This window comes from Camellia sinensis, chromosome 15 (genome assembly GCF_055761805.1).
Source record: "Camellia sinensis isolate YWXY chromosome 15, ASM5576180v1, whole genome shotgun sequence".
NCBI lineage: Eukaryota > Viridiplantae > Streptophyta > Magnoliopsida > Ericales > Theaceae > Camellia > Camellia sinensis.
Genome location: NC_138975.1, coordinates 75,498,833 through 75,570,921, shown reverse-complemented (window position 1 = coordinate 75,570,921; position 72,089 = coordinate 75,498,833). Strand labels below are relative to the sequence as shown.

The following is a 72,089-nucleotide window of genomic DNA, read 5'->3' as shown; positions in this document are numbered from 1 at the left end:
TCTTAGGCTTGGACATGGAAAGGTTGACCAAAGAGGACAAGCGTCATGGCTTAGGACTGACCACTTGGTTGGTTACCTACATAAACAGACATAACATAGGGTGAGCCAAGCTCAGTGAATAGTATGATACATAAATGCACAATTTAAACATAATACATAACAATGCATAAGTAAATGCGAAGATCATGTAGTTAATATGTTCCTGTTTTCATTTTAAATGGCCTGAGGCCCCAATCGTGAGTCATAATGGTTTTAAGCCCTTGAACACTTTAACATTAAGCTTTTAAACATAATGGCATATAGCCCTTGAACATATGGCATGGAGCCCTTAAACATGGTGGCATATAGCCCTTGTACGTATGGCATGAAGCCCTTGTCAGAATGGCATAAAGCCCTTGTCAGAATGGCATTACAGCCCTTGAAACACATAAATATATGAACTCAAGAGGTGTCTCACACTGATTCTAGAGGTGACTCACATTGTAGTACTTAGTTCCGTGTAGCACTTTGTTTCATATTAGAATGGCATAAGCCCTTATCAGATTGGCATTACAGCCCTTATCAAAATGGCATTAAGCCCGTAAAACATTTTGGCATTAAAGCCCTTGAACATATCGGCATTAAAGCCCTTGGACATGCATATATGAACCCAAGAGGTGTCTCACACGGACTCTAGAGGTGATTCACATCGTAGCACTTAGTTCCGTGTAGCACTTTGGTTCATATTATAATAACCTTTCCGGAATGGCCATAGGCCCCATAACTTGCACATATGTATGAACTCAAGAGGTGGCTCGTATACGGATTCTAGAGGTGACTCGCATTGCAGCACTTAGTTCCGTACAGCACTTTGTTCCATACCGAAATTACAGAATGGCATCTGGCCTCATAGAACATATAGAATGGCCATAGGCCCAGATTGGCTATAAGCTTCATTCATATATGTATGGACTCAAGAGATGGCTCACATGGATTCTAGAGGTGGCTCACAATGTAGCACTTAGTTCCAAGTAGCACTTTGTTCCATACCAGTAATTAATGGGTCTTACAGACCAAACCGTACATATCATGTCATACCATAAACGAAAACAAATTCCTATACATGCATTATACTTGAATCACAAACAGAAATCAGAATTCATACTTGATTATACTTGGGACTTCGCTAGCGCTAACAAATCAATATAAAGCATTCTTGTTAGTTCCATAAAAGAATCCCCCGGTACTGAGAACTTATAACATACGTAAACTTGTAACATTCTTGAACCACGGTATTATTGCCCCCGGGTAAGGGCCGTGTGCTACAGATGTCATGAATACTTTACATATATGGACATCGCTCATTAAGTCAAAACATAACATATCAGAACATAGAGCATTTCTTGTTATATCATGTCATTACGGTACACTTAACAAAGATAGAATAGTTTACATCATAGCGTGAGCCATATGACAAGGTCATTGTTATTTAATTATGTCTTCAGATTGAGTCATCCGTAAATCAATCCGTTGTTTATCATACTGTTTAGCAGGTATTAACGTATAAAACAATCCGTGGTCTTAACTAATTATTCATTAAGAAATGCCGTAGTTCACGTGATCTATTAATAGCATATAGAAGCATACACCTTTGTTTGATCGTTCACACATGTTACCATAGTTGACTTGTACTTAACAGAGTACTAATGGTAGCCGTTACATCACTTACATGAGCTAACATAGTTAACTTAAGTTCAACAGGACATTCCTGATAATTATTAATGAGAGATAAGTACATTTACAGATTGAATGATTTCAGAGATACGTGAATACCATGGTTCCATAGTGCTTATACGTTCCCTTTGTTCGTCTTGAATCACTATAGCTATCTTGCGAATAACAGAATGTTAGCCTTCTTTGTCAACAGTAGTACCGCTCAATAAGGCCTCTAGATTTTCCAATCGACACATTGTTAACTTGATTACTTGCAAGGAACAACATATTAACGATAAAAATCATCAACGATAATTGAACGTACGACTACCGTACTACTACTCACAGTGTTGCGATGACGTGCTCGTTTCTCCCGGAGTGTGCCCTGCACACATTCAAACCTTACAATTTAGTTCCCTTTTCATATCAAATTATTTCCTGTTTCGTTTTACTTCGAAGGAATTTATACATATTAAAAAGGCATCAAATACTTATTCCGACAACATTAGAGGATTCTACACGTAAAACGAAGCGATCCACGTTTTTCAGCATGGGCCGCACGTGCGACTGTGAGCCCCGCACGTGCGGCAAATATGCCCCCGCACGTGCCTTTTAGGCAGAACCAAACCCAAAATTTTCAGCATTTGCCGCACGTGTGGCAGTGACTCCCGCACGTGCGGCGATTCCCCTATTTTGGTCCGAAATTTGCATCAAAATCTCATCTTTTGGGGAATATTTCCAAGGCTCAAGGATGGATCTTTTCAATGCTAAATCATGGTTCAAAAACATGTAATTCAAAGCATTACATACACAATCTAACTTGTATTAATCATGAACACAACTCAATTTAATCAACCAAGAATTGAAACTCATAAACATAATTCCCTTTCTTGAAATTCTTAACTTCACTTGTATCTATCATAACCTAGAGACTCAAAATCATGATCATAAGAATGGATACCAATTGGATGAGGAAGGAGACACATAATTGATAGGATTATCATACCAAAACTTCACCATACACAACCAAGATTCTCATTACACTCTAGATCATACCCAATCAAGAACTTTTTATTTCAAATTGAGGAAGGAGATTGGATTAGGGAATTTAACCTTACCTTTGTTTCAATCTCTCTCAATTCCTTCTTGTTCCTATCCTCTCTTCACTTTTCTCTTCCTAGGGAATCTTATGAGAAGGTTTCTAAGTCTTGTGCTCATATAGACATATATATATATAGAGCAATTGAATAGGGACGAAAACCAATCGTTTAAACATCCCAAATTGAAATTTCGTAAACATGCTTAATATTACTTAAAAATTATGTTGATCACAAATATATAATCCATTTCAGCTAATTAAGCCGTTAAGGCTTCCAATTTCTGCTTCAAACATTCTACATGTAACAGATACTTTTCTTGTTCAACAGATAGACATCTTTAAACATGAAATTTACTTACTTAACTGTAATTCCACATGAAATTTCACAATAAGCATATAAATATACAGAATAAGGGGACTGAAAGTATACCAGAATCATAGACGAGGGTCGGGTTATTACAGTTTTTGAAATGTTTAGAGAGAGAGAGATATGAAAAAGTGATGTAAAATGATCCTTTTACGAACTAATATACGCATAGTTCGCTGAAGTGCAAGAAGTAACGCTCGAGCGTCAGACACAATAAGTTGATCCATTCGAGCGCAATAAGAGACGCTTAAGCTCCAAGACACAATGAAAAAGGGAGACACCGCTCAAGCATAAGAAGAGATGCTCGAGCACAGAATTCATACTCCTAGTAGTTTTGCAAACTGCAGGCCAATGCTTGAGCACAAGAAGGGCTGCTCGAGCGCAGAAAGACCGCTCGAGCGTAGAATCCGCCTTCCCAGTAGTTTTGCAGACCTATAAAGTACTGAGAGTTCACAAAACCCGCTCAAGTGTAAGAAGTGCCACTTGAGCGGAAGAGTAAAATTATGGACAACAAGAGTTTGAAAACCAAACTACCAACAGGTTCCAAATGAAACCAAAACAACCCAAAAGCCAAACTCAACAAGGGGAAAAGAATAAGACAAGAATAACAATACGAAACCATGAAACCCAAGTCCAGAATACAAAATGGGTCGGGTCTAAACCAGAATCGCTATACTTACAAAAGCTAAAGATTAGGGATCAAGTTCTCGCAAGTAACCTCAAGACAAACAAATATGAAGATATTCACTCTTAAATCAAACAAATCCAAGGGATCCAAGTTCAATTCCATGAATATAGTTCAATTAAGCTCTTACTTCAAAACCCTAACTCTTTTGGGTATGAAATCTTCATTTCAAGTCTTGATTTTAAATAAGTGAAGAGGTATTCTAAGAGTTTAAGTTGATTTATACATACCTTGAGCTAATTCCTTGACTTTCCCTTTCAAATTCCCAAACTTTCAAGCCTCTAGTTGATCTTCTTCCTTTCTCCTCTTGTTCTCCCTCTAGAACCTCCAAACAAGATATTTTTTAAGTCTAAGTCTAAGTCTAAATGCTCTAGGGCTCTCATAGATCTATCTTAGTTTAAGCTAAAAGGGCAGGTTAATTAGTTCTATCTTAACTTCCTAGCTTAATTTAATGCAATTAATTTGTTCCAAATCAAATTTTTACAAACCTTCATATTAGGCTCTAAAAATCATGCTAATCACAAATCTCCAATCAATTTTTGTTTTTCTCATCTCTAAGACCTTCAATTTTCAGCTCAAAGTTCTAATTACAACAGATTTTCCTATAATCAACAGATAGAAATTCAAAATCGTATCATTCATACAATTAAACATGCAATTTCACACCAAATATATAGTCACATAGATAATTAAAGAATGAAAGCATAATATGGAGTAGGGATATCACAACATATAATTAAGCTAAAAATCATATAAAAGAGTTAAAGAAGTACCTACCTCAAAGTAGAAGACAAGAATAAACGATGAGTAGAACTTAACGAAGCTGAAAACATTGACTTTTCTGATTAGAACCCACTTCCCAAACTTAGCATATAACCGATGTGCTCTAAGCAACTCAAGTACAACCCGTAAGTGTTCCTCGTGTTACTCTTCGGAGGGTGAGTAGACTAAGATGTCGTCGACGAAGAGAACTACGAATCGATCTAAGAACTCATGAAAGACTGAAACTAAGCTTTTGATGAGCTATACATTTTTCTCCAAGGAGCTATGGTGGAGAAATGATTGGGTGAGGGTGTATTTGAGGTTTTAAGCAAGAACTAGAGAGCGTAAGTGAATAAATTAGGGTTTGGAATGTGTTAGAGAGAGAGAGGAATAAAAAAGTGATTAAAAACCCATTTTCCCGAATTGATATACATGTAGACCGCTCGAGTGACCAAAATACTGCTCAAGTGTCAGAGACAATAAGTGACATCGCTCGAGTGACCAAAACACAGCTCGAGCGTACAATGACCCCCTCCCAGAAGTTCAGACATATAAAAGACCACTCAAGCGAAGAAAGGACCGCTCAAGCGAAGATCACCATATCCCTAGAAGTTTTGTAGACCTATAAAAATACTAGGAGATCTCAAAGACCGCTCGAGTGACCAAAACACCACTCGAGCGAACAAAAAGGAAACAAAACAACGACTCTTTTGAAAAACGAACTCTCAACCTTTTTCAAACACAACCAACAACTCAACTCAACTGCCAACAAGATGATAAAGGGCATGAATAACAATTAAAGGCATAGAATCCCAAATCTAAGAGCATGAAATAAGTCGGGTCTAAACCAGAACCATTATAATAACATTAGAACTTAAAATCAAAATAAAATAAATAATAATATTTTTTAAAAAAAAAATTGATGATACATAGGCCAAAAAATTAGACCCACTTTTCAAACCTAATGTTGTGGCAGCTTATTAGAATATCTAAGGCAATTCTCTCTATCATGTATCCTCTAATTATTAATCAATCATTTCACTTACACTTCATTAGGTCTAGAAAGTGGGCCTAGAAAATGGATTTGTATATTATTTTCATTAAAAAAAATTATCAATAACCCAATAACTTATTATTTAATCATAGCCAATCCTAGAAGGCACCATAAAACTAAAAATGAATAGTTCATCATTTATTATTTTTTAAATGTTGCATATAAGTAGAAAACACTAAGAAAAAGTGATAGAATTTGACAACATAAACTAATCATGAAAATAAAAGTAAAACGTTTCAAGAGCCATTCAGTAATAATTGATAGCAATTGCATTATATATGAGGAAAAAAACAAGATAAATTGATAAAAAAAAATGAAGAAAAAATGGGTAATGTTCAATATTTTTTAAATCTCATGTCAAATAGTAGGCAATGAAATTTCTAATCAGTCTACTAAATATAACATAAAAATAATTTACATAAAATTTATGTATATGAAACTTGTACAAAATATTTGGTAGGGACATTTTTATAACTTAAACTACGATAATCAATGTTTAATTTGACACATTATTGTATATAAAAATTATACAAATATTATGCATTTTAACTCTCTTTTTGTATTCAAATGCATAAAGAAAATGGTGGGGAGAGACGAAGAGAGAGAATATCAAACTAATCATTAATTGAATTTATCCCAACCCATAAATCCAATCATATCTTTATTTCAAGTAAGACAGTTCCAACCATTAGATTAGACAAATCTTGGCCTTCAAAGTAACATGTAGGACATTTTTAGATATATTTTCAAAAGCCTAGTTGCTGTATTATATAGATAGCCTCACAATCGCCGCCATCACCACTATAACCCCCATCATCATCACTGCCGCCGACCTTACTACTGCCACCACCACCATTTACCACTATCCACCACCTTTTCCAATTACCATGTTCATGACTATTGTCATCGTAATCAACACCATCATTTCATTACTACCACTAGGGGTGCTCACGGATCTGTTCTATGCAGTTTGGGTTGCGGGTTGGATTCGCCCGGTGGGGTGCAGATTGGGAAAAAATAGAACTGCATCTACCTGCGGCGCGAGTTGCATAGGTGGGTCGCGCTATTGCAGGCGGTTCACAAATTAGACTTTTTTTTTTTGGAAATTATTCTTGGGCTTTGCTTTTCGGCCTTTCCCCATTTCTAAGATATTCTTTTGGACCATAAAAAAAATAGAAATAGTTTTTTTTTGCAGTTTGAATATATATATATATATACATGGAAAACAAAGAACACAAGAAAAACATTTTTTTATTACTATTCAACCCAACTTTAATACAACAATGAAAACATTTTTGTTATCAACAAAAGAAAATAAATTTTATTAAACAAACAAAGCAAAAACTTACAAGGAGTGGGAACAAGTTTGCAAACCCACAATCAACAAACCATAAATAAATGAAGATGGGGGATTTCCAGATCTGGGATTCATACCTTTGTGTAATGAAAAACTATGGCTCCGTTTGGTTAGGGTTTCAAATTATAGTTTTACCCATTGATTTGAGTGTATTGTTTGTTTTCAACTTTCAAATCATAATTCTACACTCATTTCTCAAAACTCAATTTAAAACATAATCATTACTTTTCAAAACTCATAACCAAACCCATAATTCAAAACTCAATTCAAATCAATATTTTAATATTTTAAATAATTAAATATTTTAAAAATGTTTTTAATTTTGTTAAGATTTTAAATATTTTAATATTTAAATATGTTACGATTTTTTAATTTTTTAATTTTTTTGAATATTTTTAAATATTTTAATTTCAAAATATTACGATTTTAATTTTTTAAATTTTAAAATATTATATAGAAATAAATTCAAACTCTATTTTATAAAAATATTTTAAAATATTTTAATTTTTTTGTTATGTATTTGGTTACGATTTGAGTATAAAGTTGTGAAAGTAGTATGGAGTTTCAAGTTATGTGTTTGGTTATGAGTTTTAAAAATAATTTCTTAATTGAGTTTTGTTTTATGTGTTTGGTTACGATTTGAGTGTAGAGTTGTTTTTAAATTTAAAATATTAGCATTTTAAATTATTTAAATTTTTTGAATATTTAAATTATTTAAATTTTTACGATTTAAATTTTTTGAATATTTATTTTAATTTTTTACTTATTAAATTTTTTAGATTATTTAAATTATTTAAATATTTATGATTTGAATTTTTTGAATATCTATTTTGAAAAAAAATAAATTTCCTTTGTAGTATTTTCAATTAAAAAATTGATTAATGTTATTTTCTGTTAATAATAAATTTTTTTAATTAAATTTTAAAAAGAGTTTGGTTATGAGTGTTGATCAGAATTTTTAATAATGTAAAAATAGTGTGTTTTGTTATGAGTTATAACAATTTGAATTAAGTTTTGAAAACTCTTTCTAAAACTCATAACCAAACAAATTTTCTTACTTCACATGTCAAATCAAACTTTCAAAACTCAATTCCACACTCAATTCAAAACCCAATTCAACACTCTCTTCAAAAACCATAACCAAACAAATTTTCTACACTCAAATCATAATTTCACAACTCACAAACTCAAAATACAACTCATACTCTCAAATCATATTTACAAAACTCTACCAAACGCAACCTATTTTTTTTCTTTTTTTTTTCTGCACTTTCTATACCTTCCAAATCTGGAAATCTCCGAAGCTAGTTTGCGATTTGGTGACGGCGACTGGGGAGGAAAGAAGAGGGGCCAACGGTGAACAACCAATGGCATAGCTGGGTTGCTGCATAAGAGATGAGGAAGCTACGACGGAGCCAGGGTTGATGTGTGAGAGACGACAACAATGGTAGACGAGAAGATAGAGATAGCGATGGGGAGAAGAGGAAAGTGGTGGCAAGCAAGGGGGTGAGAGATGGTGGTGGTGACAGAAACGGGGAGGAGAGAAAAGAGGTAGGTGAGATAAGAGAGGGTGAGATGAGAGAAGAGAGAACAGAGAGGACCATAGAGAGTGAGACTGTAAGAGTGGGGATTTTTTTATTTAAATATAATCTGCGGGAGGATGCATATTTGCGTAGGGTCGGGTCTGACCTGAACCCGATTTTGTATGTAAAAATAGACCCTCACTCGCCCTATTTATGTGTGCGTGTAGGGTCGGATTTGTGTGGATAGAGTTGGATTGGGTGCATTGTGTAGGTCGAATATCCTGTTGCCTACTCCAAACTACCACCATTATAACAACTATTATAACCTTCCACCACTATAACAACCAACATTATCATTCTACTACCATAGTAACCACCATCATTACACCACCGTCACCACCTATTTTTTGTCTTCACTACTTTAGATTTCCACCGTCACTATAACCATTATCTCTCTATCTCCACCACTATTGTCATTAACGTTATAGGCACTATTATTGCCTCCACCACTACCACCACCAACTCACTATCACAATAAAAAATAATAAATATAATTTAAAAATAATAAATTTTAAATTTAATATTATAAATATCTAACTTGTTTTAGTTCGACACTTAAACTTTTATCAAATAAATTTTCAATTTAAAAAATTCAACATTTAATTTTTATTATCAAACAACTTTTTTAACTTAAAAAATTCAATATGCAATTTTTGTTAGTACTTAATTTTCAATTTTCAATTTTATCAAACAACACCATAATTTAGGTATTATAAATCCTTTTGTAAAGATTAATTTTAATTTCTCACAAAACCCCAACACTATTATTTTCTCACAAACACTCAATCCAACTGGAGTGTAAACCAATTTCCTATGAGAGGACACCTTTTTTTTTTTATAACACCAAAAAGGACGTTCCGTGAGGGAATCATAGTATCCGTTGGTCCTGGTCTTGAAGTAGTCTGTTGACAGTCAGATTTAACTCAACTCATAGGAAAGGACCAAGCAACAGATAATGAACCTCACCCACTCCACAATAAGTAGAGTCACGATTGGAGTACAACACATTTATGTTGCGAAATTTGTGGCCCCATAATTTGAGCTACGTTTCTATGTGGAAAGCTGGTGTTTTATCCACGCTACCCCCACTCCCGATGGTTATGAGAGGACACCCTATGATTTGTCAATTTTAAACCTGTTTAACTTCCCTTCACTTTCTAAAATCCCTCTCTCCGAAGAGTGCGGTGATAAAATGGCGCAAACCCCCTCACTTGATTTGCAGAGCAACAAATTTGAGCCCCTAACGAAGATGCTTCAGCCAGTAAATTTACCTGCCATTTCATTCTACATTATCTCCTCATCCATTCCCATTTTCATCTATATTTCATCCCTTGCCTAGTTATCTATCTATACTCTTTTTGCTTTTCTGTATGTATCTCAAGTTATTATGTATTACCATTTGTTAAAAATCCACTCATAATCACGTGTTTGGTTTCATTCTCTGAAAAAAAAAATTAAAAAATTCAGAGTTTTTTTTTTTTTTTTTTTTGAAAACATAGAAACAAATTTGACAAAAATAAATATTAAAAAAATATTTTTGTCCTCAAAAAAGATAAATCCATCTAAAAATATGAGGTGCCTTTTGATCTTTTTAGGGAAAATTTCCCTTTACTAGTGGATTGGGTAATGTTTGGAAATGAGCACATAACCCCCTTATGATTGTGGACTGAAGTGCACAGTTAGGATAGTTAACAATTTAATGAAAAGACTAAAATATCCCTATATTTTCGTCATTTGTTTGGAAGGCAAAGTGTACTTTAACCCTGTGCTTTATCTTTATTTCATGTGCGATTTTACTCTCTTGAAATTTGAAAATGAGCATATAAGCCTCTTATGTTTGTCATGTATTTCACACTTACTGCTAAGTTTGACGGAATATTAAACGTGGTTTACCGGTGTAGAGTTTTGGCTCAATGAAGTTAGGTTCTTAGGCCATGTGGTGACCAGGGAAGGGGTGACCATGGATTCATCTAGGATAGATGTAGTGCAAGATTGGGAATAACCTAAGAATGCCTTTGAAATTCGGAGTTTCTTGGGCTTAGTTGGATACTATCAACGTTTTGTAAAAGATTTCTCTAGACTGGCCTCACCATTGACTAGATTGACAAGGAAGGGAATGAAATTTGTGTGGAGTGAGACTTGTGAAAAATTGTTCCAAGAGCTTAAGGTTAGACTCACAACTGCTCCAATTTTGATTATTCCAGAGAGGGGTTTGGGTTATTCAGTTTATTGTGATGCGTCTCGGAAAGGTTTGGGTTGTGTATTGATGCAAGAGGGGAAGGTGGTAGCGTATGATTCACGGCAATTGAAAACACAAAAGAGAGAATATCCCACTCACGATCTAGAGTTAGCAACGGTGATTTTTGCCTTAAAAATCTGGAGGCATTACCTTTACAGGGAGAGATTTGAAGTGTTTTCTGATCACAAGAGTCTAAAATACCTATTCTCACAAAAAGATTTGAATTTAAGATAGAGAAGGTGGATGGAATTTATGGAGGATTATGATTTTGAGTTACACTATCATCCGGGGAAGGCCAACATAGTGGCCAATGCTTTGAGTAGGAAATCCGTAAGCAGTGTAGCTAGTATCGCCATCTAAGAATGGAAGATATTGGGCGTAGTGGGCAAGTTTGACTTGCATCTTGGCAAGTTCGTTAAGTCAGCCGTTATGTTCACTGTAGTTGCACAACTTACACTAGTGAGCCAAGTTTTAGAAGTACAACTAGATGATTGCGAAGTGGAATCTATCCAGGGAAAGATATCTAGTGGGAAGGTAGAGAAGGGTTTGAACGTTTATTCTGACTCAAGTGTGAGGTATTTAGACCACCTTTTTGTGCCAGAATCTTGTAAAGAAAAGGTACTATGAGAGTTCCATCATTCAAACTTTATGATACACTCGAGGAGGTACAAAGATGTATCACGACCTTAGTCACGAATTTCGGTGAAGGGAGATGAAGAAAGATGTATCCTTATTTATTTTGAGGTGCCTTACTTGTCAACAAGTGAAGGCTGAGCATCAGTGACCAGTAGGGTTGTTACAATCCTTACCTAGAGCCGAGTGGAAGTGGGAGCATGTCATAATGGATTTTGTTGTAGGTCTTCCGAGGACTCAACAGGGTAATGACGTGGTGTGGGTAGTAGTCGATCGGTTGACCAAATCTACACACATTGTACCCATGCGCACGAGTGACTCAGTAGACTACCTTGCCAACCTATATATTAGAGATATAGTGTGGCTTCATGGGGTTCCAGTGACTATCATTTTGGATAGGGATCCACGTTTTACGACTTGGTTGTGGCAGAGCCTATAGGGTGCCTTGGGCAAAAAGTTGACCTTTAGTACCGCCTATCATCCTCAAACTGATGGGCAGTTTGAGTGCACCATTCATATTTTAGAGGACATGCTTCTAGCTTGCGTTCTCAATTTTAAAGGGTCATAGCAGAGGCATTTACCTTACTGGAATTTGCCTATAATAATTGTTTTCAAGGGAGTATTGGTATGGCACCTTTTGAGACCTTGTATGGCCGACTGTGTAGATCTCCTGTGTATTGGGACGAGGTGGGTGATGCACCTATGTTAGGTCTAAAGTTAGTCTGGGAAACAACGGAGAAGATTGCGCTTATTTGTAAGAGGTTGGCTTTGCCTCAGAGTCGCCAGAAGAGCTATGCCGATGGAGGAGACCTCTATCTTTTGACGTGGGGGATCATGTGTTTTTGAAAATATCATCGAGATGGGATTTGATGAGATTCAAGAAAAGCGGGAAGTTATCTCCTAGATTTATAAGGCCTTTTGAGATTTTAAGCGCATTAGGGAGGTAGCTTATCGTTAGGCCTTTCCACCCCAACTTCTGTGGTTCATGATGTGTTTCACATTTGTATGCTCCGGAAATACGAGCCCGATCCTTCACACATGCTAGATTGGACTGAGTTAGAGACAAATGAGGATGCCTCGTATGAGAAAAGATCAGTTAGGGTGTTAGATACTCAGGATCAAGTCTTGAGGGGTAAGACTATTCCATTGGTTAAGGTATTGTGGCGACACCATGGAGTTGAGGAAGCAACTTGGGAACGTAAGGCAAAAGTCCATAAGAAGTATCCAGACTTATTTGTTGATATTTGAAACTTGCATTGTAAATTTTATTCATGTTGTAATATGGAAACATTGTATATGTTTTGGGAACTCAATTTCTAATATTAGGTGTTGGAGGACTCTGTTTTATCATTGTTACTAATGTGGATGGTTAATGGAATTAAAATCCGGTGGTTATTGCTTTGATTTAAATTTTGGGGATAAAATTTCTTAAGAGGAGATTATAACGGTTCCGATTTAGACCCGATCCATTTCATGCTCTTAGATCTGGGATTCTGTGTTTTTAATTGTTGGTCATGCCCTTTATCATCTTGTTGGTAGTTGAGTTGAGCTGTTGGTTGTGTTTGAAACAAGTTGGGAGTTAGTTTTTCAAAAAAGTTTCAGTGTTGTTTTCTTCTTGTTCGCTCGAGCGGTGTTTTGGTCTCTCGGTATTTGAGCTCTCCCAGTATTTTTGTAGGTCTACAAAACTTCCAAGGATATGGTGATCTTCACTCGAGTGATCTTTTGTAGGTCTAAACTTCTGGGAGGGATTCGTTGTGCACTTGAGCCGTGTTTTGGTCGCTTGAGTAGTGTCACTTATTGTACGACCCCATTTTGCCCCTAATAGAATAATGCTATGATGGCTAGTAATCCGAGATTACCGAAGGCCAACTTACAATGCTTCACACAACAAAGTATACATGTGGGGTATACATGTGTGGAAACAATAAAATTTAAATCTAATTAGTCCATTAGAGTTATGCATAGATTAAATGAAGTGACATATATATTGACATGGTTTTACAACTTGGATACAAACAACTAAAACTTACAATTACATCTTGATCAAAAGGCTTCTCAAGCCAAAACATGCAAAAGAAATGAACTATAAAGCCAAGAAGCATAATCTTCAAGATGATACAAATCATGAATCAAAACATCTTCCAAATAAAGCTTAGGTGGCATTGCCTTCTTGATCATCACCTACATATATATAAGGAAGAGTGGTGAGCTGAAAACTTATTGAATGATATAAGAAATAAAGGTTTGAATGAATGATATCCTAGATTTTGCCAAAACAATACATATCATAACTTGTAACAAAACAAGGGATGAACCAAGTCCATCAATTAAAGTCTCTCAAAGTTTCAAGGGATGTTTACTAACATATACATAATACAAGGGATGACATTCAATGACAAAACAAGGGAATAACCATCTCAGAATCGAGTAGACAAGCCCACCAGTTGGTGGCTAGAGAGATATCTCAAACAAGGGTACTAGTTGTATTAAAGTCCCCTAGCACACAAGGACCTTTCAAGAAAGTCATCAAAACAAACATAATACTTGATATAAAACTAAAGGATAATCATTCATGCTTGATCAAATACTTTCAAAACATTATAACATAACTTTATTAAAACATGTCACTCACAATAGCTCTTGAGATGTAGGGCTTAAGGCAAGAATCCAAGACCTAGAAGTACATAATAATTATATTGAATGCACTTCAAGAAGGTAAGAAGAGATGCTCAAAGATGGTTATGCAATGCACTCTCAAAACAAGCTTCAATTGAGTAAAATAGATCTCGGCTTTTCTTTCCAAAACTCAGTCAAAATAGAGTAAAACAAGTTTAGGAAGTCAAATCAATGTTTTTCTTTTTGGAAAAGCATGTTGGGTACAAACCAGGTCTTGGAATGGATGCACAAAGATGAGCTGAGTTGCAATGCCCTAGCTAGGTGAACTCAGGAGGTCTTGGCCGAGGTTCCACACCCCTTGGCCGAGGCGTGGTCTCCTTGGCCGAGATGTTACAAGGTGCCGACAAAGGTGCACTGTGGTCGACCTAGGTGTGCATGTAGGTAGACTAAGGTGCAAGTGATCATGCAAGGTAAGCCAAGGTGAGATGCAATGCTTGGCCTAGGTGTGAGGTCTGGACAAGAATAGGTCTCGGTGATCACACTTAGGGAAGTGACGTCTGGAAATCTGGGTTTCCTCTTGAAGAACATAAAGAACATAAGCATGAAGAACATGAATGCTTAAATCACGATTTCTTATTCAAAATCTGGGACTTCGTGAAATGAGTTTAAAAACATGGACCTGGGTACCCATATTTGAAGATTTCAAGAAAACAAACACAAAAACATGGAACTTAATACAAACTTTTGGATCAAAACATGATTTTTCTTCAAGAATACAAGAACATCACTTTCTCTTTCTAAAACAAACTTTAAATCAATGCATCGCTCATGAATCATGCTAGATCATGCAATGTGATCAGATTAACATAAAGCGCAATAAGAGTAGATCAAGAATCTAACCTCAAAACACGAATCCAAATGGTTCAAGGTATGAAAATTAAGCTTGGAAATCTAGTTCTCACTCTAAGAACTTCTTCTTCTTCTTCTTCTTCCTAGAGCTTCTCTCTCTTCTTAGACAAGGATATGGCAAATGATATGGGTTCTCAACTACTAATTGACTTCAACCCACTATTGGGACACATGGCATCATTTGGTCAAGTCTCCTAAGAAAGTGCCAGATTGAAAAGATAAGAGTAGGTCGAAGTGTAAATAATAAGTAAAGTGGCATGGGCACTTTGATAAGGCAAAGGTCTTGGATCAAAACATAGGCTTCGAACAAGTGAAGGATAAGTGAGGTCTTCCTGATCTCAGCTAAAAGGGTTAACACTTGGTCTAGGTGTGACACACCTTGGCCTAGGCTGTACAAGTCAAGGAACAAGATTGCTAGGTGTTAGCTAAAGTGTACAACAAGGCTGCAAGGTTCAAGGATCAAAGATCTCGAATGCCTAGATGGTACACATCTCAGCCTAGGTGGGGATATACACCTCAGTCTAGATGATGCACATCTCGGCCAAAATGCAAGGGCGGAGGTCAACCCAGATGGTTCTAGGATGATCCTAGGTATTGAAGCACAACAACCTAGGTGTGAGAAGTTCAAAGGTGTGACCTAGGCATGAGGTAGCAAAGGTAGATAGCCTAGGTTCAACACACAAAGCTAGAAACAGAGCATGAATCTTATACTTAGACAAAACATAACAGCACAAAACAAGACAAGAACCTTTACTTAGACAAAACAAATCAAAGTCTGTAGATGCAAGCTTAACAAGACAAAAGCATGCAAATTCTCATGAATATGACTAATGCAAAATGAGGGTTGTTATACTTATTGTCTCTAATGCTCAAGCGGTTTGTGCGTAAATTAGTTCGGGAAAAAAGATTTTTCAATCACTTTTTCATTCCTCTCTCTAAACCCTAATTTCTTCACTCTCTTTCTCTAGTTCTTGCTTAAAACCTCAAATACACCCTCACCCATTCATTTCTCTACCATAGCTCCTTGGAGAAAAAGGTAGAGCTCATCGAAAGTTTCGTTTTAATCGGAGAGAATCTCATTTTCAGCCTTGTCAGACTTCTAACCTTGCTCTCTTCCTCTTCTACTTTTAAGGTAGGAATTTCTTCAATATTTAATATAATTCTTAGCTTAGTTATTTGCTCTTTGAAAATGTTATGTGATTTGGGAATTTTGGATTAAACCTAGGGTTTGTTTTTGAAATGTAAAAAAGGGACTTTTCAAATAAATTCCTTAAAAAGGTTGTGAAAGTGTATAAAATGTTGGGTTGTGTTGAAATGTTAGAATTTCCTTAATTGAATATGATTTTGAAAGTAAAGGTGGTTTTGTTTGAAAATCATTGATGTTTGATTTATGAAGGAAAAAGGGAAAAGATGTTGGGTTTTGATAAGATAAGAGGAATGTATCTGTTGATGATGAGAGTAGAGTAGGATATATAGTATCACTCCCATTTTGAAAATGATGAGATTATATCCGTTGTTGGAAAATTATCTATTGAATAGAAATATCTGTTTTAGGCTACCAGTGGAGGATAACTTTGATTGTTGTAGAATTGCATATAGATTAGGTTAATTGAAACCAATTATCCAATCATTTTGTATTGAACATTGCAAATGTATTATTTTTTAGAAAAAGTGTAACGCCCCGAAATAAATAACACTAACCCATCTCATAACATTACTGACAATAGATCAACTACAACATATTTTCTATTACATTATATCTTTGATTATTATAAAAGATGACATATGCGATATACATTCATAAATTCTAGATTTTGAATCTATAGCATATGGAATGGTATATGAATTAAAGTAAAAGTATAACTAAATAATTCCAAGTTGATGCTTGGATACAACAAAATGAGTTTAACTCAATACAGATAAAGCACGAAACTTAAACAAAAATAATTACATTAATAAACAAAAATTAAGCCCTTAGGTCCAAGTCCTCCCAAGCTACATCCTTGGTGGAGGCATATCATCAACACCTGAAAGTTGTTTCCACATAGGGTGAGCCAAAGCCCAGTAGAGATATTTTAACACATTTATGAATCTTAACAAATCATAAGGTGAATGAATATGCATGCCATTTGTTAAACATTTCTCATTTTTCGTCTCAAAACAATGCAATGCCAGCTTATAAATCATTTCATGAGAATAATTCTTTTATAACAAAAAGTAGGGCAGTTGATACAAAACACTAGGAATCTCTAGGTACGTGTCTGCCAATAGGCTATACAAGCACTACCAAAGCCATTTTACCGGTACTAATCGGAAGGAATGGCACTTAACTACGTGGGTCTCTGGACTTTCACCAAGGACACACATGCCAACATCATAACCATAACTACACCCCCTAACCAGATTCACCAAGGTATTCATCCATTTTTCTCAAAATCAATACATTTACAATGTTTAATAAGAAATGATGCTCAATGCACAATGTATGAGAAATTAGTTTCAATTTAACCTAATCCTCATGCAATTTCTACAACAATCAAGACTATCCTCCACCGATAGCCCGAAACAAATATTTTTATTCATAGATAGTTTCCAACCAAAAGATATAATTTCATCATTTACAATGGGAGTGATATTATATATCCAGCTTCACCATCATCATCAACATAAACATTGTTCCAATCTTACAAAACCCAACATCATTTTCCGTTTCCTTTCACAAATCCAAATATCCAAAATTTAGAACAAAACCCCATTTTCTTACAAAATTAATTTTAAGAAAGGATATCCACCATTTTAACATATCTTAACCATAAACACATCTCCACAGCCATTTTCAAGAACCCATTTTGGAAAACCCCTCTTTTGATTTCAAGATCACCCCAGGTTTTTTTTTTTTCCAAAAATCCCTAAATCACTAGCCTATTTCAAAGAGCCAATAACTAAGCTAAAAATCATATAAAATGGTCAAAGAAATCCCTATCTCAAAGTAGAAGACAAGAGAAAACAAAAGGTAGAACTTGGTGGAACCAAAAACAATAACTTCCTCTATTAGAATGAAGCCCTCGACGTGCTCAACATTTTTCTCCAAATGACTAGGGTGAGGAAACCAATGGATTAAGAGTATATAGAGCTAGAAGTAAGAGCTAGAAAGTATGTGTGTGCAGGTTTTTAGGGTTTTGAAATGTTTAGAGAGAGAGAGAGAAAGAGATAAAAAAGTGACTCAAAATGGCCCTCTCTTGGACTGATATACGCATAGACCGCTTGAGTGCAAGAATGGTCGCTCGAGCGTAAGGCACAAAAAAGTGACACTGCTCAAGCGACCAAACCCACCACTCGAGCAAACAATGACCCCCTCCCAAAAGTTCAGACCTGCAAAAGACCACTCGAGCGCAATAAAGACTGCTCAAACGAAGATTTCCAACTTCCAGCAGTTTTACAAACTGTAAAAGACCACTCGAGCACAGACACTACGGAGATACTTGGAGCAAAATGCAAAAAGAAAGTTTCAAAAGAGAGTTTTGAAAGGGGACTTAAGCACTTAGCTAAAATAGGCGTAGGGTTGGGAATGAAACACAAATTCCATTTTTCTTACTGAGGCTGTTGTGAGAAACACAATCTTATTTTCATCATCGGTGTCACGACCCAAACCCGGCCCTATGGGTTTAGCACCGTAACCGGCCAGTAATCCGAGATTACCGAAGGCCTGCTTAACAGTAAATACAGTAAAACAGAGTACAGGGCCTGGCGGAAGCCAATACAGTAATTAAACAATGTCCAATGAGCTGTGACAGTCTGTATGCCAAAAAGATTTTTCATGCATTCATACATATACAAACAGTACAGTCTGTACAAAATTTACAGTTACACAGTACAGGGACCTAATCCCTTGATAACAGTACAGTTAGCAACTGTCAGTCTATACAGTAATCCAAACAGTATGGAGACAGACGGGGGAAACAAACAAAACACCCCCAAAGCCATAGCATGGCAACTCGGAACCTCGCGGTGAGGCACAAAGGCTGGCTTGACAAAACTGGAGTTACCCTGACGCTCCTAGCTCCGATCTGGTGCCTGTACACCTACATATATATATGAGCAGTGAGCTAAAGCCCAGTGAATAACATAAAGCGTAAAGGGGTTTAGAATGAATGTCCTTACAGTAATGAAAAACAGTTCAATTCAATCAGTATTTCAGTTGTTCAGTACAGTAAACAGTCATATGTGGTACATCCATTAGCATAACAGTGACAGTAGGTCTTAAAAGACCGAACAGTAATGATGGCCATCAGTCAGTAAACAGTAGTGGTTCCACGAGGGAACCGACAGAGAATTCTGTCGCAGTAACAGTAACAGTAAACAGTAGGTACTAAGGATGCCACAGTACAGTTCAGAAATAAAGGACATACATTCATTCAGTAAATAATACCAGTTCAGTAAACAGTTCAGTTCAGTATTCAAAAGATAATCAGTTGAACATATCTTTACACAATTGTTACTCACAGAGTTTGGGCTACAGTAAGCTAGAGCGTGTCTCCCCAGTCGCCAACCCTACACAGTGAACAGATTGAACACACACTAAGCTACACAGTTGGGAAATATCATAACTTAATCCCTAAATTGCCTTGGTGTGTTCTACAACGATATCCTCATCTAGATGTCTTAAACTAGGCCTAAGAATGCCTAGAATGGGATGAGGATGCAAAGATGCACATTTAAAAGCATTTTCAGGATTTTCAGAAAAACAGAGTCCCGCTCGAGCGCAGGTTTCCCCGCTCGAGCGTACAGGCAAACAAAGGTACACGCTCGAGCGTAAACTTTCCCGCTCGAGCGTATTGTAAAAGTACTGGATGGGTGAAATCCCCGCTCGACGCCCGCTCGAGCTTGAGACATGACTCCGCTCGAGCGCCCAATCTTCCGCTCGAGCGGACTGTAAAACAGTGCAAGATGCTGGATGCTCGGATTCCACGCTCGAGCGGCATTTCCCCCGCTCGAGCGGAAATGCGAAATCTGGAAAACCCAGATTGCACCTCCAAGCTCAAAACCAAGTTCAAAAGCATCAAAACTCGACCTCTTAGGCTAAATTTCCAGAAAACACATGTGAACTCATAGTTAAACATGGTTTAAAACTCAATTTGAGAGATCAAAGCCCAAGGGTGTTTTATTCAAACCCAATTTCAAATCCATTTCAAGAACAATATGAACATGCAACATGCATGAATTCAAACCACTTTGAAGCTTCGATTTGATGTTCTAAAGAGCCAATTCTTTTCAAAACATGATGAAATCATGGACCATTACAAAATTATGAACATGCATGTGAGGAAACATGAACTTACAACCTCAAAACTCAAGAATGGCAACATGCATGCAACAATCAAGCTTCAATTCAACATCTAACCCATGATTGGCTCTAAACTCCATCAATATGACATGAACCATGCAAGAATCCACTCAAAACATGAACAAGAAGACAATGGAGCTACCTTAAGTCTTGTATTTAGGATAGGGAAGCTCAATGTGGAATCTACACTTCAATCCAAGCAATTCTTCAAGATGAATTCCAAGTTCTCTCACTCTCTCCCTCTCTTGGTCGGCTAGAGCAAGAAAATGGCTGAGCAAAATGTTGCCTAAGTGTATATTGAGGCTCAAATATGTTATATTGAGTGGGCCACTAAGGGTGGCAAAATGGTAATTAAGTCCAACTCTTTAATTAGCTTAATTTAATCTAATTTAATCATACCTAATCAGTTTTCAGGTAAATACACCATAAAATCACATTAATTACGAAGATCATAAAACATTAATCAATTCCCAGTTCGGCCGCCGATAAGGCCTTCAATTAGCAGTTTAAACATATAAGCATGAACAGATAATCATACAATCAAACAGATAGAATGCAATTCAGCTAACATATACTCCATCAATTCGGTTTCCAATTTTAGTCAGTCAGTTCAGTACTTTTACCCGTCCCATTATCAGTCACGATCAGTTCAGTTTTAACGATAATCGATGGTTATCGGTAATCAATCAGTCATAAGTCGGTAAACAGTATGAGGGTTGTTACAGTCTCCCCTCCTTATAAAGAGTTTAGTCCTCTAAACTCGAGTTACCTTCATTCTGGAAGAAAACAGGATTCAGTGGAAACAGTTCAGGATATCGTTTGGCCATGTCATCTTCCCTTTCCCAAGTGGCATACACGCCACCATGGTTCTGCCAGTCAACTTTCACTAGTGGGATCTCTTTGTTCCTCAGTTTCTTGATCCGTCTGTTTACAATCTGCATAGGCCGTTCCTCGTAAGTGTAGTCGTCACTCAACACTACACGAGTAGGCTCAATTACATGAAAGGGATCCCGGAGATAGTCTCTTAACATAGAAATGTGGAAAACATTATGCATGTGTTCCATTTCGGGAGGGAGCGCAACTTGATACGCCACCGGATTGATTTTCTCAATAATCTCATACGGTCCGACATATCTCGGCGCTAACTTGCCTTTGACTCCAAAACGAGTCTGGCCTTTCATCGGTGTCACTTTCACAAATACGTGATCACCCACATCATACTCTCTGTCTCGTCTTCTGACGTCAGCATAACTCTTCTGTCTGCTCTGTGCAGTTTTCAGTCTCTGTTGTATCAGTTTCACTTTCTCAGTTGTTTCATAAACAATTTCGGGCCCAAGCAAAGGCCCATCTCCAACTTCTGCCCAGCAAATTGGAGATCTACATTTTCTGCCATACAATGCCTCGAAGGGCGCCATGCCAATACTCGAATGGTAGCTATTGTTGTAGGCGAATTCAGCTAATGGCAGATGACTTTCCCAGTCTCCCTGAAAATCAAGGACACACATTCTCAGTAAATCCTCTAGAGTTTGGATGGTCCTTTCTGATTGGCCATCTGTCTGAGGATGATAGGCACTACTCAGTCTCAGTTCAGTACCCAGTGCAGTTTGTAGGCTTTGCCAAAACCTCGATGTAAACTTCGAATCCCTGTCAGAAACAATAGACACAGGCACTCCATGCAGTCTTACAATTTCATCAATATAGATAACAGCCAATTTGTCCGCATTATAAATCGTCTTGACAGGTAAGAAGTGAGCAGATTTGGTTAGTCTATCAACAATAACCCAAATTGAATCCATACCTTTTCTGGAGCGAGGCAATCCGACGATAAAATCCATCGTGATATGCTCCCATTTCCACTCTGGTATGGGTAGGGGTTGCAATAGTCCGGCAGGTCGTTGATGTTCAGCTTTGACCTGTTGGCAATGAAGACATTTGGACACAAAGTCGGCAATTTCTTTCTTCATTCCCGGCCACCAGAAATTCTGTTTCAGATCTTGGTACATTTTCGTATTCCCCGGATGGATAGACAATTTCGAATTGTGGCCTTCTTGCAGAACTCTTCTTTTCAGTTCAGTATCATTTGGTACACACAGTCTTTCTTGAAATTTCAGTACATCATTCTCAAATTTGAATCCCGGTCTCGGTTTAGATTCTCTTTCTTCGATGATCTTTTTCAAGAAGTCATCCAGTTGCTGTTTCTCTTTAATCTCCTCAATCAGCGCCGGTTGAGCAGAAATAGCAGCTAAGATTCCACCTTGTTCTCGTAAAACAATTTCGGTTTCAGATTTTTCAAGGTCACAAAGCAACTCTTTCTGCCCTGTAAGCAAACAGGCTAAGTTTCCAATCGATTTCCGGCTCAATGCATCGGCAACGGTATTGGCTTTTCCCGGATGGTACAATATCTGTAGGTCATAGTCTTTAATCAGTTCCAGCCATCTCCGCTGTCTCATGTTTAGTTCTTTCTGTGTGAAGAAATACTTTAAACTCTTGTGGTCGGTGTACACTTCACATGTCACCCCGTACAGATAGTGACGCCAGATTTTCAGTGCAAATACTACTGCAGCAAGTTCCAGATCATGGGTCGGGTAGTTCTTTTCATGTGGTTTCAGTTGTCGGGAAGCATAAGCAATAACCTTCCCATTCTGCATTAAAACACATCCCAAACCCTTATGAGAAGCATCACTAAATACAGTATAACCATCCGTACCTGAAGGTAGGGTAAGAACTGGTGCAGTCACTAATCGAGTTTTCAACTCCTGGAAGGCAGATTCCCTTTGGTCAGTCCAGTCAAATGATGTCCCCTTCTGAGTTAACTGAGTCAATGGTAGAGAAATTTTGGAGAAATCTTTGACAAATCTTCTGTAATATCCAGCCAATCCCAAAAAGCTTCGGACTTCAGTCACATTTGTTGGTCTAGGCCAGTTCACTACAGCTTCAATTTTCTGCGGATCAACAGAAATTCCATTTTTGCTAACAACATGCCCCAAAAACATAACATGGTCAAGCCAAAATTCACATTTAGACAGTTTAGCATACAGTTTCTGTTCTCTTAAAGTTTGTAGGGCAAGTCTCAGATGATGTTCATGTTCTTCTATACTCTTGGAGTAAATCAATATGTCATCAATAAATACAACAATAAAGTTGTCAAGGTATGGTTTAAAGATTCTGTTCACGAGGTCCATAAATGCAGCTGGTGCATTCGTGACTCCAAAAGGCATAACTAGAAATTCATAATGTCCATACCTTGTTCTAAAAGCAGTTTTATCAATGTCATCTGGTTTAACCTTCAGTTGATGATACCCCGATCTAAGATCAATCTTGGAAAACACTTGTGCCCCCTGTAACTGATCAAATAAATCATCAATACGCGGTAGTGGGTATTTGTTCTTTACGGTTACCTTATTCAGTTCACGGTAGTCAATGCACAGTCTCAGTGAGCCGTCTTTCTTCTTTACAAACAAAACCGGTGCACCCCATGGGGAGGTACTGGGTCTAATAAACTTCTTGTCTAACAGTTCTTGCAATTGCGCCTTCAATTCTTTCAGTTCAGTTGGTGCCATTCGGTAGGGAGCTTTAGAAACTGGCTGTGTTCCGGAAATCACGTCCACGGTGAATTCAATCTCCCTGTCAATCAAATCCCCTGGCAAATTGTCTGGAAAAACATCTGGAAATTCTCTGACTATAGGAATGTAATTCACATCAGTTTTAACATTATCAGTAGACACAGTCAGTACAGAACACAGATATCCTTTACACCCCTTTCTAATTAATTTAACAGCTTTCACTGACGAAATCAAATACGGAGGAGGTACTACTCCACTCCCATTAAACACAAATTCAGGCAAACCCGGTGGACGAAAAACAACTTGCTTGGTCACACAGTCAATAGTGGCATGATATTTTTGTAACCAATCCATCCCCAATATTACATCAAAATGATCAATGCTCAATGGCAGTAAATCAATAAACAGATGCATATCCCCAACAATAATTTCACATGCGGGGTACATATAAGCACATGTCATGGATCCCCCTACGGGTGATGATACAGCTAACAGATAGTTCATGGGTTCCAAGGGTCTATTCAATTTTCGTGAAAAGGCATGCGACACATATGAATGCGTAGACCCCGAATCAATCAGTACATATGCATTCTGAGTACAGATAGAGAGAATACCTGACACAACGGTCTCGGTATTCTGCACGTCTCCCGGTACCAGGGCGAACACTCGGCCCTGCCTCATGGGCTCCTTCCCGGTAGTTCTGGTATTAGGCTTTGGTGGAGCGTTTGATGTTGCGCCGCTGGCTGCAATGTTCGACTCGGCCATCAATGCCCGGTCGAGAACACCCACAAAAGTCGGTAGTTTCAAAACATTTATTCGGTCAAGAATTGCAACATTAAAGCCGCCTTCAAATTTTCTGGCCTTCTTATATTCAGTATCCACCATGTGCGGTGCATAACGGGCAAGTTCAGTAAATTTGGTTTCATACTCGGCAACGGACATTGTGCCCTGCTTCAGCTGTTCAAATTCAGTCACCTTTCTATCCCTGACACACTGAGGGAAATACTTTTCAAAGAAGGACTCCTTGAACTGAGCCCAAGTCATAACAGTATTTGTATCACGGATCAACATCTACCACCTTCTAGCCTCTTCTTGTAGGGTGAAGGTAGCTAACAATACTTTGTTTGCTTCTGAGCACGGAAATACTTCAAATAATTTTTCTGTTTCCAGAACCCAAGCTTCAGCTTTTAACGGTTCAAGGCCTCCCTGAAAGGATGGCGGTTTCATTTTGCTGAACTTCTGGGTAAGAGCAATTATATCCCCATCATTCACATTCACATTAGGTTCCGGCTGTACCGGAGGAGGAGGTGGAGGAGGTGGGGGCTGTTGGTTCTGTTGTTGTTCTAGTCTAGCAGTTATCAGTTCTATCATTCTTTCCATTCTTTCCATTCTTGCCTCGGTAGACGAGGATTCAGGTTCATTTGCATTGTCCATTTCACTATAAGTAGTTATAACAGTTATAACAACTGTAACATAAACAGTTGCATATTTAAACAGTTATCACATTAACATGTATTCAGTCATAACATAGCCACACACTTTTCAAGTTCATGAAATGCCCTAATCACTTTCTAGGACATCCTATAGCTCATTTGGACACGTGTGTGCGGTATAACTCGTGGTTAAGTATCGCTCTGATACCACTCTGTCACGACCCAAACCCGGCCCTATGGGTTTAGCACCGTAACCGGCCAGTAATCCGAGATTACCGAAGGCCTGCTTAACAGTAAATACAGTAAAACAGAGTATAGGGCCTGGCGGAAGCCAATACAGTAATTAAACAATGTCCAATGAGCTGTGACAGTCTGTATGCCAAAAAGATTTTTCATGCATTCATACATATACAAACAGTACAGTCTGTACAAAATTTACAGTTACACAGTACAGGGACCTAATCCCTTGATAACAGTACAGTTAGCAACTGTCAGTCTATACAGTAATCCAAACAGTATGGAGACAGACGGGGGAAACAAACAAAACACCCCCAAAGCCATAGCATGGCAACTCGGAACCTCGCGGTGAGGCACAAAGGCTGGCTTGACAAAACTGGAGTTACCCTGACGCTCCTAGCTCCGATCTGGTGCCTGTACACCTACATATATATATGAGCAGTGAGCTAAAGCCCAGTGAATAACATAAAGCGTAAAGGGGTTTAGAATGAATGTCCTTACAGTAATGAAAAACAGTTCAATTCAATCAGTATTTCAGTTGTTCAGTACAGTAAACAGTCATATGTGGTACATCCATTAGCATAACAGTGACAGTAGGTCTTAAAAGACCGAACAGTAATGATGGCCATCAGTCAGTAAACAGTAGTGGTTCCACGAGGGAACCGACAGAGAATTCTGTCGCAGTAACAGTAACAGTAAACAGTAGGTACTAAGGATGCCACAGTACAGTTCAGAAATAAAGGACATACATTCATTCAGTAAATAATACCAGTTCAGTAAACAGTTCAGTTCAGTATTCAAAAGATAATCAGTTGAACATATCTTTACACAATTGTTACTCACAGAGTTTGGGCTACAGTAAGCTAGAGCGTGTCTCCCCAGTCGCCAACCCTACACAGTGAACAGATTGAACACACACTAAGCTACACAGTTGGGAAATATCATAACTTAATCCCTAAATTGCCTTGGTGTGTTCTACAACGATATCCTCATCTAGATGTCTTAAACTAGGCCTAAGAATGCCTAGAATGGGATGAGGATGCAAAGATGCACATTTAAAAGCATTTTCAGGATTTTCAGAAAAACAGAGTCCCGCTCGAGCGCAGGTTTCCCCGCTCGAGCGTACAGGCAAACAAAGGTACACGCTCGAGCGTAAACTTTCCCGCTCGAGCGTATTGTAAAAGTACTGGATGGGTGAAATCCCCGCTCGACGCCCGCTCGAGCTTGAGACATGACTCCGCTCGAGCGCCCAATCTTCCGCTCGAGCGGACTGTAAAACAGTGCAAGATGCTGGATGCTCGGATTCCACGCTCGAGCGGCATTTCCCCCGCTCGAGCGGAAATGCGAAATCTGGAAAACCCAGATTGCACCTCCAAGCTCAAAACCAAGTTCAAAAGCATCAAAACTCGACCTCTTGGGCTAAATTTCCAGAAAACACATGTGAACTCATAGTTAAACATGGTTTAAAACTCAATTTGAGAGATCAAAGCCCAAGGGTGTTTTATTCAAACCCAATTTCAAATCCATTTCAAGAACAATATGAACATGCAACATGCATGAATTCAAACCACTTTGAAGCTTCGATTTGATGTTCTAAAGAGCCAATTCTTTTCAAAACATGATGAAATCATGGACCATTACAAAATTATGAACATGCATGTGAGGAAACATGAACTTACAACCTCAAAACTCAAGAATGGCAACATGCATGCAACAATCAAGCTTCAATTCAACATCTAACCCATGATTGGCTCTAAACTCCATCAATATGACATGAACCATGCAAGAATCCACTCAAAACATGAACAAGAAGACAATGGAGCTACCTTAAGTCTTGTATTTAGGATAGGGAAGCTCAATGTGGAATCTACACTTCAATCCAAGCAATTCTTCAAGATGAATTCCAAGTTCTCTCACTCTCTCCCTCTCTTGGTCGGCTAGAGCAAGAAAATGGCTGAGCAAAATGTTGCCTAAGTGTATATTGAGGCTCAAATATGTTATATTGAGTGGGCCACTAAGGGTGGCAAAATGGTAATTAAGTCCAACTCTTTAATTAGCTTAATTTAATCTAATTTAATCATACCTAATCAGTTTTCAGGTAAATACACCATAAAATCACATTAATTACGAAGATCATAAAACATTAATCAATTCCCAGTTCGGCCGCCGATAAGGCCTTCAATTAGCAGTTTAAACATATAAGCATGAACAGATAATCATACAATCAAACAGATAGAATGCAATTCAGCTAACATATACTCCATCAATTCGGTTTCCAATTTTAGTCAGTCAGTTCAGTACTTTTACCCGTCCCATTATCAGTCACGATCAGTTCAGTTTTAACGATAATCGATGGTTATCGGTAATCAATCAGTCATAAGTCGGTAAACAGTATGAGGGTTGTTACAATCGGGTAGTCAAAAGAAAGCACCCAAGTCTTAGGACCGGTCAAAATGTAGTGTCTACAGGCAACAAGATCCAAATCATTTGTCGAGTAGTTCTTTTCATGCGATTTTAATTGACGAGATGCATAAGTAATCACCTTACTATTCGGCATTAAGACACAACCCAAGCCTTTGTAAAAAGCATCACTATATATCACAAAATCTTTCATAACTGACAGTAATGTCAAAATTGGTGTCGTGGTTAGCCTTGTCTTTAACTCTTGAAATACGAGTTTTGTTTGATCTGTCCATTCGAATGGTTCTCATTTTCGAGTAAGTTGAGTCAATGGTACAAAAATCTTTGAAAAATACTTCACAAACCTTCTATAGAAACCTGCCAAATCCATAAAACTCTGAACTTTTGTTACGTTAGTCGAGGTAGGCTAATTCACAATCACCTCAATTTTTGTGGGTCAACGGATATGCCATTTCTAATAATTACATGCCCCAATAAAGTGATTTGTTCTATCCATAATTCACACTTTTTTAATTTCCCATACAATTGTTTCTCCCTGAGTGTTTGAAGGATTGTTCTCAAATGTTGTTCATGTTCGTGTTTACTTTTAGAATAAATCAAAATATCATCTATAAAACACAACCACAAATTCATCCAAAAATAGTTTGAAAATCTGATTCATTAAGTCCATGAAAGCCACAAGTGCATTGGTAACTCCAAAAGACATGACTAGGAATTCATAATGTCCATACCTGGTTCGGAAAGTGGTCTTTTCAATGTCTTCGGCTTAAACCTTCAGCTGATGGTATCCAGATCTCAAATCAATCTTGGAGAACATCTGAACCCTCTGTAACTAGTCATCAATGCAACGCCCCAAAAATAATAATCATAATTCATCCCATGATATTAATTAAATAATAACATGTAATTTTCTTTCATTCATATGATCCCATTGTACAAAAGGTAACACATGCAATTATACATTCATAAGTCCTAACCTTGAATCTATAGCATGTGCCACAAGTTAATAGTATGAAATAAAAGTTAAACAAATACATAAATGCCGAAATGGCTACAACTTTTCAAGACGATACTTGGTTACAACAAAAGTAAATTTTAACTCAATACAGTTTAAACCCTATGCTTGTACAAAAATAATTCAAAACAATAACAAAAGGAAACTCTTGGCTCCAAGTTCTCCCAAGCTGCGGCCTTTGTGGAGGCATATCATCAGCACTTGAAAATGGCTGTCTACATAGGGTGAGCCAAAGATCCAGTAGAGATACTCTAACACAGTGTATGGATCTTAACAAAGCTATAAGGTGAATGCATATGCAATGCTCATGCCAAAACATTTTATATCCCTTTCCAAAACCATGCAATGCCAGGTTTATATCACAATTCATGAAATCATTTCCTTTACAATAGAAAATAGGGCAGTGGATACAACACTAGGAATCTCTAGGTACGTGTCTGCAAGTAAGCTATACAAGCACTACCAATTGCCATTTTAACCGGTACTAACTGGAAGAATCGGCACCTAACCGCGCAGGTTTCTGGACTTTCACCAAGGACACACATGCCAACAATAATCCCATAACCACACTACCTACCCAGATTCACCAAGGTATTCACCTATTTTTTTCAAAACCATATACATTTTGAATGTGTTAAGTATGCAACAATGCTCAATGCAAATGGATGAGAAATTAATTTTAATTCTCTTAATTCTCATGCAATTTCTACAACAATCATAGCTATCCTCCACTGATAGCCCAAAACAGATATCTCTAAATAGATAAATGATTTCCAATAAAGATAAACTTTCCAAAATTTCAAGATGAGAGTGATAATGCATATCCAACTCCACCATCATCATTATCATCATCATCATCATTCCAATTTCATAAAACCCAACATCATTTCCATTTCCTCTTTACAAAATCAAATATTCACATTTTAGGGCAAAATTTCCTTTTCTTTATAAATAAATTCCAAGGATAAAAATCTATCATTTTATCACAATTCAACCACATTTATAAATCCACAATCATATTCAAGAACCCATTTGAAAATCCCTCATTTAATTTTCTTTAAACCAAAACCCTAGATTTTGTTCATAAATCCCCAAATCACAATATTGTTTATAAAGCAAATAACCAAGTTAAAAACCATACGAAAGTGTAGAGAAATCTCCACCTCAAAGACAAGGACAAAGAAGAACAAGGGTTGAAACTTGACGAAGCCGAAAACGAATTTTGTTTCGATCAAATAGAAGTTGTTGATGTGCTCTACTCTTTTTTCCAAAGGACAATGGTGTAAAAACCAATAGATGATACTGTATTTGAAGGTAGAAGATGAGTTCTAGAAAGAGATAGAGTAAATCTAGGTTTTTGGAATATAGAGAGTGAGTGAGTGAGATGAGAAACTGACTCAAAAAGTGACTTTTTTGAATTGATATATGCGCAAACTGCTCGAGCGACCAGACACAATAAGTGAGACCACTCGAGCTAACAAAGTTGCCACTCGAGTGCACAATGACACCCTCCTAGAAGTTTTGCAGACAGAGGCTAACTGCTCGAGCACAAGAAAGACTGCTCGAGCCAAGACCACTTGAGCACAAGAAAGTTCGATCGGGCTAAAAACACTACCCTCCCAGTACTTTTGCAGGCCTGCAAAAGTACTGAGAGTTCTCAAATACCGCTCGAGCGCAAGAAGGTTCGTTCGAGCGAACAAGCAAAATATTGGGCAATAACTCCTTTGAAAAACAGACTCCCAACTTGTTCTAAACGCAACAATGACATCCAAATAACCAAATTCAAACAAGAATATGATGTATAAGGGTATGAAAAACCATTTAAGACAATGAATACCAGATCCAAAACAAGAAACGGGTCGGGTCTAAACCAAAATCGTTATAATCAATACGCGGTAAATGGTATTTGTTATTGATAGTTACCTTATTAAGTTCCTAGTAATCTATACACAAACGAAGTGTCCCATCCTTCTTTTTCACAAATAATATTGGTAGGGCTGTGCAACGGATCCACCGACCAGACCCGACCCGATACCTGATGAATGGATGTGTGATACCTGGTGGACGGGTGCGGGCCCAGTTTTCCAATTTTCTCGGGTTCGGGTCGGGTGGCGGGTGATCCGCCATTTTACCCAGTAAACCTGACCTGCCCATGACTCCTTTTTTTTTTTTCAATTTTTCCTTACGCCTCAGGCCCCTTTTCTTTAGATTTTGCCCTAATTTCTTGACAGACCCAACAAACAAACCCAACACACACAGAGACTCTCTCTCTCTCTCTCTCTCTCTACCCTACCCATCGTCCGACGATCTACACAGTGAACCTCTTAGCGACGATCTACACAATGAACCTCTGACCGACGATCTACACTTCTGAACGGCGATCAATTTGCATTGAACGACGATCGATCTATAGTGAGGTATCTTTCTCTCTCTCTCTCTAGATAGAAGATATACAGATACCTCTCTCTATATATATATTGTGTATTGTCATAAATAGAAGTGTTAAGAATTTGCTTGGCAAAAGTAACAAACAGAAGTTAATATATATATATATATTATATATATATATGCTCTAATAATTTATATATAAGTTCCAGCAGCATCAGCAACCTTTACTGTATATATTAGAATAGATTTCTCCTTTCCCTTCTCATTTTTGTTATGTTTTGGAACTTTGGATGCATTTGGATTTTGGCTTTGTGAAAAGAAAAGGAATTGAAAATTAGTAGAAGAAGCTAAATTTGTTTTGTTTGGTTGGGTTAGGAATATAAGCAGAAAATTAATGGATCTGTGACAACAACAAAAAAAAATCATTTTTTGTTTAGTTAACCATAAAATTTGAATATGCATCAAATCATTTATCTGAACACATCATTAATTGATTTATAGCTGATAAGGCCTTGGATAAATACTTGGATATCATTAAAGGCTTGACTACTCTGTTTCAATCACTTTGTAATTAGAATTCTCAATTATAAACTTGTTTCAATCAGTTGGACTGTTTTCCCTTACTGATTTGTTTGATTACTGAGAGGACATATCCAAAGAAATTAAACTAGATATGTGTGTGTATGCGTGTGTGTGTGTGTGTGTTCATCTTGTTGTAAGACTAGTTTTTTTTTCTCTTTGATTGAGTTGATAAAAAGACATTGAAATTCTGTTAAGCATCTCTGTTGTTAGGCCATGGATTTGAAAAGCATATTTTGAATGAATTTTTATTGGTTTTGGCAGTATATTTGATAATCTTGTGGTCATGGATCCTTCAAGTGAAGAAATATTTTTTGTGAGTCCCAATGTTGAGCCCGAATCATCTTCTATTGACCCCTCTACCCAACCTAATGCTCTTCCTCCTAGACCACCCCTAGCCAAAACTAGTAGTAGTAGTGGGAGAATAACATCAAAGGCTTGGGATCATTTTGAAAAGATTAAGGGCATTGATGGGAAAGATAGGGCTACGTGCAAGTATTGTAAGAAAGAATATATGGCCGGTTCTAAGAGTCATGGAACAAGTAATTTGTTAAGTCATTTGAAAAATTGTGCAAAGTATCCATATAGGGATACTCATGGGCAACAATCATTGGGATTTAAACCTAGAGAAGTTGGTGGGGAGGGTGTTGTTGATGTTGTGACTACGTTATTTTCTGTAGAAGTTGCTAGAAGGTATCTTGCGGAGATGATAGTAATTGATGAATTGCCCTTTAGATTTGTGTACGGGGTTGGTTTTAAGAGGTTTTGTAATGTCATGTAACCCAAGTTCAAGATCCCATCTCGATATATCGTTGCTAAGGACATTCTAAACATATATACCAATGAAAGGGAGAAGTTAAAGAAAATTGTGAAGGGACGTAAAATTTGTTTTTCCACAGACACATGGACTTCCATACAAAATTTGTGTTATATGTGTCTAACTGCACATTTCATTGATGATGATTGGAAGTTACAAAATAGGATCATAAATTTTTGTCAAGTTGAAGACCATAAAGGAGAAACTCTTGGTAAAAAAAATTGAAGCACTCTTAAAAGAGTGGGACATTGATGGCCTTTTTACCTTAACTGTTGATAATGCGAGTTCCAATAATCTAACCATTAGATTCTTGAAACGAACCACAAAACTATGGAAGGGAACTATCTTGGGCCATGAATTTTTACACGTGTTGTTGTGCGCATATTCTAAATCTCATTGTTAGTGATGGATTGAAGGATCTTGAGTCTTGTATAGCGAATGTGAGGCATGCAGTGAGGTATGTGAGGTCTTCTCCAAACCGCCTTGACACTTTTAAAAAGTATGTGAAAAGTTTGAAAATTGAGAGTAAGAGTCTCTTGTACCTAGATGTGCTAACACGATGGAATTCCATATATCTTATGTTGGAGGCGGCGGAAAAATTTGAGAGTGCTTTTCAAAGAATAGGTGAGAAGGACTACAATTACAAACACTACTTTTTGGACAATGAAGGGGGTGAGAAGAGAGAGATGCCTACGGCCGAGGATTAGGATAATTGTAGGGTGTTTTTGAAATTTCTTAGAATGTTCTACAATGCCACAAAGAGATTTTCTGGGTCTTTATTTGTTACTTCAAACACATTCTACACTGAAATTTTTGTCATTGAAAATATGATTGGACAATTAATCAAAGGCAATGATCCTATTTTTTCTTCAATGGCAAAGAAAATGAAAGAAAAGTTTGACAAGTATTGGGGAAATGGGAATAAGATCAATCTACTTTTGTATGTTGCGGATGTGCTTGATCCTCGAAGAAAAATGGCATACTTGCAATTTTGTTTTTCAATAATTTTTGGTGGAGATGTGGTGAAAGTGAAAGAAATGTTAGACAAGGTGAAAAATTGCTTGAGCCAATTGTATGATCATTATGCCACACTTGATTCAACAAATGTGCATGCCTCCAATGTAAAGGAAAGAGTAGATATGGTGATAGATGAAAATGACCCATACTTTTGGCTTCGAAGTAACATTCCAATATGCCTTCGACAAGCAATGGAGGATGTTAAACAATTTGAACAACAATATTATTCGGGTAATATATACAATGATTTATTTATTTTTTATCCATTTCATTTATTTTGTATTAGTCAAAATTCATTATCTTAACTTTACATATTTTTGTTGTGTTATGTTTTTGGTGTAGTTGTTTCGGAATCAAGTTCATGTTCAAGCCCAAGTGCGGAGAGTAATTTTATTGAAATTTAATATCATTGGTAAAATACTTCCCCTTGGTTAAATGTTGTTAACATATGTTTACTTGTTTTAAGTTTAAGACTTTTTAATGTTTTCTTTATTAAATAATTTTATTTTTTTGTTATGCAAGTTTACATGGCTCATGGTTTGGTGAAAGGAAATGAATGATTTTTTTGCTTCTTTTTGGATGATTGTAACTTATTTTTTTTTGGATGCACAATGTTTGTTGGATGACTGTAACTTTTTTATTTTTGGAACTCTTGGATGACTGTCACTTTGATGTGAAATGTTTTCCTTATGTTTTATGTGTAATTTTATCATTGCACAACTCTGAAATTTATTTTAAATTTTATAGTTTTATTATTTTACATGGTTTATGATTTAGTAAAATTAGTAAAATGTGTGGTATCATACACGTGGGAGTGCTGTAGACATAATAGATTAATTTTATCTGATGGTGGTGATTAATAGATTGATTGTTGATTGTGGTATGTTATGGTTGATTGTGGTATCACACTTTTGTAGATTGATTGTGGTATTATACTTTTGTATGTTGGTGAGGCACTCCACTGGTATGACATTTTCCATCTGGTTATCTTTTATTGGATATGTTTGGAATTATGTATGTTACGGTTGATTGCTGTAATATGGAAATATCTATGATGTGAAAAGGGCTGAAAGTGATGATCTTTCTTGCTTGCAATAAACAAACAGGGTTAAAACACACACTGAGCTCATTGTTACTCTCTGGACAACCTCCATTTGGGAAAAAAATTCCAATACAATGCCATCATTACTGTCCAGGTTGTTTCATAGATGTGAAGAATGAATAAATATTGCATTGCTTAGGGCGGTTTTTTTTTTTATATGTTGAAAATTTGTAAAATTTTAAACCGACAAACCGATTCGTATCCATCTGCCAATCCGCCAAATCCGCATCCGCCAGATTGGCAGACGAATGCGGATTGATTTTCTCTAATCCGCCAATCTGGCGGACAGATGGCGGATTGGAGATTTCGTGGCCGCAACCGATTCGCGTCCATCCCTAAATATTGGTACTCCTCACAGTTATGTACTAGGATAGATAAATCTCTTATCAAGTAGTTTCTATAGTTGAACTCTCAATTCTTTCATTTCAACCATTGATATACGATATGGAGTCGTAGAAATTGGTTGAGTATCCGATACTATATCAATTACAAATTCAATCTCTCTATCGATCAATTGTCTTGGAAACTCTTTTGGAAACACATCTGGGAAGTTTTTTTTCTACTGGAATGTTATCTAAAATAACATCGGTAGTTTGAACATTCAACACACTACATAAATATCCCTGACATCCCTTATTCATCAATGTATGAGCCTTCAATAAAGAAATCAGGTATGGTGGAGGAACTACCCCTTTACCCTCAAAATAAAATTCAGCCTGACCCGAAAGTCGAAACATAACTCGTTTAAAGACACAGTCAATAGTTGCATGATATTTGGATAGCCAATTCATACCCAAAATAATATCAATATGTCTTATATCAAGGGGTAACAAATCAGCATACAAAGTAACATTCCCCAATCAATATTTCACATGTAGGATAAATAAATGAACAAAGCGTAGGTCCCCCCGATGGCAATACACCACATAATAAATATCTCAAAGATTCCATAGGTCTACTCAGTTTATAAGAAAACACCATAGAAATAAAAGAATGCGTTGAACCTGAGTCAATCAATACATAGGCGTTTTGGCCACATACAGAAAGTATACCTGACACAATAATCTCTGTGTTTTGGGTATCTCCTGGAATGAGTGCAAAGACTTTCTCTTACCTTAGATCATTTCTCGTTGCAGTAGGTGTTGCATTAGATCTCGCTGTTAGGACTAATCTGGTTGAACTTGTAGTACCCCGGTTACCACTGTGTCGTGGTTGCAGACAATCCCTTACCATGTGACCTACATTTCCACATTAAAAGCAAGCCCTTGAAGTTTGGTAACATATACACCTCAGTGTTTCCTTCCACAATTTGGACAAGTAGGTACCAAATTACAACTCTGATTTGAATTGCTAGAGCTTCTCGATTTTTCCTTCTTATTCATTGACAAGGTTTCCACTTTATTTGCATTCAAATTCTATCTTTTGCCTCTCTATTTAAAATTTTGATTGTGAGCGACCATGTTTGCTTTTGATATCAATGCCCTATCCAAAACATCAACATATTTCGGTAACTTTAAAACATCAATTCGCTCCTGAATCGAATCATGGAGTCCTCCCTCAAATTTTCTTACCTTTTTGTAATCTGTATTAACCATATGTGGCGCAAAACGTGCCAACTTTGTAAATTATACTTCATACTCTGCTACGGTCTTAGTTCCTTGCCTGAGTCTCTCAAACTTGGACACCCTTCTGTCCCGGATACACTATGGGAAATACTTCTCATAAATGATCTTCAGAAACTAAGTTCAAATAATTTCTCTATTATCATCATGAATCAACATCCACCATCTTCTCGCCTCATCCTCTAAAGTGAATGCGGCCGGTAAGACTTTTTGTGCCTTACTGCAAGGAAATACCTCTAACAATTTTTTGATTTCAAGGACCCAAGCTTCAGCCTTTAGTCGATCAACTCCCCTATAGAACAATGGTGGCTTCATCTTTTTGAATTCTTTGGTGAGTGCAATTGTGCAGTCATTAGCTTAGTGATCTTGTACTGGTGGTTATACGGGCATTGGAGAAGGGGTTATCGGTTGTTGTTGAAAACGTGTGGGTCATGCCATTTCAGATCTTTTCTTGATAGATTCATGCACGAGATACACACCCACCTCCCTCCATTATCATCATTTGGCCTCCATTGTCAAAAAGGTGTTTGTCTCTTACCCAAAAGAGAGCATCCATTTCAATCACCATTGTCACCCCATCATCCTTATCTCCCACCTTCTCCTTGACTTAGTAGTCTTCCCTAATTGCTTATGGAGATAAAGAGGATCAGAATTGAAGGAGATGAAAGAGAGGAATAAATTAAGAGAAAAGAGAGAGATAGAGAAAAAAAAGACGGAAGTTTAAGTTTTGAGCCATAAACCTCCATTGCTTAGAGATACACTGATATACCATCTTCCATATATCAAAACCATCCCAGAAATTTGTGAGAGCTATATTCAAGTAGCCTTGATCAAAAGCGAGTGAGTGTTGTTGGAAGAGAGAAAAACAAAAAGTTGTATAACTCTCCCCCTCTCCCCTCACATACACACTATTAAACAACCCAAAAACACTATTTCAATAAAATTTTAAAATTGAGAATTGAGAACACACTTCCTAAACTTGAGAGTGATCAAAAGGAAGTTTAGAAATCAAATCCTTCTTTGGAATGTTAATTTTGCACACTTTTCATTTTCTTTTACTTTCTTGCCTTTTCTTTCTTATATTACTTTTCTTGCTTCAATTTCATGTTATAAACCTATTGTAAGCTAACTGGAAATGGTTAGTTGAGCCACTTGCATATTTTTCGTTTGTTTTGCTGGTGTTTGAAGCAAAATAGAGTTTTTGGCCTGGCTTGATTGGCCAGTCGGCTCCTTTTTTGGCTGGCTAGCCACTTTCTCCTGAACAGAACCTAGCAGTCTCTCGAATGTCGAGCAGAACAGTCTCTAATGGTCGCCAAGGCCCCCTGAAACTTCTGTTTTTGTTTATTTATTTTAATTAGAGAGAGTTTGTGAGGATTTAATTTTGTTGTAATATTTTTATTCTTCTCTTCCTTTATTCGAATTTGTAATATTCAAAGTCATGTAATAATTCCCCCACTCCCGCTTTTTTCTATCCCGTTCTTTTGTTTTCTTTCCCTATCTGTGCATATGTAATATATCATGCTTGTCATTATATCCATCCTTTGCATCCATGTTTTATGTCTTAAGATCCGGCTAAATTTGCATCTGTGAGGGTAATCGATTATTATGTGATTTTGTGCACTACCTCATGTCGTAAGATGATTCATATGTCACATATTTTAGAAGTCAGATCTTTAATTGCATTTCATGAGTGAATTGCATTAGGATCTTATATATAGAATTATGTATGTTTTACTAACTTTGTTTTGTAATTATTTGTGGGATGTCAGTAGATATGTAATTTTTCGTGCTTTAGCATCCCGCTTGTATGTGTTTTTCTATTATGTTTAGTATCCTACCATGTGGCTAGTTACTTATTTGATATAACTCTATGTATGCCAGTGGGTGAAGGTTGTGTTATTTAATTTTGAATAAAATTGATTTTTCATGATTGCACTATTCCAAACATTTTCAAAATAATGAAATCAAATTGTTCCAAAATGAACGATACAATCTATATATGTTTGCTTTACATAGTAACTTTTAAGATTTATTAAATGATTGGAATATGAATATATAAAATAAATAAAACTCATACCATACTTTAGTAGAGGCCGATCTTTTGATCGAGTTTGAGGGGGTGTTTAATTAATGACCTTTCCTCCTCGTACTGAAGGTTTCGAGCCAAGCATCCTTTGTTACGATGAACAATGGCATTGGCACGAGTCACGGGTTTCCTAATTTTCTCAAAATATTAGGTGGTGACTCTAAGATTTGATGCCGCAGTCCATTTCTGGCAAAGATTTTGCAATAAAATGGTTTATCTATAAAAGTTGTCAAATCTGAACTCTCATCTATGTTTTACATTGCACTCGTGAGACTAAATCGAAGAAATCAAGGGTCCGAACTGTTTAACGCGTACAGGTACCCCCCTGGGCATGTTACAACTACCCCCCTGGGCATGTTACAACTACTCATAGTAGGCTTGTACAGACATTAAGCTTTGGGTGACCACCTACACAAAACGCATAACAAAGGTACACATTGAAACACATTGTTAAATCAAACGTTCCATCTTAATCAATTTCCTTAAATGTGTTTCTAGTTGTTCTCTCATTAATGATGCATAAACAATGCCCAAGAATTTCTAAAAGTGCATGGAAATGAAAGTATGTATTTGAAAGCATTTTCAAAAGTTGCTAAAACAGGGCAGTTCGCTCGAGCGCACTATTGGTTACTCCAGCGAACCACATGTCTACAAAAGTACTGGATGGTCGAAATGTAGCCTCGATGGTCGCTCGAGCCAATATGAAAAATGAACTAAGGTAGCTCAAGCCAACTTTTAGTCACTCAAGCGGTTTGTAAAACTTCTAGATGTCCGAAATCTAGGCTCGATGGTTGCTCAAGTGAAGTGCAATGTTTTGCAAAAATACTGGATACATGCAATGTGCGCTCAAGTGACAATTTCATCGCTTCTAGTCCCAAAACATGATTATCTAAGTTCAAAGCTTGCATGGTTGTATTAAACACTTGAAAACACATAGAAAAACATAAATGTGAACTCAATTTGAAACCATGAATTCAAAAATGTCATGAATTGTCAAATTTGAAGCCAAAATGCTCATGCATGTATGGAATTGTATCAAAAACCTTTAAAACATGAAATTAAACTCTTGAAACTTGTAATTCTTTGATGCGTGTAAAATTCAACTCTCAATTTAACAAAAATACTAAACTCAAGTTCAAAATAGCCAAATATGATGGAATTATGCATGTATGCATACTCTAACCTCAAATTCAACATTATTCAACTCTTTTCTTGTGATTAAGTTCATAATCTTCATGAATTCTTTTACTAGATGAGTTATTAACAATAATTGAAGTTGGTTTTCATACCTAGAGTCTTCAATTACACTAATTCAAGCACAATTTGGCCTTTATCTTCTCAAATCTCCACTCCTCTAGAAATTCTTCAAGCTTCTAACCTTCCTTGCTCTAAATGACATCACTCTCTCTTTCTAAAGCTCTCTAATTCAGCCAAAATGATGAAGATGAACTCAAATTCTTAATTATAACGTATATATACCTAGGTTTAGTGAAGACTAATTAATCAAGCTTAGGGTTAATTAATCTAGCTTAAGTCTAATTAAACTTACTCAATTCTAATGATTAATTTTAATTAATTTAGTTTGAATCAAATTTTAATCAAACTTTCTATATGGTTCTAAATATTCTAATTAGCCTATTAACCTAGTCAATTTCAGTTTCTAAATCCGTTTAAGCCTTCAAGTTCTAATTCTAAATAGGATTCTAATACATATTCCACAAAGAAACAAATATACACTAAACTAATACATAATCATGCAAATTTTCTCAATAAATTAATATGCAAAAATGATATGCACGTTGGGGTCGTTATAGTCTCTCGAGCGCTAGAAGTTTTGCAGATCGCTCGAGCAACTAAAAGTCGGCTCGAGCAACCGTCAAGCCTACATTCTGACTTTGTAGACATATGGTTTGCTCAAGCAACCAATAGTGCGCTCGAGCGAGCTATCCTATTTCAGCAACTTTTGAAAAATGCTTTCAAATAAATGTTTTCATTCCCATGCACTTTTAGGCATTCTTAGGCATGTTAAGCATCAATAATAAGAGAACAACTAGAAACACATTTAAGGAAATTGAATTAAGATGGAACGTTTGATTAGACAATGTGTTTCAATGTGTACCTTTGTTATGTGTTTTATGACAAGCCTAATGTAAGTAGTATCTCTACAAAGATATGTTTGAAATGTATTTTGATTCGTTACTTCAATGATATTTCAAAATGTTATTTTTATATGAATGAATAAATGTCCATTTTGTAAAAATATTCATGGCATCCTTTAGTGAGGCCCTCACCTGGAGGAAACAACACCATGGCCCTTTGATTATTTGAATACAGAGATCTCTGATGAATAACCCTCATGGTCCTTTTGCTAGACCTTTATTGTCTCTTTACATAGACCTTTGTGGTCCCTTTGCTAGACCTTGATGGCCCATTTGATTAGGCATTCGGGCCCCTTTGTTATACTATTGGATGTACCACGTATGATGTTTGATTAATGGATCTTGATATGACAAATGTTTATTTTGAATTCATTATTCGATATCTGAAAATGCAAGATGTGTTTGATATTGTATCGTACTTCATTCATTTAACCTATTTGTTTTGATATTACTTGCTGGGTTCTAACTTACCCTTCTCTCTTATATATATGTGTAGGTGAGCATGTAGATCGCCATGTTTAGAGATGCTTCGGAGTTTACCCTTTTTGTGAAGCCGTTCAGGAGTGCCTTCCTGATGGGGCATAACTTGGTCTCTAGCGGAGACAAGCTTTTGTCAACCCCTTCATTTTAGTCTTTTGTTTTGTTATTTGTTGAGCATGTTTTAAGTATATTATGGAAGTTCAAGTTCAAGTTTGTCATGGATGATGAAAGGAGTTAAGTTATTTTTTAAATTTGCCATGTATGCACCGCTCAATGGACTATTTATATTTTGTTAATACTTCCGCTAAACCCCATAATTTATATAATGATTTGATTTTGTCTTTGAGGCTAAAGGTAATCAAGGATTATTGGTCGGTCATGACCTAAACCTGTAGGGGCGGGTTCGGATCGTGACATTAACACATCTCGTATTTATTATTTGGTACCCAAGAGAGAGTGCCTAAATTTTAAGATTGGTCAAAAATGAAGTGCATACACCTGTAATGAGATCTATTAACATGTCAAGTTCTCTCAAATTGACAGAAGCCCAATCCTATAATAATCCCCACCACCATTGCATTTAGCGCTCCTAAATTGATATAGTAATACAAATGGAAAGCTCGGGCAAGGGACAACCAAACACTCCCTCCCTAGGAATCGACCCTAGTGGTGGGTGTTCGTGCTCCATTGGTGCTCTGGTGGTGGGTCCCTCACTTGGTGGAGGTTAATTCCTGGCTGGCAACCGATTACCCGAGGTCAAGGCCCAACGGGGCCATGATGACACCACAGAGCCCTTTTTTTTTGTGTTCAAAAAAAAAAAAAAAAAAAAAAGGACAACCATAATGTGAATATTTTCTTCTTTTTTTTTTGTTTAAAAAAAAAAAGAAAAATGAGTATCCATGTTCTTTTACAAAAATTACAATGTTGTGTGATAAAAATAAGGGCAAATTACACAAATAGTCCCTATAGTGTGGGACTTGTGTCACTTTGGTGCCTGACTTTTTAATTGTGACACATTTGACCCTGAATTTTGAATCTTGTTCCAAATAAGGATAATTGAAGATATCATTAGATTTTTCAAGGGTAAAATTGTCAATTTGATAAAATATAAACTAATTTGACAAAAATAAATATCAAACAAATATTTCTGAATTTTTAAAATTATTTCTACCTACTAAAAATAAAATTATGTAAAATTGATAACTTTTAGACATTTATTTTTTTTTTACCAAATTAATTTTTATTATGTGTTTGGATGATGATTATGTAAAATTAATTTTAAAAAATTAATCATGTAATTTTTATTAATTTTACATAATTTTATCATTGGTGGATATAAATAATTTTTAAAAAATTAAAATTATCTTTTTGACATTTATTTTTGTCAAATTAGTTTATATTTTATCAAATTGACGATTTTACCCTTGAAAAGTCTAATGATATTTTCAATTGTCCTTATTTGGAACAAGATTCAAAATTCAGGATCAAATGTGTCATAATTGAAAAGTCAGGTACTAAAGTGACACAAGCCCCAAACTATAGAGACTATTAGTGTAATTAATTCTAAAAATAAATTGAGCCCATTTGTTTTACAGATGATATAACAACGGTTTTACAAACACAGCTTTAGGATACAATATTGACAATTGTTTAGTAATTTTTACCGATTTAACTGTATTTTGAGAAAATTTAATTCAAATTCAAATCTATTTAGCTAAATATCTTGAAAAATTAAAATTTCAAATTTCCTAATTTAGATTAAAAAATCAAAAATAGGAGGAAATGAAGATATCAATTACAACTTGAAAAAAAAAAAAAGAAAAAATCAACTTACAACATGTTTGGTTCCAGAAAATTGAGTTCACTTTTCAGAAAATTGAGATTTTTTGTTTTTCGTATTTTTTTATTTTTAGTGATTTTTTTAATATTTTTTTTAATAAATTTTTTAGATACACTTAATCAAAATATACTTTAAAAGTATAATATTTGTGAAAAAAAAAAAACTTGAAAAAATTAACCAAATACAAAAAAATATAAAAAAAATTTCATAAAATTCAATATATTTTCGTATTTTGTTGTATTTAATGAATTTTTTAATTTTTTTTTTAAAACTTTTTAAGCATATTAAGATTAAGTGAATCTAAAAAATAAAAATAAAAAATCTGATTAAAATATTTTTAAAAATTATTAAAAATACAAAAATACGAATTAAAAACTCATAAAATTATTTTTGAAAACTCCAAACCAAACAAATCTTTTTTTTTTTTGGTTTTGATTTTACGCTTTAATTTTGGAAAGATTGTTAAAAGTTAATTTTTTTTCACTCTATTTAAAAGATGATGAAATTAAAAATTGACTTTTTGACTTTTGACTCGCTTTCCCAAAAGGCTAAGTTAACAGTTTAACTGAAAACCCTTTTACGGTTTCTAATTGAAAATATAAAACAAAAGGGGTAGTCAGCAATTTATGCCAATATATGGGCATTGTCGGTGATTTTAATAAAGCTAGGGTTCAAATACAAAGAAAGATGGAAGTGAGTTAGCGAGAGAGACCGGACTGCGTAAGCGCAACCTTTGAATCAGGGGGAAGAGAGAGAGAGAGAGAGAGAGAGAGAGAGAGAGAGATGGGGAGGACGAGAGCGATGGCGTGCGTGTTTCTCTTTGTATCGCTTTTCGTACAAGCTACAATTGAAGTCTCCTCAACATCTTCACATCTTACACCTGAAAGTCAAGTTCGTTCTCTCTCTCTCTCTCTCTGATGTATGTATTTGTATTTATTTGTTAACGTTTTGATTTTTGTTTGAACCGTTAAAATTGATATACTGAAGAAGCAAATAAAAATGGTGTTTGGTTGTATTACTCATCTATTGAATTGGGGTTTTAATCTAAACAGAATCGGAATTTAGTTCATAATGTGTGTGTGTTTGTGCAGGTCTGCTACCCGCGAATTATGAACTAATATTTCTTTTTTCAATTGATCTACCGATTGATTTTGAAATTACTGAGCCCTTATTAATCTTATTTACTGTTTGGTTGCTGAGAAAACTGAGAAAAGGAGGAGAATCTTGAATTTTGTACTTTATGTATTTGGTAAATGGAAATATGACCAAGGCATAGCCAACTTGATCAATTTGGTTCAATTAGGAGTAAAAGCTCTCTTGTTAATAATAAATTTGTAGCCTCACAAATTTTAGTTTCTCCCCCCTTGCATTTGAGTTCCTCGGCAACCAAACAAAGAATTATGTGAATTAATTTTTCTGGTTTTGAGGCAGCACCCCATTCGGGAAATGAATTGTGTGTTTGACAGTCACTTGTGGATCTTTGTGCTGCTCGGATAGGAATTTTAGCTTTTCATTCTCTCTGATGTCGTTAGTATTACACTGTTATTCTTGTTATCAACTTTGTTCAATATAGCTTATGTCTCATTCGGTTGTAAACCTTCTCTGTTTGTCTTTGTTAATTTTGCTTAGCTGGTTGGTTACCAAATTCCTTTACTCTTTCACAGTGCCAGCCTTGAGCAAAGGCAAAGAAGGCAACTTCCTTGGGCTCCCAAATTTTGACAAAATTTAGGGCCCCCTAAATAATTTCAATCCTTATAGTATTAGTATACTAAAAAATAAGGCTCATTCTAACTTATCTAAGTTCACAATCTAAAACCAAAATGTATTTTTTTTTGTCAATCGGTAGGAGATTACAAATATAAGACAATTACATCCAACTGAGTAATCATAGCTAAACCACAATACAACACATATCTGATATCCAACATCTAACCCAACAAAGAGCCTCATAATATAAGAGAAATCAATAACACAACAAACAACCCAACAACCAACATAACAAAAAAAAGTTTTGGTCCCTCTATTCAACAATGGGAGAAAAACTATCCATGATTGTCTCGAGAAAAAAAAAAAAAAAAAATTCAAATCTAAAATTGATTAAATATTAGTTCGTCAACAATGTCGCAAAAAGATTAAACGAATTAGTCATATTATCTACTAAAAATGATATAATAGATAGGCTAGATTATGTTAGCTTAATTAGCAACTGTATCTAAAAATGTGAGAAGTGTAATAGTTAGTTGATACAGTTGGTGTAATTTTTATTTCATATCACAACTTTAGATTTTGTTTAATTATTTCTCTTTTGTGAATTGGATATTATTAAACTATAAAGCAACAAAATCATATTTTTATCTCTTGAAATTTTTGTAATAATTTCTTCATGCCTTGATCTATGTAACTAAATTTTAGGGTTAATTACATTTTACCCCCTCATGGTTAAAGCGAAAAACACATCTCCTCCTTATAGTTTATAAATATACATATCACCTTGTGGAGTGGAGTGTAAAATCTACCTCAATTAATATTTTTGATAAAAAGTCAATATTACCCTTATTTTCTTCTCTAATTTTTTTTTTCCATACCACCAACACTGCAACTTTCTCTCTCTAAAAGTAAACTCAACCAGCCCCTCCATAGTTGCCCCAAACAAGCACTACCTCCTTCCTATCACCTGATGCAACCCAATTAATAAATGGGACTGTAGCAGCAACACAAAATGTCTGAATGATGTTTGTGAAATTTGCGAAAATGAAATTTTTCCCTAGTCTATTTTTTGGCCTTTCTCCTCTCTTATTCTTTTGCAGCTACCATGGCTATGCAAGAGCAACGACCCACTCCTTTCCTTTGTCTTCTTCCTTGAAGCACACTAAACATCCAATAGAAATCCAGCAACCGATTGTTGCAATCACGCAACAAAGCTCAGCCCATCTCCCATCTTATTACCGACTACACTCCCAACACCAACCTGCATCACCCGTCTCTCTTCTTGACTAAGTCACCATCAACCACCTTCCTCTCTTATGGCACCCATTGTGGTCGCCACCACTACAATTTGGGTCTTAGCTTAGTTGGTTGTGTGTGCCTATAATACAAATGTGTGTTTGTATGTAATGATAAGGAGAAGATGGAGGATGATGGTAGAAGAAATAGGTAGTGGAAAGTGGTGGCGGTGGTGGTTTGGGTGGCCTAGGGATTGCCAGACTACCATGGGAGACCATAGTTTCAATGGTGGTGATCTTAGGTTGGTGATCTTAGGTTGTTGTAGGAAGTGAGGGAGAAGGACATGAAGACGATAGGGAGGAGATGGTGGGGTGATCTGTGCAGTGCAACAGCAGTGAAGGGAAGAAAGAGAAAGGAAGAAAAATAAAAAGGAGAAAAGGAGAAAAGGGCAAATTCGTCATTTTCTCAGTTCAGTCTTGTCACACACGCTCAGTTTAGTGGGTTTTAGACACACACTATTAATTTTGACAGAATCTGTTACTTTTACATTGCACTCCAAATTACAAGGGGGTTAACTGTACATTTTTTAATCATGAGGAGGTAATGTGTTATCGGCCTAAACCACAAGGGGGTAATTTGTGATAATATGTGCAAGCAAACTTTGTGTGGGTACTAACAAATAAAAAAATTATGAGTACTTAAACAAATTTTTTTTTTTTTTTTTTGGGGGATAAATATAAGAACTCAACAATTTTATCCACAAATTTATTTTTTGTTTTTGCATAGAGGGCCCCATTTTTAAAGTTCGCCTACAGTCCCGACTAACTCAGGGCTGATCCCACTCTTTCATGTGTGTGCATATGTATAGATGTTTTGAATATGTATGTACACGTTTATGTATATTCCATTTGTAATATGAATTATTGTGTCAGTTTCTACTTATCTAACACATCCAGTTTGGACTGCAGGATACAGAAGGGTATGCAGCTAAAAGGTAAATTTTGTGTCATTAGATTAAACTAACTTCTTATTATAACTTTTAAAGCTGAAATATGAACAAGCAAGTATGAGGTGTTATTCTGTGGTGCTTGTAATTGGTACATTTGTTGCCTGATGATGATGTATATTATACCTTTTCTTTTTCTTAAATTAAAGTTGGCAACTAATCTAGGTTTTAATTTGAGGTTTAGAACACTGAAGCAAGAAGAACAATATGCTCATGAAGTACATTGTTCCAGAGAAAGAAGTAGAGCAGCTTGGAAAGTCATTGAGGAGGTGACCTACAAATATATTTTGTAGATTAGCTATGCAATACTGTGTGGATTGGCTTGTTTTATTAGTGTTTAGGCTGATTACGTGTCCATATACCTTGCAGTATCTGATGCCATTTGTGGAACGAGAAAAGTATCAGATTTCAAGAAAGTGTAAACTTCATCCCGACAATGATATTTTTAGAGATCAGGAGCAACATAAGATTCATCTGGATGTAAATGAATGGCGTTGTGGATACTGTAAGAAAATCTTCCGAGCGGAGAAATTTCTTGATCAACACTATGACAACAGACACTATGATCTCCTAAATGTTGTATGTGGGCCCCTGTTTCCTTGTCTTTCTCAATTGCGATTGTTTATATTCAAGCTGCAGTTTTTCAAAATTGTCATGTTATAAAGGAACACTAAAACCCTTTTGTTGTTTCACTATTACACATGTTGCTCACTGTCATTGATGAAGATGCTCGTTTCTGTTGTTTGCAATGTTGTCAAACCCAGACTGTTGAGTGAAGTGGAAAAATGACCGGGTCAAGGTTTAGTGGTTCAACCGTCGGATCAACCGGAATCAAACAATGACGTCATAATTATATTATAAATATATTAATAACTATGTATAAATAAAATATACGTATTAAAGTTACAAAAATACATACTTATATTATTAATTTATTTTCAATTCAAGATTTAAAAGGCTATGCTTTGTGTTTTTTTCTAGCAAAAGATTGTAATCTTTTTTAATAAAGTTAGAAACATGATAAATAATATATATCTCCACACATATGGTAAGAATATTGGCTAGCTCAGTGGTTAGGAGTTGTGCCATCATTGGTTGAAACGCAAGTTTGAGTCTCCATTGTTTCACTTTTTTAAGTCATGTTGTGCGCTTGCCCCAGTGATGATGTGGACGATTTACATGTACCAGCTGCGGTTCTCACGGGCGACCGATTTAACCGCGGTTTCAAGCGGTTTATCCAAAAAACACCAATTCTTGCACAAGTCTGGTTTTGAGGGTTTATTCAAACCAAAACCTGGACCGGTTGATGGTTTAATTTGTTGCACCGGCTGGTCCGGTCCGGTTTCAAAAACATTGGTTGTTTGTATAATTATTTTGACTTAGTTAACACAGCCCGTAATTTTGTTATTCTTCGATTCGTGGTATTAACTTTAAAACTTCTTAATCTCTTGTACTTTGCGGAATTTGTCATGATTTTGTACTCAACTCATCCAAAAAAGCATTGTAACTGTAGCACAACTTACTTCTTGTCTGCTACTTAAACATATATCACTTCCATTATTTTGTTAAGCACTGCAACACGTTACATTTTTGGTCTTCATTCCATTATCTGGTTGAATTAGGCAGCCCATCATCAGTTACCTAAATTATTATGATTATATACAAATTTAAATAAGAATCAGAAGATAGATTTTAACCTTTTCCTTTGTACTTATTTAGTTCACTTTAAGATGTTGTATAAGAGGGTGTAATAACTAAGCTAATTCACTGAAGCTATTTTTTATTTTTTTATAATTTATATTGCTCATAGCCATTTTAGAATGTTAGCGGAAAGTGGGGGTACCCATATTTGGTTGCTATGTGGCAAGCCTCGTCTCTGACTCTATTAATATTGGCACATGAACTCCAAGTGACGAGTTGTCATGATGCCACGTCATCTCCACAATATAACCATTGGGGCCGTGAGCCTAGCCTAAGCAGGGGCACACAGAGTATGGCAATCCTTGCTGGCACACACTCAATGCCTTAGACTCGAACCATGAAGCCAAGAAATGTGGCCTACAATCCTTGAGCAAGGCATGCTTGGAATCCCACTCTCAGCTTGGCTAAGTAACTCTCAACCAAAGCATCCTCAAGCCTCAATAGCACACTCTATCAAAAAAGAAAAAAGAGAACACTCACTCTCTAGCCTGGCGCACCATCTCTACTATAGTTGCCTTGCCCTCCTTCAATTGAGTCACGCGTCTCCAAATACTTCATCTCACAAGATTTGTGCCTTGATGCCACATTGCATACCTAGGCAGGGAGAAGAGCCTAAGAACCTCTGTCCGGATAACCATAGAACTTGTCACTTGGAGGCTAGAATTGAAGGTTTTCCTTTCCCTCCTTGAGGGAACTTGCACCTTGACTAGCCTTAGAGAGAAAGAGACAAATACAAGAAGACAAGGCTAGCGCTGACCAAGACATGTGAAACTTGTGAAGCATATCACTAGAGCCCCTCTGATATAGCTTTCTAAATAAGTCATACCTACCATTGCAACTCCATGATATGAAGTGATACCTTGAAATTGTCTAACCAAGGGGGTTGAGCCATATGTCCAAGAGTGACTTGTCCCCAATAGTTTGGTCAACCTGCATAAGGAGTCTCCTCCTTGCATAAAGACAAGAACTGGCCATCTCTTTACTCTCTAGCATCAAATCTGAGACTCTCTACTGCCACTCTCTCTCACCCAAGGCTGCCCCCACTCTCTTTTTCTCCAACTCAGGTTGTCCCATGCCATCACTATGCCTACCATCTCATCACCTCACCATCCACAATAAGTATTGGGACAAGCATAACTTTCGAGAGGAAGGGGGAACAGGGATTGCCATTCCTGCTAAAACAATAATGACAAGTCTCATTATTATGGAGGAAAAACTTATGCACGAGCTATGTGTTTTTTTAAACTATATTGCTCATCGCCATTTTAGAATGTTAGTGGAAAGTAGCACAAGCACAAGCTTTGAAAGTAAGGGGGAGCAAGACTCCTGATTCCTTTGTAAACAATCACGATAAGAGTCAGACAATGTTTTATCATTGATCATATCCTTTTAGCATTCAATTCCATGTTGTTTTGTGAATTTTTTGAGGATGAGTTTCTATTTAAATTGGAATAGAGGATATATAGCATATGGTACTATTATACGTCAAATTTGCTCTAGGTTCCTTTTTTGATAATGTCAATAAATTCAGAGTCATAGCAAATGCGTAGCAGATCTATGTGGAGCATTGCATTGTGACCTTGTGATGGATTCAAATTCAAAATTTCGTAAAACCAAATGCAATCCAGCTGCTGCTGCAAGAAATCGCCACTTATGTGAGGTTGTTTTTGACAACTATATCTCTTGCATTGTTGACCACAATGTTTATTCCATGATCATTTTTATCTGGTATCTTCTGTGCAGAGTCTTGCTGATAGTTGTTTTCCTGTTAATCAGAGCCCCTCAGCAAACCGTCTTCATGGTACTCTTTTATATATTTCAAGAAGACATGCATGCTATACGTTTTCTTCTGCTGTTACTTGTAGTGCTTACAGTGGACTTTTGTTGATTGTATTGGTAGAATTGTTTTTGCGGCAATTCTGTGATGCTCACACTTGCTCAGGAGGACGAAAACCCTTTTCCAGAGGGGGCCAGGTAAGGCTTCAGTCTTTAATAGCTTGGATGTTCTTGGTATAGCAATTCACTTTCAAGATTTCACATTTTTAATTGTGTAAATGTGAGAGAGTTCTGATTTATCTGCCAATATAGATGTCACACCCTGCAAGGTGTTGCAATGTGCCTTGGCAAGCTAGACATACACTCTCCTAGATAACATTTTGGTCAAATAAGTAAATCGACATCTTAAAGGCTTATTTTTCTGTCAAATGGAGGAATTCATACTTTTGATAGACCAAGTATTTTGGGTTATATTCTCTTTGTTGCAGCAATATGTGATTTTCTTAATTTTTGCTGTTGAATTGGTTATTCTGTGCAGAAGCATACAAGCATTTTGTACTTGGCTATTTCAATATTGGTCTTGATGTTCCTCCCTGTCTTCTATGTCATTGTTTATTTGTACCAAAGGTGTCATTCTAAAACCTTTCTAATTACTGCATCTTAATTTTTTGCAGTGAATTTATAGTGCTTTTTGTTGATATCTGCAGAGAAATGAAAAAAGGAACCCAAGAGCTGAAGCGAATCTCACAACTTGGACGAAAAACAAAGCCCTCTTAGTTGGTAAATTTAAGCTGCTTTGCTAGAAGACTTAATTAGACTGCCAAAATTGAGGTAATCTGAAGTACGCTTTATTAACTGAACCAAGCTTAATGACTTTGCTGACCATAAGAGTTAGTTATTTGGCCATTATATGGTGGTATGATGATTTACCAACCACTGCAGGGTTGTTGTTTTTCTTTCTATTTTATTTTTTTAAACAGGAGAAGAGGTGTTTATGTTAGTTATTTTTTAGTTACTCTATTTTTTGTACAGTTTGAATGTATAATGTACTTGTGCGAAGATAAAATTTATAAAAGTTTTAAGGTTAGCTCTTCTTTGTGATTTTTAATCGTGTGATGCAAGTACTTGAGGTCGACTGCTTATCTGCCTTGGCTCTACAAATAATTTAATTTTTGAGCTTTATGTTCTTTTTTGGGTAAGTAGAGCTTTATAGTCCTTTCTTCTCTAGAATGATGTGCAATCACTGTTATAATACCCAATGATTACTTTCAATAGTCATTATGCCACTTCGGTAGTTTTTGAGGAATGGAATGTCAGGAACAATACTCATGATTGCTGTTCCTTATGTTTCTAAAAAACTGTTGTCACGGTGTAATAATGACTAATAAAAGTTATTCTAACAATCACATAGAATCTTAAATTGGGACAACGGCTCCATTATTTTTTTGGCTGCAGTTAATCTGAGTAACGTAAATTACAAATGAATTTTATATGTTATAGCTCTACTCTTCTTTCTTTGTAGGCCAAGCTCTTTCAATTGTCAATCAGCATGAAGATTGGGGACGATGACAGAATCTTTGATTGTGGAGATTTTTATGTGCCAATCTGAATGCCCTTCGAATATGTTCCCCTGTATAACTAATTGCTTTGTCAATAGAAAGCCTCAGGTCAGAAGATTTGTGCGGCAACTTGCTCATTTGTTTTGGCAAGGTGTGACATCCCAACATCTCAAAAATTATGGCTTTTGTTGTAGAAGGAAAACATCGGAAGACAAACATTTTTTTGTGATAAACGAGCATCAATCAATAGTGATTTACCTACCGTAAAACAGGTTTGTTCTTCCAGTAGGTATGATTGTGCTTGCACTCAAAACCACTGTTGCAGCTAACTGTTGATTTCATAATGATTTTCTAACCTGCATTTGAGATCATTCGTGAAGCCATTCTATTGAACTATGCCTTTGAGTCTAATCAGAATGTGTTCACAGTTCCAAACTAAAGACCCAACTTTTTTCTTTTGAACTGTTGAAGCCTACTACTAGTATGCCTTGATATACATGGGCTGGGCTGACTCAACTGTGAGAGCTGCAGCAATCTCTCTTCCCAAATTTCTGGTGGGGTGTGTGTGTGTGTGTGTGTGTGTGTGTGTGTGTGTGTGTGTGTGTGAGAGAGAGAGAGAGAGAGAGAGAGAGAGTATAATAGTTAAGAGCTGTGTTTGCATAGGTCAGGTTTGGGTTCCATTACAGTCCACATAGACTCAACAACTTATACACTACTGTACTGAATTACGGAAAATGAAATGATAAAAAAATAAAAAAATAAAAAAATAAAAAAAATAAAAAATTGGTTACGCTGTGTCATTTTGGTGACATGGTATGACAAATCAATCATTGTCTCATGTATGTATATATTCACACTTACTATGTATACATGTCAGTTAAAGCATCTCCAACGATTCACTAAATTTTTCATCAAATTTCAGTAAAAAAAGACAATTTTCTTAATTTGATACAGACTGTTCCAATGGTTGTCATCAAAGCAAGGGTCGACCGGTTAGTGTATCTTTTTTTTTTTACTTCTTTGAACCTTTTGACCTGTTTGAACTAACCTATTTGCAAGGGAACCAGTCGACCGGTTGGTCTTCCCCAACGGTCACGCACAGTAAATTGGTGAAATTTTTCCCTTGTTCTCACTTTGATGAAAAATTTGGTGAATTCTCGTTTTGATATCAATTTGTTGAAACCATTAGAGCTGCAAAAAAGTAATTTTTTTACCAAATTTTAAATTTGATGCAAGGTTTGGTAAAGCGTTAGAGATGGTCTTAGTGGAATGAGTTAGATAAAGTGGTTACAATTATATGGTGGATTTGTACTTTATTCCCGGCAGGTGATAAAGTGCGTTAATTAAAATAATAATAAAAATGAATTTAAGATTGATTAAAATATATATATATATATATATATATATATAACATAAGAAACGTGTTTTGAAAACACTTTTTTGATTAAAGTATACTTAAAAGCTTAATTAATCAAAAATGAATTTTGTAAAGACATTTTTACAAAAATTTAAAATTACAATAAAAATATATTTTTTATTTTCAACTTACATATTTTTATTTTTTAGCAAAAATATTTTAGGGAAAATTATAAAATAAAATAAAAACCCCCAGGGTTTGAGTTATATAACAAAATAAATTCTTAGTTTTTAATTTTATCAATTTAAACCTTATATTTTAAATTTGTTTTCAATTTAAACCATTTGCCTATTTTTATTAAGTAAAATCAATGAAACAAATGAATATTTGTCATTAAACTCATGAAAAAATGTATTTTAGACATTTTGGCACCGTTTCGCTTATGGGTTGGGGTTAGCTAATAATATAAAATGTCACATCAAAAGTATAACCATTTCATTTTTTTCTCACAACTATCAAATCAATTATCAAAAAAAAAATCAAATCAATCAAAATTTTATCCCAAACAGAACTTTTTTAGCCATGTTAAAATAGCCAAAAAGCTAGGCTAAAAAAGTTTATCCCAAACGCCCACATTGAGTTTAATGATTAAAATATTTTTTCCGTCGATTTTGCTTAATGAATACTTCACGAAAATATGCTAATGGTCTATATTAAAAATAAATCAAAAGATTAGAATTTAAATTGATAAAATTGAAAATTCAAGATTTATTTGAATTTTTAAGGTCTCTAATATTAAAATTTTATAAGATAAATAATATATAATATTTTCATATTAATTGGAATCCCTCAACATTTTCATAGAGAAATTTCAGCTCCTCACGGAGAAATTTCACCTTTCATAGAGAAATTTCAACTTTTCACAGAGAAATCTCTCTTTTTATAGATAAATTTCAGCTATTCATAGAGAAATTTTGAATTTTTTCTGGTGTGATTATAGAGAAATTTCATTAAGGGACCTTAACTAATAAGAAAAAATATATTAGATCTCTCTTATTACCCAAAGTTAGAGAAGAATGTTTCACTGATTTTTTCAGTTTATTTTGTTACATGGCTCAACTCTAGATTTTTTTCTTTTTTTTTCTTTTTTGTAATTGTCCCAATATTTTATAGGGGAAATTGGTCATAAATCTAATATAAGAAGTTTATAAGGCATTAGGTCTAGTAGATATTTTTTATTGGTGAGAGGTCCACCATTTATGTAATAGTTTGGTGAGAAGTCCATTTGTTAGTTTTGGAGGACATTATATTTCCAATTTTATTTCTTAATTTGTTTGTTGACTTTTTGTTGACTATTGTTCAAATTTATATCTATCTGTTCAAATTTATATCAAAATGTACAAATTTTTTGACTATTTGTTCAATTTTTTGTACTTCTTGATTCAAAATTTTGTTTCTATATGGTCAAACCAAGTCTATATTTTGTCAAATATTTTTCTATTTTGTTGAAGTTTTGTATATATCTGTTGAACCTACTCTATCTAGATAGAGAGATATCTGCTAACTCTTCTTCTTTTTTTTCCTAACAAATAATCTTCAATTTCTATATGCTCCTATGTGCAAAAGTTATTTGTTCAAAAATCTGTTCAAAATTCCTATCTGCAGAAATCATTTTCTCTATCTGTTGGAACACAAAGCAAACTAAATTCTATCTGTTTAATTATTTGTTGATTTCTTATCTGTGTTCAAATTTTGAACCTATTTCAACCTATCTGTTGAATTTATTTTATCTATTGAAATGAACGCCTATCTGTTAAATTATCTATCTGTTAAAAGTACTATCTATTAAAAATATATTTAGCATTTTTTAAGCTAGATTTCAGATCTGTTCAAAAAAAAAAAAAAAGGAATAAAACAATGCTAGAGATAGATCTATGAATGCTGAATGTTCAAAATTCTAGAAAGTCTTCATGATCATTATCATCATCAAGAAGACTTTCCAGATCTGAGCCTTGAACACAAATCTGAGCCTTTAACAACAGCAACAAATAGAAGGAAAAAATTTGACCTCAACAACACATATTTTCAGATCTTCACATATCTATATCCATACACACACATATAACATATGTAAAACCCTAGATTTGAAATACAAACACATATCTATACAAACACATATGCACACAAATCTCAGATATGAGATTTAGCACGAGCTTTGTCAGAGAGAAAGGATTGCGAGAAGCAAATCCATTCCATCACACACTAGCACTGCAACTTTGAAACATCTGATACTTAACGGCGTTACCAAAACGACGCCGGTACTCTGGCTCCCAAACGTGATCATTACCGAATACTTGATAAAGATACGATACTCGTCGGAGATAAAGGTTCTGTCATTGAACCGAACTCGACCGTTAATTTTGAACAAGAGATTGAGTATTCCATCAGCTTAGTAGTGGCTGAGAACGACACCGTTGTACGGAGCCACCGGGATGGTGGTGCCGAAGACAAAAAGGGACTAGACTTAACATCATGGTGGCCTTTATAGGTTAGAGAGAAGAGAGAGAAATGAGGAAAAGAAAGGATGAGAGGAGAGAGAAAGAGAGAGTGGGTTAGGGTTTGAAGAGGTTGAGAGAGAAAGTGTATGTGTGATGGAAATCATACGTGTGTAATGACATATATGTCGGGGTATTTTGATCATTTCATACAGCTTGTCCTCAAGGACATAAGAAATTGGGTGATTCTATTTACAAAGCACTAATCCTCTCAATACACACCATTACTTAATACACACACAAAATAATTTTTAAGATTTAAAAATATCTTAATTCACACCTTAACCTTCCATTACTATCCTTATGGTAACACACCACCTGTCTTTAAATACACACCACAACACACACAAAAAACTCTCCATCTTCTTAACAGAGAACTCTCTCTTCAGAGATCTTTATTATTAGTGTTGAACTCCATCGCCAACAGAGGTTTCATTTGGCTTCCAACTTCGATGTCGTCTCAACAATGCATTGCCGTTCTTTATCTTCGTTGTCCTCTCACCGTTGTTTTGTCGTTAAACAAATAAATAAATAAACTTGTTCATGAATATAGAATTGAGCAAACTTAATGTGTTCAAAAAATTATATCTAAACAAAGAATAGAAGTGTAATTTATTTTAACCGAACTAACTTTAAATGTCCTTTTTTTTTTTAATGTATGAACATTTAATATTTGATGGTCAATCTTAATAATTTGAACAAAATTGTTTTGTTCAAATATAAATTATCAAACATTGTGTAAAAGTTCAACTCTGGTTATCTGAACACATGAGGAACAAACTCATCTTCCTAACATACGAATGAGATAAACAAAAAAAACCAAAAATTTAAGTAATAAACTAACTTTTTAATGTTCAAATCAACCTCAATGTTCATATCACAATCAACTATCTCAATGTCATCCATGGTATATAAATCTTCAAAATTAATTGATTTCAATGTTCTTAAACCTTACATCTTCAAAGGCAATAATGTTTTGAGTTTGGGAAATAAATATAATTGAGAAGTGAATGAAGTGAGCTAATTAATAATAAATGATATCATGAGTGTAGTGTGTTAATGGTAAAGATGATGAAGAAATATAGTGTTTATGTGTTTAAACCCTAAACCCTACAAGTGATGATGTTGTGTGAAGAGTATTTTGTATTTTTAAATATGAAATTTTTGAATGGATAGAATATACCCCCATGTTGTCATCCTTAATGGTCTTTTTATTTGAGGATATTATTGGAATATAAATTTAATCTGGTAATAGTGTGTACTAAGAGAATTAGTGGTATACAAATAGAATTATCCTAAGAAATTAACGCTTGGACTTTTGGGCAAAAAAAAAAAATTAAATTGAATGCCCGAGTATAGCGACCCCGGTCTTTTCCCATTTGATTATTGTATCCAGACTTAGGTTCCGTAGATTCTGTCATTGTATAATTGTTGTTGGTGTCCCTTATTTTCTCATTTGGAGTTATAGGATGTGTTGGGCAGGTTTGTTTCAGGTTGGTTGGGTTTAGAAACCAAGTGTTGCTGTCCAGAATTTTGGACCTTCGCTCGAGCGAGGAGTTGGTCGCTCGAGCGAGCTGTTGTTTTTGGTTCTTCGCTCGAGCCGGGGTTTGGTCGCTCGAGCGAGAGTTTGCGTCTAGTATAGACCTGTAGTATTGCATTCTTGGCTCGAGCGAGATTTTCTTCGCTCGAGCGAGGATTTCTTGTGTCTGGTCGCTCGAGCGACCAAGTCTTCGCTCGAGCGAGCCTTTCCAGTTTTAATAGGCAGCAGCGGGTTTTTGATCAGTTTTTCATCTTCTTTTTAGATTCCAAACCCTAAGGTCCGACTTCTCTCTCACCCTGCTCACCTTCTCTCTTAGATTTGATCCACTTAGGGTGTGTTCCTACCCTAGATCCTTCATTAAAAAGAGTGTGTGAGTCGAGGGCTTCGTTTTAATCTGAATTGTTGGTAGTTTGGAGCACTTTGGAGTTTGGATCTTCATCTCCATCTTCTCTTTTCTGGTTATTTTCTTCGAGGTAGGGATTTCCTACTCCATTCTATAAGTTTTGTTCTAAGTTTTGGTATATTGATATGTTGGGGTTACTTTGATAATTTTGGAAAAACCCTAGTTGTATTAATTAATTAATTTGTATAATTAAATTAAGGGAATTGGGGAATTTGGTTAAATTCATGAAATTGGGGAATTTATTGATTAAATGGTGTAGTTGGATAATTTAAATCACTCGCCTATTGAATTGTTTATATATTTATTTTCAAGTCTAGAAATAACTGTTTTGGGCTATCGGTGGAGGATAGTCGTGATTGTTGTAGACACTGCATGTGGATTAGGGATAACTGAAACTAATCATTGATTAAGTCATCAATTTTGACTGTTGAATTAATACAGACATTATGTGTATTGATTGTGTGTTGTATATGTTATGTGTTTACATACATTGTTTTGTGTGGGAGGAGATAGGGGATGTACTCCACGGTTTAGGGGAAGATATGGGATGAACCTCTAAATCGGATTTTGTTTGGGAGGAGATAGGGGATGGACTCCATTAGCATCACTTTTATGTGTGCTTATCTATATTGAAGTGTTTTATTGATACAGCACTAAAATGTGTATCAAACTGGAAGTATGAAGTGTTTTGATTTGAGCCTGAGTCTCAATTGTTTGTTGACATTGGAGGAATGTGAATATGATATATATATAGTTCACTGTTGTAAGTTTGGCCAGGTTCTGAGCCATATTGATAATGTTGGAAAGTAAAACGTGTTTTAGACATTAGTATCATGAGACTGTATAATGATGTAATTGATTATCTTGGTTAACCATCTATTAAATACTAATGCTTTATTCAATGCTTATATTTGGTTTAGTATATTTCTACTGGGCTGTGACTCACCCTTTATGGGAATATCATTTTCAGGTCCAGGTGATAAGCTACCTCCCAGGACTTAGCTTGGAAGGATTTGGATTTTGAAGGCTGTCTTTAGTTGTTCGCCTTTATTTGATAAATAACCAAGTCTAGGGCTTTATTTGTATTTGAGTTAGAACTCATATTTTGTGTCCAAGTGTTGGCTTGGAAAGATGTAAGCCCATAGGGCATCTAATTTGATGTTACATGTAATGTTTTTATTTAGTAATACTCTGATGAATGAATTAATAAATTGTTTTCTTTAAATAATGCATGTTGTTGATATACATATAATGGGTTTATTTTGAGAGGGCGTTACACCGAGCACCCTATTTTATATACTTGCCAAAATAAAAGAAGTAAAGAGACAACAGACGAGAAAGAGAGAAAAAAGACCACCGACGACAAAGAGAAAAAAAGAGAAGATAAATTGAGGAGACGGGAACGAAGACTATTGCGACCAGCAACGAATTAAGACCAACAGTTGTCCTACCCCTTTCTCATGCCGAAGTTGTCTTACCCCTCTCTGACGCTAGAGCTCTCGTACCTCTCCCTCACAATGTCCACATTCAGGTTCGTTTTGCAGATATTAGGGTTTTAATTTTAATTTCAAAATTAGGGCTTTTTGATTGTGCCCTAATTTTCATGTTTTGGTATTTAATCTATACCATTGTATTTCCAGATTTTTTTTTTTTTGTTGATAAATATGTGTTCTTATTTTCTATTGATATCAATTCTTGAGGAACACCACAGTTATATTACTATTGGTTTCTTATTATAAATTCTTACAAACAGTAGTATTGTTGGTAACTTGACTTTGGTTATATACAACTTTTCATTGACTTTGTGGTTGTTAGAATTGACTTTTGGAACCTACTGAAAATTTAGTAACTTTGCATATAGTTTGAACTATTTTTGTCATGACCCGATCCTATCCCTGGAGGTTTGGATCATAATCGGCTAGTAATCATGAGATTACCTACGGCTCCAGATAGAGATCAAATCATAATTAATAATATGGGGCCAGAAGCAGAAGCAGAATTATAAATATAAAATTTTGTTCAATGAGCTGTGCATAAATGGCATAAACAAAAACTTCTCATATATTAATAACCCACACTCATACAAACATAATAAGATTTCATATGTCCAAGATCTTTCAAAAATCATTGTCATACAAAATCAGAACTTATGTACATATAAGTTTATCATGACTAATAAAAGAAGACAGAAATTCAAAAGACAAAAGAAACAAAAGCCTCGTTCGTGAGGCGCTCATGACAAACTTCACTAAACTTGGTATTCTTCACAGGTTCATTAAGGTTGGGGCTAGACATCCCGCTGCTCACTTACATATATATATATATATAATGGAGTGAACGAAAGCCCAGTGGATAATATCAGAGTAAAGGATTATGTGAATGAGTTTTAGTAACTGACATAAACATTTCTATATCATAAGCATTACATAACGAAACGACCTCGGGTCCAACAGATAGTAGAACAACCTTGGGTCCAACAAATGTACAGAATGGAATTGGTCATATCATAATAGAATGACCTCGGGTTCAATCATTTACAGCTGTATAATGACCATTCGGTCAACTCATAATAGATAATCAGACTTATCAAATATTCAGAATGACCTTGGGTCCATTTTATCAAATGTATAGAACGATCTTGGGTCCATCATACACATTTGTGTCATATTAATCACATTTACATATATCACATTGATCAGACAGATAAAGACTCATTCACACTTGCAAAATCACAGTTTCGAAAAACTTACCACATTAGGGCATTTAGAAAATAAAATATGTTAGAAAATATCTTTACTAAGTTATTACTCACAGTGATTTGGTTGTTGATTCGTCCACGCGGATGATCCTACACAATTCATAAACGTACACACGTTGAATTACATTACTTAACCAGATGGTTCTTTAACTTATTCAATTCTCTTAGGCTTTATTCTAACCCTTTAACTCATTTAGGATGTTCAATTCATACCTAGGAATGTTCATAAAGGAATGAGAATGCACATGTAACGCCCTGCTATTTCATACAAGAATCCATCATAATCAAAATAACAATTTACTCCAAAAGCCATCCTATTCATTGAACTAAGATTTAAATTTACAATTTTCCATGTTTACATGACCATAAAACCCCGTACCCAATCCCACGTTCTACAAACAAGATGATAATTTCAACAAAAGAACTCCATGGGTGTACAAAACAACAACAAAATAAATCCTAGTACAAAACTATAAGTCTTTACAGCAAAATATTCTCAATTGTCAATCTCAACACCGCTTACTTCGAGTCACCACTGTAATTGTACGACATTATTTCTTGAAAAATAAAATATGGGTGAGCTATATGCCCTGTAGGAATACATTTAACCAAGTATTCAATCATTCGAATAAATTTATGGCATCCTTGAGACAAAACATAATAAAGAGTTATGAACACATGTAATCTTCACCAATTATGTAAATACATAACGATTAAGCATAGACAATAACATTTCACACCTTTACAACACACATTTAAACAATCACATCAATGGAAAACAAACCATGAGTCCCATGTAAGAGCCCAACACAAGTTGCTTTAGTTTCAAAAACCATCCCCACATTTGCTGGTTATTATACGGTGGGAAGTGGGCTCTTCAAGAAAACCATTCGTTTTTTCACTTTTGCCGACTATTATACGGCGGGACTGTGTGGACACCCAAAAATATCATTCCCACATTCGTCCAGCAATAAGCCTAGACAGGGCATTTGGGCACCTTTTAAACTCCCTCACATTTGCCGGCTATTATACAGCGGGACGTAGTCCCCCGAAAATCCCTTTTTCAACTCCCCGCGCGAGTACCAACATGACACCATCTAACGCAACTCAACACAACCCAACAATGCAATTCAACATAATTCGATGCAACCTTTTAAACTTCAACTTCATCATTTCATCACAAAATTCATATCATCCATACTATTGACAATTTCTTCCTCCAAAACTTTATTTCATATTATCACATAATTTAAAATGTCAAAAATAAGAGTTCAATCGCAACTTTTACATAAATTTTCAAACACTTCCAAAATTCAATTAAACTTGTATATATTTAATTTAACACCTCAATTTCATGATACTACTTTCAATTTAAGCAAAGCTATCATCTATCTTCATGTACCGAGCTAGGGTGTTACCAAATTTGGGGGGTTTTCTCCTTTATCATAGATATAGCTTTAACAACCTTTATATGCATGTTTTGAAAAAAGAGTTTAGAAATTTCAAGCAAAAATCAAGTAAAATGGTCTATTTATGTAAAACATGGGTTTAATCTAACAATATCCTCAAATTAGCTCATAGGCCACAACAATACCATGAAATGTCTTCAAAATAAAGAAATACTAGGGTAAAAGTATCCCTACCTCAAGATTGAAAGCTAAGGATGAAGACCCATCTTCCAACTCCAATGAAATCACAAAATAATTGGTAAAAGTCTTGATCCGTGCTTGTTCTTCAACCTACTTGAAAGCTTTGAGGTGAATCTTTAGTAAAAAGTAAAGAAATCAAGAGTTTGGAAGGTTAGGTTTTCAGGTTTGGAGGATGGGAGGAGAAGAGAGGGAGAAAAATAAAGTTTTTGGGCCAAAAAGTCACTTTATAATGTCTGTTAGCAACCTGGTAGCTCGAGCAAAGCAAGCTTGGCTCGAGTGTAGAAAATGAGCTTCCAGAATCTCTGAAAATCGCACAATTTGCTCGAGCGAAGAAAAGCTCGCTCGAGCAAGCATGCTTCTAACACAAAAACTCAAAATTCAAATAGGTATAACTCTTGTTCGGACTCCGTTTTAGGTTGTTCTTGTGTCCAAATTGAAGCCCCGGAAACAAGTTTTCCAATGGTTCTAACCTCACATTCAAATTCAAAGTATGGAAGGAGAAAAGGGCAAAAGAGTGAAGGTTGGTCAAAAACGAAAACTCAAACTTGAGGCTTTTGATCTAATCTTGCCTAAATACCTTGTTAAGGCTTCGATCAAGGTTCCAAACATTACCCAAGGGTCCTCAATTACAAAATTAAAGTTCACTTGTCAACCTATCAATACCAAGAGTCTGACTACCATACAAGTTTTAAGGTGACGGGCACCACTTTACACTAATCCGATGTGAATTAGAATCCGAGTCAGTACAGTACATTTGATCGAAATATGCCTTTTCTAAATTTGCTGAAACAGAGCACTTTGCTCAAGCGCAACATTGGTTTCTCAAATGGACCACTTGGTCTACAAAAGTACTAGATGGTCTGAATCTAGGCTCAATGTTCACTTGAGCCAAGGTGCAAAGTAAAAAGGTGGTCGTTCGAGAAATGCTCAAGCGATGACTTGGTCACTCGAGCCAGCTGCAATTGTCTGCAAAAATACTAGATGTATGAAATGTATGCTCGAGCGACAGATTGTTCGCTCGAGTGGTGAGACAGAATTTTGAAAGTTCCAAAACAAAGTTGAGTTTCAAAGCTTGTAGTTTTAAAACAACTCTTGCATGGCTTGTAAACAACTTTTCAAACACTTAAAACTCTTCCAAAAACATGAATTCAAGACCAATTCTCAAGCCTCATGGACAAATTTCATGATTTCAACTCAAATGATCATGTATGTATGATTAAACTTCAAATTCCTTTTCAAAGTTTACAAAAACATAAAATCTAACTTCAAACTCTTATGAATCATGAGTACATGTATAAGATAGCTTTAAAACTCAACACGAATGACATGAATCATGCTCAAACTTGTGAAACTCTACAAAACTATGCATACATGTATGAATTAACCTCTAATTCTTCATTGTAGGCTCAATTCTTACATTTAAACACATAATCTTCTTGAATTCACATATGAAATGACTTAGTTTCATGAATTAGGGTTCAAAAGCTTACCTAGGGTCTTCAATTGAGCTCAATTTAGCAAGTTCTTGAGCTTCTACTTACAATACACAAGCCTCTTAGAAAATTCTTCAAGTTCAAGCTCTGCTCTCTCTAAAAATTGAGTTCTCTCTCTCTCTAAAACTCTCTATCTCAGAATTTTTGAGTTCAAATTATGATTAAGGGGTTCAACCTCTTAATTGTAACATATATATACTTGAGAATTAAATTAGGGTGTTAATCAAGGCTTAAGATTAACTAATTACACTTAGTTCTAATTAGTTTAATCTAATTAATTTCGGCTAAATCAAATTTTAATCAAACTTTCTAATAGGCTCTAAAAATTATGTTGATCAAAATAAATTAACCAATTTTGGTTTTTGACGCCATTAAGACCTTCAATTTTCAAATCAAAGCAAAAATCATAACAGATTTTTTTACGACCAATAGATATGTAGTCAAAACCACATTAATGACATAATCATCACTCAAATTCACACTTGGCACATAAGCACATACACAATTAAGGAATTGAAAGCATAATACATAACGGGGTTGTCACAGTTTTGATCATTCCACATATATAGCATCTCAATTTGGTTTGGTTTGGTTTAAAGATATATCAAGACATAATATTTTTCTGTGCAATAATGGTTTCAATACAGATTTTTTTTTTTGTATTTTTTGGTTATGTTTTTATATTTTTGATCTAGTAACTAGTGAATGACCTGTGCTTAAAGGCACCAAGCTAAAAAGAATTTTGAATTATTCACCAGGAAAATAAAATTCTAATTACTTACATATAATTCAACATATTATAAGTAATTAGAGACACGATATAAAAGATTATCAAAAACTTTAATCCCAGTATTGGAAACACATTTAGAAAAGATAGCTATAACTCTGTAGTTTCTGAAAATTCGCATAAATATATAATACATAAATAATTAAAAAAGGTCCAACGTAACATTTTGTCTCAGAAGATAAAACCATCAAAAAAAAGGAAAACAGGGGAAAAAGCTTAATTCCTCATAACATAATATGAATAAACTGCCAAATGAATTAAGATAAGCAAATCCTAACAAATTTTGTCATATTTATATTAAGTTGCTAACCATTTGACAGACCCCCATCACTATGGGGAAAATATACGAAATTGAGAGCCCATTCGAAGGCATTGATGCTAGTGTTATTAAAGGCGTGCCCAGACATGCGCTTAGGCCTAAGGCTCATCAAGGCGCATTTAGTGCGCTTCAAAACATCTTAGGCTAGGCTATGTAAAATAAGCCCCAAAAAAGTGCATGAAGCGTGCTCTTTAGGTTTAGCCTTAGACTCAATGCATACGACTTGTGCGCTTCTTTTAAAATGTTTATTACAATTACTACCCTTGATTTCACTCAATCTTTTCCTTATTTATTTATTATTTTTTGTTTACATGGTGCTACAAAGGATTAAACCCTTAAAACATACATTACAAGTTGCAACCCAAAACTTTTTGAGCCCTATTATTACAACCCCAACCTGTGATTAGCTAATAAACCTTACTTAAGACTACTTAACCAGGAATTAAGATAAAATTATGAGTTAATTGCATGTTATTTGTGCTTATATAGTAGGAATATCTGTCTACATTTCTGTTTCGGTATGCAAATTGAAGGCCTTATCGGCATCTGATCACGAAATTAACAAGGTTAATGTGTAATTTGGAATTTTTAGAAATTTATGGTAGGTTTAATTGAAATCTGATTTGGAACCAAATAATTAGAATAAATAATGCCAATTGATTAGTTGTTAATTAAACTTCTTAATCAACCCTATATACGGCAAATTGTTGACTTAAGACCATTCTATACACTATCATTTCCCATCTTGTGCAGACAAAAATGTGAGAGAGGGAAAAGCTTAGAATGAGAGTGAATCCGAGCTTAAGGAAGGGAATTGTAGAGAATTGAGAGAACCTTGGAAGAATTAGCTTGGAAACTTTAAGAACTAGTCTTCTGGAGCCTAATTGAACACCTAAGGTAAGAATTCAAGCCTTTAGTTATGTAGTTGAGTCAACTAATGCATGGATTCAAGAGAATTTAGAGGTTAAACATGAATTGAGCTAAGGAAGTACAAAAGAAGAGTAAATCATTCATGCAAGTGCAATTCATTGCATTTTGAGCATGTTTTCTACAAATTCTCTCACGCATGTGCCAATTCTACTTTATTTGATCATGTTTTGGAAAGTTGAAGTTCATATCAACTCATGCATGTTATGTTTTCCAAGTTTCAAGTTTGATTGTAAACAATTGGCATGCTTTTGGGCCTTGTTTTTGTGAAATGATCTTTAATCCTTGATGTATTACAAGTTTAGACATGTTTTCTCAAGTTTTGGGCCCAAAAGGATGTGTTTTGAGGTGTTGAATTTTAATTTGAATTCGAGCGACCAAAGCTACGTTCGAGCGACTACCCTCTGTTTTGCACCTTGGCTCGAGCGACCAGAAGTTGTGCTCGAGGGTAAAATGCAAGCTCTCAGTAGTTTTGCAAACAATTGTATAGTGGCTTAAGCGACAAAGTGTGCGCTCGAGCGAACCCACCTTTACTCAATCCTTGGCTCGAGTGACCGTCAAGCGACCGTTGAGCGTAAAAATCAAGCAACTAGTACTTTTGCAGAGTTTTGCAGACCACTCAAGTGACCAAAGTTGCACTCAAGCGAACTGCCCTGTTTCAGAAATTTTGATAAGTGTTTTCAAAGTACTTTTTGACATCCTCATTACATCTTAGGCATTTCTAAGCCCTAATTAAGACATACTAATGAGAATAAGGATTAGAAACACACCTAAATAGAAAAGGAACGAGTTAAGTGTTTTCCGAGCGTATGTTTCAATGTGTATCCACTGTGTGCTTGTGTAGGTCATGCGTCATAGATTGTCTGATCCGTCTGTTCTGACTGTTCTACTTTTAGAGCTATCTGTGAGTAATAACTCTGTAAAGTTATGTTTAACTTTAAGTATTTTTGAAATGATATGATATGATCCATTTTGACATGCTATCTTATGATTAAATAAATGATCGTTCAAATTTCTGAAATGTATTCGTGGCATCCTTAGCATCATATGATATCTTATGTCCCTTTATAGGTCATCAAGTCCCTTCATGGGTCATCAGGTCCTTTTATGGGTCATTAGCTATGAACATCTCTGTGTACATGAGTCATCGGAACCGCGTCCCACATAATTATGGGTCATCAAATTTTTTAACGCTAATGAATATACCACATATGATCATATGTGAATTCTAAATGTGGAGATGAATATGATTATGATTATGAATATGACTATTTCTGAATTCGAATTCTTAATCTGTAAACCCTTTACTCTGTTATTATTTACTGGGTTCTAACTCACTGTATTATTTATGTATATAGGTGGTCAGGCGCGTGACCAAGCTTAGTGCTGATTGCCTGGAAGTATGTTCGGTCAACCAACCACTGTGCCTCCCGAGGAGGTTCCTATTTTGAAGTGGTCAAGTTTTTGTGAACAATGCTTAAGACGTTTTTGTATTTCTTTTGTTAAGTCTGAACATGTCGTTTGTTTATCTGTATATATATATATATATATATTGATGTGGGAATGATGTCGTAATTATGTAAATTAAGTTATTTTAAAATTTTCTGTCTCATGTATGTCTGCACGGCTCTATGGACATTATCTGTTTGTATTTGCTTCCGTTAGCCCCTATAATTTTGTGATTCTGTTAAGAGGCCTTCGGTAATCTTAGGATTACTGGCTGGTCACGACGCCAAATCTATAGGGGCGGGTTTGGGTCGTGACACCTATACAAAGACGTTGGTTAGATAGAGCTTTCTTTTCAATCAGACCAATAGTTGTTGTTGTTATTCTTGTATCTTTGCCTCTTCTTTCTCTTTCTTTAGGCTTATCTTAGAAGACCTTTGATTTTGTTTCTATTTCCAAATGTTTATTTATGATTTATAAGTTAGATGATTGATTTTACGTGCAACCTTGAATTATTTGTCTATGATAAAATATTGATGTTTGTTGATATTTATTTTAAAATGTTTATTATTACATTTTACTTATGTTGAATCTTGAATTATTTTCTTATATTCATCTTGCAACTACCTCTCTCTAATTTCTTCAATGATTGTAGGTTGGGCAGAAATGGCGGCTATGGTTCCACTCTGTTCACGTAACACAATTTCAATCTCATTTCTCTCCAAATCATATAACAATTCTTTCCGATCAGTAAGAAAACATGACAGATTCCCAATAGGCTTTTTACTCAAAGCATTTGCAACTGTATTTACCTTTCCTGGATGATACAGAATCTGTAAATTATAATCTTTTATCAGCTCAAGCCACCATCTTTGTCTTATGTTCAATTCCTTTTGAGTAAAGAAATATTTGAGGCTTTTATGACCAATGTACACTTCACAAGTCACACTGTACAGATAGTGTCACCAAATTTTCAAGGCAAACACCACAGTTGCTAATTCAAGGTTATGAATTGGGTAGTTCTTTTCATGAGGGAGGAGTTGCTGAGATCCATAGGCAATTACCTTTTCGTTTTACATTAGCACACATCTTAAGCCTTTGTACGAAGCGTCACTGTAAATCTAAAACCCATCAATACCATTTGGCAAAGTTAGAATTAATGCAATTACCAATCTAGTCTTCAATTCATGAAAGGTTGACTCCCGTCGATTATTCCAATCAAATGGTACATTTTTTGTGTTAACTGTGTTAATGGCATAGCAAGTTTTGAGAAATCTTTCACAAATTTGCGATAATAATCTGTAGCCCCCAAAAAGCTTATGATTTCTAACACAATGGTTGGTCTTAGCCAATCTACAATAGCTTCAATTTTCTATAGGTCCACTAATATGCCATCCTTGTTGATTACATGTCCCAGAAATGTTACACAATCAAGCCAGAATTCACATTTAGACAGTTTTGCGTACAATTTATTTTCTCGCAAGATTTGTAAGGCAATTCTCATATGATGTTCATGTTCTTCCTTGCTTTTGGAATAGATCTAAATATCATCAATAAACACAACTATAAAGTCACCAAGAAACCGTTTGAACACCCTATTCATTAAATCCATGAATGCTACAGGTGCATTAGTTACCCCAAATAGCATCACCAAAAATTTATAGTACCCATATCTAGTCCATAAGGCAGTTTTCTCTATGTCTTCTACTTTAACTTTCAATTGGTGGTATTCGAATCTAAAGTCAATTTTTGAAAACACTTGGGCTTCCTGAAGTTGGTCAAACAGATCATCTATTCAGGGCAGTGGATATTTGTTCTTGATAGTTACTTTATTCAGTTCCCGATAATCTACACATAGTCTCAAAGACCTATCTTTCTTTTTCAAAAATAAAACTAGAGCACCCCAAGGTGAAGTACTCGGACGAATAAATTTCTTATCTAACAGTTCTTGAAGTTGGACTTTTAATTCTTTCAGTTCTGAAGTTGACATTCTATAGGGTTTTAGAAATAGGTTGTGTTCCAAGCACTACATCAATAGTAAACTCAATTTTTCTGTTAATCAAATCACTGGGTAGTTCATTTGGAAACACATCAGGAAATTCATTAAATAGCTTCCACATTAGGACTATCTAAAGTCACGTTTAGAACATTGCACAAATAACCCTGACATCCCTTTCTAAGCAATTTGATAGCTTTCAAAGCAGAAATCATATACGGAGGTGGAACTATCTCATTCCCAGAAAACACAAATATAGATAAACCAGGTGGTCGGAAGACAACAGATTTATTAACACAATTAATAGTTGCGTAGTATTTAGTTAGCCAATCCATACCCAAGATGCAATCAAAATGAGCAATGTCCAATGACAGTAAATCAACATATAATAATACATCCCCAATCATAACGTCACATGCAGGATACACATACGCACATATCATAGAACCCCCAGAAGGTGTAGATACAATTAACCAATAATTCATAGGTTCTAGTGGCCTAGTCAATTTTCGAGAAAAAGCATGCGACATGAATGAATATGTAGAACCAGAATTTATCAGCACATATGTATTTTGAGCACAAATAGGGAGTATACCTGACACCACAAATTCAGTGTTCTATACATCGCCAGGCACAAGTGCAAACACTCTACCTTGTCTCAAGGGTTTTCTCCCAACATTAGTTCTCACATTGGATCTTGGTGCAAAAACGGATCCGATCGAACTTGCCGTAGGACGGTTGGCATTTTCAGTTGTGAGTAGGCAATCCTTCATCTTGTGGCCAATCTTGCCACACCAGAAGCACGCACCAGAAGCACGATAACAAACACTCTTATGTTTTCTTCTACATTCTAAACAAACAGGTGTAGATCCACTACTCTGATTAGAGTTGCTCGTAGACCCCGTGTTTTGCTTTTTGGTTACAACAAATGAACGACCCTTTTTGAACTTGTACCCAGATCTCTTGCCCATCCATTCAGTTATTGGAGCTTTTGTTTATTTCATTGCAGCCAGGTTGGCTTCAACTATTAAAGGTCTATCAAGTACATCCACATATTTGGGTAGTTTTAAGACACCTATCCGATCAAACACATCTAGATCCAGTCCTTCTTCAAATTTTCAGCTTTCTTATAATCTGTGTCCACTATGTGTGGGAAAAAATGGGCTAATTCAGTGAACTTGGCCTCATATTCGGCCACTGACATATTGTCTTGTTTGAGTTCTTGGAATTCAGACACCTTTCTATCTCGAAAACACTAAGGGAAGTATTTTTCATAGAAGATCTCTTTGAATTGATCCCAAGTCAAAGTCCGACTACTTTGACAGACAAACATCCACCAACGTCGAGCTTCGTCCTTTAAGGTGTAAGTGGCCAACAAAACTTTCTGAGACTCAGTAAATGGAAAGACTTTAAATAACTTTTCAATTTCTAGCATCCACGTTTCAGCCTTTAAAGGTTCAATTCCACCCAAGAAAGTCGGTGGCTTCATCTTATTGAATTTTTGAGTCAAGCTAATGATGTCATTATTTACCGGTTATGCTTGGACTGGAAGAGGTAGAGGAGGCAAAGGTGGTTGTCTTTGTTGTTGCATTATTGCTTCTGTCAAAGCTTCAAGCATTCTTTCCATTCGGTTCATCCGAGTTTTAGAAGATTCAGTTCCACCATCACTTCTTGTATTTTTCATTTGCTATAGGTAAATAGAGCACTAATAAACATAGGCAAATAATTTTTTTCACAGTGCTCAATTTCAGTTCATTTCATTTCAGTGTCAATATATATTGGTCCAAAGGTGTTCATATATTTCACACACACTCACATATGCAGATGTAATGTCCCAAGTTCTTGCTAGGACATCCTATAGCTCATATGGACTCGTGTGTGTGATATAACTCATGTTCTGATACCACTCTGTCACGACCCAAACCTGCCCCTATAGGTTTAGCATTGTAACCAGCCAGAAATCCAAGGATTACCAAAGGCCTCTGAACAGATTAACATATAATAAGCGACTAGCGGAAGTAATAGTAAACATATAACGTCCATAAAGCTGTGTTGACATATATGGGACTGAAATTACAAAAACTTAATTTACATAGTTAAGACGTCATATCTACGTCACCATTCATACATATAGACAAACAAAAGTCTTGTTCAAACTTAACAAAAGAAATACAAAAGATCTTTAACATGATTCCAAAACTTGGCCACTGCAAAAAGGGAACCTCCTCGGGAGGCACTGTAGCTAGTTGACAAACAGAACTCCAGGCAATCAACTTTGAGCCTGGTCAACTGCCTGATCACCAACATACACAAATAATATAGTGAGTTAGAGCCCGGTGAATAACAACAGAGTAAAGGATTTATGAATGATGTCCAAACAGTTTCAAAAATCAAAATTCATATAAAAAATAGATTCAGATTCATATCCGTAACCAAAAATCATAAGCAGTTATACGTGATACATTCATTAGCTATCATATTATCTTGGTCTTGGGACCCATATGCATAGTTGGTACCGACGACCCCAAAGGTCCATATCTTGTGCACAAGTAGCCATGGTATTGTTTTCCCCAAGCAAGGGCCATGTATAAACCATGGTATTGTTTCCCTCGGGTAAGGGCCATATGATTATAAGTCACGGTATTGTTTTCCCCAGGCGAGGGCCATCTAAACATATGCTATGGTATTGTTTCCCCCGGGCGAGGGCCATGTGAACTAAGGATGCCACAAATACAAAATGGACATTCATTCATGATTAAAAAATTAGCATTTCAA

At 35.6% G+C, this 72,089-nt stretch overlaps 1 protein-coding gene and 2 long non-coding RNA genes across 3 annotated transcripts; 1 reads left to right on the top strand and 2 right to left on the bottom strand.

Moving 5' to 3' along the window:
* Positions 1–18,796: 18,796 nt before the first annotated feature.
* Positions 18,797–19,635, bottom strand: LOC145813569 (uncharacterized). The gene is made up of 2 exons (XR_014356722.1): positions 19,500–19,635; positions 18,797–19,078 (listed from the first exon to the last, which is right to left on the bottom strand). It is a non-coding gene; the product is annotated as an uncharacterized LOC145813569 (long non-coding RNA).
* Positions 19,636–25,713: 6,078 nt separating this feature from the next.
* Positions 25,714–26,552, bottom strand: LOC145813528 (uncharacterized). The gene is made up of 2 exons (XR_014356663.1): positions 26,417–26,552; positions 25,714–25,995 (listed from the first exon to the last, which is right to left on the bottom strand). It is a non-coding gene; the product is annotated as an uncharacterized LOC145813528 (long non-coding RNA).
* A 17,178-nt stretch (positions 26,553–43,730) lies between these two features.
* On the top strand, positions 43,731–52,353 carry LOC114284162 (C2H2-like zinc finger protein). The gene is made up of 10 exons (XM_028227058.2): positions 43,731–43,990; positions 47,011–47,036; positions 47,233–47,317; positions 47,418–47,627; positions 50,281–50,409; positions 50,493–50,550; positions 50,650–50,723; positions 51,064–51,152; positions 51,233–51,356; positions 52,048–52,353. The coding sequence occupies exons 1-9, from the start codon at positions 43,883–43,885 to the stop codon at positions 51,300–51,302; spliced, it is 849 nt and encodes a 282-aa protein (XP_028082859.2). The 5' UTR covers positions 43,731–43,882; the 3' UTR covers positions 51,303–51,356; positions 52,048–52,353.
* The last annotated feature ends 19,736 nt before the right edge of the window (positions 52,354–72,089 follow it).

What these genes read in the sequence shown, in the direction of transcription:
- LOC114284162 (XM_028227058.2), top strand. Translation starts at nt 43,883, where the DNA reads ATGGGGAGGACGAGAGCGATGGCGTGCGTGTTTCTCTTTGTATCGCTT. An exon ending in CTTGGAAAGTCATTGAGGAG is followed by an intron (nt 47,318 to 47,417) that starts GTGACCTACAAA and finishes TATACCTTGCAG; the next exon opens with TATCTGATGCCATTTGTGGA. An exon ending in GAAATCGCCACTTATGTGAG is followed by an intron (nt 50,410 to 50,492) that starts GTTGTTTTTGAC and finishes TCTTCTGTGCAG; the next exon opens with AGTCTTGCTGATAGTTGTTT.